This window comes from Chanos chanos, chromosome 3 (genome assembly GCF_902362185.1).
Source record: "Chanos chanos chromosome 3, fChaCha1.1, whole genome shotgun sequence".
Taxonomy (NCBI): domain Eukaryota; kingdom Metazoa; phylum Chordata; class Actinopteri; order Gonorynchiformes; family Chanidae; genus Chanos; species Chanos chanos.
Genome location: NC_044497.1, coordinates 24882389 through 24943826, shown reverse-complemented (window position 1 = coordinate 24943826; position 61438 = coordinate 24882389). Strand labels below are relative to the sequence as shown.

At 41.0% G+C, this 61438-nt stretch overlaps 6 protein-coding genes and 1 non-coding gene across 7 annotated transcripts; 4 read left to right on the top strand and 3 right to left on the bottom strand.

Moving 5' to 3' along the window:
* Positions 1 to 5511: 5511 nt before the first annotated feature.
* On the bottom strand, positions 5512 to 7108 carry LOC115808123 (tubulin alpha-1A chain-like). Its single transcript, XM_030769399.1, has 3 exons — positions 6870 to 7108; positions 6588 to 6736; positions 5512 to 6492 (listed from the first exon to the last, which is right to left on the bottom strand). Exons 1-3 carry the CDS (start codon positions 6988 to 6990, stop codon positions 5512 to 5514), a joined length of 1251 nt encoding a protein of 416 aa, XP_030625259.1. The 5' UTR covers positions 6991 to 7108.
* Positions 7109 to 15068: 7960 nt separating this feature from the next.
* On the top strand, positions 15069 to 16642 carry LOC115808190 (tubulin alpha-1B chain-like). Its single transcript, XM_030769480.1, has 3 exons — positions 15069 to 15286; positions 15420 to 15568; positions 15662 to 16642. The coding sequence occupies exons 1-3, from the start codon at positions 15166 to 15168 to the stop codon at positions 16640 to 16642; spliced, it is 1251 nt and encodes a 416-aa protein (XP_030625340.1). The 5' UTR covers positions 15069 to 15165.
* A 9390-nt stretch (positions 16643 to 26032) lies between these two features.
* pmelb (premelanosome protein b) lies at positions 26033 to 30436 on the bottom strand. Its single transcript, XM_030767677.1, has 10 exons — positions 30289 to 30436; positions 29887 to 30033; positions 28992 to 29132; positions 28744 to 28905; positions 27886 to 28224; positions 27247 to 27387; positions 27054 to 27159; positions 26676 to 26881; positions 26398 to 26518; positions 26033 to 26186 (listed from the first exon to the last, which is right to left on the bottom strand). The coding sequence occupies exons 1-10, from the start codon at positions 30434 to 30436 to the stop codon at positions 26033 to 26035; spliced, it is 1665 nt and encodes a 554-aa protein (XP_030623537.1).
* Positions 30437 to 38270: 7834 nt separating this feature from the next.
* On the bottom strand, positions 38271 to 45333 carry ccnt1 (cyclin T1). The gene is made up of 9 exons (XM_030767676.1): positions 45164 to 45333; positions 44030 to 44111; positions 43712 to 43840; positions 42752 to 42812; positions 41718 to 41780; positions 41260 to 41305; positions 40902 to 41065; positions 40248 to 40322; positions 38271 to 40049 (listed from the first exon to the last, which is right to left on the bottom strand). Exons 1-9 carry the CDS (start codon positions 45331 to 45333, stop codon positions 38698 to 38700), a joined length of 2142 nt encoding a protein of 713 aa, XP_030623536.1. The 3' UTR covers positions 38271 to 38697.
* Positions 45334 to 45847: 514 nt separating this feature from the next.
* mlh3 (mutL homolog 3 (E. coli)) lies at positions 45848 to 51613 on the top strand. Its single transcript, XM_030768748.1, has 11 exons — positions 45848 to 48486; positions 48860 to 48936; positions 49105 to 49209; positions 49362 to 49446; positions 49628 to 49696; positions 49980 to 50088; positions 50260 to 50419; positions 50551 to 50574; positions 50740 to 50818; positions 51123 to 51274; positions 51516 to 51613. The coding sequence occupies exons 1-11, from the start codon at positions 45900 to 45902 to the stop codon at positions 51585 to 51587; spliced, it is 3519 nt and encodes a 1172-aa protein (XP_030624608.1). The 5' UTR covers positions 45848 to 45899; the 3' UTR covers positions 51588 to 51613.
* Positions 51614 to 52244: 631 nt separating this feature from the next.
* On the top strand, positions 52245 to 57101 carry kansl2 (KAT8 regulatory NSL complex subunit 2). Its single transcript, XM_030768749.1, has 10 exons — positions 52245 to 52279; positions 53107 to 53365; positions 53474 to 53649; positions 54055 to 54169; positions 54290 to 54453; positions 54717 to 54883; positions 55049 to 55145; positions 55757 to 56010; positions 56272 to 56466; positions 56726 to 57101. Exons 2-10 carry the CDS (start codon positions 53115 to 53117, stop codon positions 56804 to 56806), a joined length of 1500 nt encoding a protein of 499 aa, XP_030624609.1. The 5' UTR covers positions 52245 to 52279; positions 53107 to 53114; the 3' UTR covers positions 56807 to 57101.
* LOC115808839 (small nucleolar RNA SNORA2/SNORA34 family) lies at positions 55536 to 55672 on the top strand. The gene has a single exon (XR_004025228.1). It is a non-coding gene; the product is annotated as a small nucleolar RNA SNORA2/SNORA34 family (small nucleolar RNA).
* Positions 57102 to 61438: the final 4337 nt, after the last annotated feature.

Sequence of the window (61438 nt, the reverse complement as noted above, 5' to 3'; positions counted from 1 at the left end):
AAAATGAGACCAGTACTTATTTCATTATTTTGGTGGGCAAGGTAATAATAAAAAAAATCAATGTGAAAATGTAATTGCCTCTTGATTTAAATCAAACAAATAAATGTGTAATTAGGGCCAGCCATTTGAATGCTTCACTAGACAATCAGGCCTGATTTGAGCAAGTCCTGTCCAATCTAACTTGCACCAACTTAAAACCTCACCATCAAGTCAATAATGCCATGCTCAAAAGAAATTCCTGAAGCCTGTGGGGCCTAGCTGAATACTTTGACCGTCACCAGACCTCTTTGGTCTCTTAAGGAGGTGTAGTGGTAAAACACGATCACAGGTATATATCTTGTTAAGTGAATGGAATGTGTGGACGTACTCTTTCATCTTATGTTACAGACATGCATTCGTCTTCTCTCACTTAAGCACTGGTTTATCAACCAAGCTCTCACACACCTGCCCCACAGTATTAGAAAGTTCTCATTATCTATGGGCGCCAAGGTCAAAGGCCCTTGGCTTCACGGGTATATCTGTGTGTGTGAGACCTTGTAGTCTAGTCTTCCACCATCAAGACTCTGTCTGGGTGCCTCTGATGACCTCCTCTCTGCTTTTGCTGTATACGCTACCTTTTGCTAAGTAAAGACAAAAGAGCTACTTCAAGTCGTTGTGCCTGTTTATTATTTTCAAAACTTTTAAAACATTGATGCCCAACAAGCCCTAATGAGAAAAGGCGTTACTTGGTGATTTCCAGGGTTCGGAATCTCATCCAAACTGCAGTCAGAGTTATGCCCCCCAAGAGGAAAAAAATTTTAGACTGTTGAATCTACTTAGGAGTCTCTGTCCTGTTAAAACCTCTCTATAAGCAAGGTAGAAAGTCATTTCAAAAGCAATCCTAGAGCAACACCCAGGAAGCTACAGGCCCCTCTTGATTCAGCTGAAGTCAGTATTCATGGCTCCACAATAAGGGACACTGTTCGAAAATGGGATAAAAAGTAAATAATAAAGGAAAGCTAACCTCCAGTTTGGCGAAAAGCACATGTCTAGAACACTGTTCACAAGGCAAGAAACCTGAAGATTGGTTGATGTGTCCTTGTCATAGTTTTCAACAAAGAATGTCACTCTTACTACTGATGGACACAGCACTATACGTACCTATTAAACGTGACATAACAGGGTTAAAAAGGCACTTGAAATATGTATTAATGTGGTTCAGCGGTTGTGTGTTCCAGTGACTCTCAATCCATTTCTGAGGACCACCATCCCCTGCATACCTTTGTTTTACTGTATCATCATCATAGGTCATTTAGCTAATAAAGGGTTTGGTGGTTAGTTGATCAGTGTAATCAAGTGTAACAGTTGCTGGGCTGCACAGGGAAGGGGGCCCCTGAGGAACAGACTGACGACTAGCGGTCTACTCAGCTTGAGGTAACACAAGGTAAGTATTCATCTGAGGTTCTTGGTTACAGGTACTAGCCTGTGTTCATGTACCTAGTGGTGTCCCAGTTCTGCTTAGGGAAGTCGAATCTTCGATCATGGCAATCTGAGACTACCTGGAGAAAAAGGGGGCACACCCAAGCCTGGGATTTAAAGTAAATATTTATAATAAAATTCTAAAAAAAATCACACTTCTCTAAATTGTTACCAGTGGGATTGATATCTACCTTATTTCTCTGTGGATGGGTGTATTTTTGTTGAATCCAAACAAACCCTGTAGATTAGAGGAAGGAAGCTAGAAAACCTACAGAAATGCTATATCAGATACAGGGATTTTATAGCAGACATTCAGTTACTACATTTCCAGTGATGCAAAATATGAAACTGTGTCGTTATTATCTAGCTGTCACTGGCCACTGTGATACCACTGAACTGCTGCTGTGAAGTTACTGAATAAAATTATATGAGGTCTTTGGTTTATTTGTGCATGTCCCTCAACATGGGTTTATCTGTCAAAACATGAACAGAGCTGCAAGACAACTAAAGAGCACATAAGGATGGTCTCAACACGCACAAGTAGTGCAAATTTAACTACAGCTGGAACTGTAACAACTTAATGTCTACAGGTGTCATACTTTTTTGGGGAGGACTTGTATGCTAAAGTTTTTACGCTTTTGCTCTTACATAATGGTCGGCATATGAGTGACATTATTCTCAGGATCCTTCATTCTTGGTTTATCTGGTGCTACTGTTTTGTGAATTCAATGTTAGATACCAAGAGTACTTTTCGATGATTACTAGGTATACAGCAGAGCTTTTTAATGCTTCATATCAGCTTAGCCCTACTGCATCAACAGCTTGCCTTAAAATTTACATATTCTACACCCTCTGGTCATCAGAAGGCAGGCATCATTATATAAGTGTGGTCCACACATAACTTGGCTTCTGGGTTATGAAGCATATGATTGGTGCAGATGGCCTCAGATTCTGTACTGGCATAAGTACAGAGCCAGATGTGTCTGTGCTCAGCTGAACATCCATCACTGAGTTGACCCTGACTGACTGGATCATAATCGGTCTCTACTTAGTACAGCAGTGTCTGGCTTCAAACCCCCAAGCGCCGTGTTACATTTGTTCTGAGTAGAGACAATGCCAAAACATTTGGGACAACAATGAGTGACCCACAGCTACCCCTCCATAGTACATTAACAGCAGATCCTAACACCATTGGCTGACCACTGCCCCTTGTGTCTGTGATAGCACCTGGCTGACACGTAGCAGAGGTCACTCTTCCAGTGTAAGCAAGCTGACTGCCATTGGGAACTGCATGGGATTGTGGTCAAGATTAGTGATGGTACTCCTTTTGCACCTTCTCACCTTCTCTACATAATCCACAGATGCTGTCTCATCCAAGACTTTGTCCCAGTAATCCAAAGTGCTTAATGTCAATGGTGGAACTGATACCATACAACATTTGTGACACACATGGTCCAGCTTCAGGTATTTTGAGCTATATTTTGATTGGGTTGAGCGGAACCACTGCATGTGCAGCTGACACTGTCCCCGATAGGATCATCACATTTGATTAACTTTTGATCAGCAAACATGCCGAATCAGGGTCAGCAGCACCTGTTGGCAAGAATCTGACATGCATGTTGAGTGAAACGATTTCATAAAATTTAATGCCATCATTTTATCTTGTGGGCACAGAGAATGCCACTGAAAAAGAAGCTACCACTAGAGTGGGCTGCAACGTCACTTTTGAAGGTGCCTCAGTGAAAACAAGTGCAGTGTTCAAGACCTGTTTATAAATTCACAGAATATGTCACGGACTCATAATGGAGAAGACTGTAAATCTTGAATTAGAATGCTTTACTCATTTGAGTGGAAGTCAGATATCTTCTAAAAGAGGAAGACACAATACTTCTGCTAACACAACACTGCCCCAGCACTTGGGTTTCAGCATTGAAGGCGATGAAGATACCAAGCAGCGCTTTATGCCACATCTTCATCGTGCCAAGGCACAAGGGTATAACATATCATGGTGGAGCTTTTATCTGGTCTCTTCCGTGCACCATACCCTCCACTGCTGGGCCACACACGCCTGTAGAAGATAGTGGGGAGTTGCAACCTCAGACAGTGTTTTAAGGAGGAGCCAGGCATGCTTCATTGCCACAGTGGTGATCACCATAATGTAACTGCTACAAAACCCAGCAGCTCCTCTATCAGGGTTTATGAAAGGTCAGAGGAATGACCATTCATAAACCCTGACAGGGACAAACTGTACACTGTGAGACTGCGGATGACTGCTGCATTCTAAGATCTTGTCCAGGAGTCTGGCTTCTGCTTTCTACAACAGTGACAGTGGTCATCAAGTGGTCCACGTCACTGAGTCAGGAGACAAGTGTGCTGGCACCCTGTTGTAAACCCAGTATGTGGCTTCAGTAAACTCTGCTGACTAGCAGTGGGTTTTGGTGTTGAGAGAGAAGTGGGCTGCTAGGAGAGTCACCTTAGCCAGATCATTTCAGGAGCTGTGGATGAGGTGCATGGAGTCTGGTACTTTGGGTGCTGTCTATGTGGGAAAAATATTGCTTTGCTTTATGGCTGTAACTTTTAGAACTAAAATGTGCCTCATGGCTTTTGTCATGATGAAGTATTAGTATTATAGAGACTTGTGCTAGCCAAATTACTATAAGACAAGGCCTCTGTGTGTCTGCAACACCTGGAGCAAACACCAATTGTCCAGTGCTCCATGAGAGAAGTTATCTTGTATACCCCCACACATGTCCTTGGAGGTCTGTCTTACTGTATGAAAAAGTTCTGTATTTCTTAACCTGAGGGAGAACTGCACTTCGCCTCTGAGGTGTACGTCTCCCGTGCTGCACGAAATAAAGATTGATTCATCACATCTGAAGCTTGCTGTCTCTGAGACTTAGCAACTCTCCATAAGGAGACTTCAGATTTCCCCTACATCTGCAGATTCATAAGGTCTTGCTAGAGAAGAGTTTGGAATTAAAGACTGTATGTGTCATACACATAGGCATTGGAGATGTGACTAAGATTTAGGATCTTCCATCCCTTATTGGAGCTCTTTTTCATATGCATATTTTTTGTTGTTGAGAAGATGACTTCCAGCAGTGCAAGGGTTAAACTACTGCCATAAGCTTTGAGAATAATATTAAATATACCTGCTTTGAGAATAATAAGTTGCTGCTGCTTCTAGTTGAACATGTAATTTATAGAAATATGTAATTATATGTGTATATGACTGATGGAACACAAACCCATGATATCTCTGTACAGTGGAAATTTGAAATATCATAAAAACATATATCACTCTTAACTGGAATAAACTGTGAAAATAAAAACAAAAACAAAACAATAAAACAGGTTGGTTTTATAACAGTTGGCTTCAAAGAGTCTGCTTCAAGTTCTCTTTCCCAAACCAAGGTTGAGGACAGAACTGATTTTTTGCTTTATTTTCTTTCTCTGCCTGTTTCAACAGAAATAGTTGAATATTGGATTTCAGTTCATGGGTTTTCTGACAGCCCCCAGTGCTCCTGCCTATCAATTTCCTTCAAAGTATACAAGCAGCACTTCCCTTATCTTTCATGTTGAATATTTGAGCAACCCACCAACCCACCCTGTCTCTCCCCTCTTCTCTTACAAGTCCAACTCTTCCTGACATGGACTGTGTGCTGTTAATTCACATTTCTGTTTTGTTTGATGTAAAGCCACATGCCATTAGTCAAATTAGTTGAGTTTTGAAACACCTACATTTACACAATATTGCAAGTGAGAAATGAGGATGTGTGTGAAAATTTACTTCTGCTTATTTCTAAATACTGCTGTTGTCAATAATATGAATGACACCGTGATCAAATTCATGAACTCTCTAGAATCAAGAAATTTCTGAGGATGACACGAGAGAAAAAGGCAACCTAGAATTCTTTGTCAGGAAGCTTTATTTGTGTATCCATCCTTTTGTCCAATACAGAGTGATTTTTTCGTTGGTTGTAAGACTTCTATCACCTACGAAACATTTGTTCACATCACACTTCTTACATTTAAAGCACAGTGTTCTAGATTTTAATACTCCTCACCTTCCTCCTCTCCCTCACCCTCAATGGAATCAACACCAACCTCTTCATAATCTTTCTCCAGAGCTGCCATATCCTCTCTGGCCTCAGAGAACTCTCCCTCCTCCATACCCTCACCCACATACCAGTGCACAAAGGCACGCTTGGCATACATCAGATCAAATTTGTGATCCAGTCGTGCCCAGGCTTCGGCAATAGCCGTGGTGTTGCTCAACATGCACACAGCCCTCTGCACCTTGGCCAGGTCTCCACCAGGAACCACAGTGGGGGGCTGGTAGTTGATACCAACCTTGAAACCAGTGGGACACCAGTCCACAAACTGGATGGTACGCTTGGTCTTGATGGTGGCGATGGCAGCATTCACATCTTTGGGCACTACGTCACCGCGGTACAACAGGCAGCAAGCCATGTACTTGCCGTGACGAGGGTCGCATTTGACCATCTGATTGGCTGGCTCAAAGCAAGCGTTAGTGATTTCGGCCACTGAGAGCTGCTCATGGTAAGCTTTCTCAGCGGAGATCACTGGAGCGTACGTAGCCAGTGGGAAATGGATACGGGGATAGGGCACCAAGTTGGTCTGGAACTCGGTCAGATCAACATTCAGGGCACCATCAAAACGGAGGGAGGCTGTGATTGAGGACACAATTTGGCCAATGAGCCTGTTAAGATTGGTGTATGTAGGGCGCTCAATGTCTAGGTTCCTACGGCAAATGTCGTAAATAGCCTCATTGTCCACCATGAAGGCACAGTCAGAGTGCTCCAGGGTGGTGTGGGTGGTCAGGATGGAGTTGTAAGGCTCTACTACAGCTGTAGACACCTGGGGAGCTGGGTAGATGGAGAACTCCAGCTTGGACTTCTTGCCGTAGTCAACAGACAGGCGCTCCATCAGCAGGGAGGTGAAACCAGAGCCGGTGCCACCTCCAAAGCTGTGAAAGACCAGGAAACCCTGCAGACCTGTGCACTGGTCAGCCTGTGGAGGGAACAATGGATTTTAGCCAATGCAAAGAAGCATTGTTTGAACAATTGTTAAATTTCCCAAGCTAAGAACATTTTTGAGACACCCACCAATTTGCGAATCCTGTCCAGCACAAGGTCAATAATTTCTTTGCCAATGGTGTAGTGACCACGAGCATAATTGTTTGCAGCATCCTCTTTTCCCGTGATCAGTTGCTCAGGGTGGAACAACTGGCGGTAGGTTCCAGTGCGGACTTCGTCTGAGAAGAAAAAGACAGTGAGGAGTTGCAGTGAGAGCTGAAGAGGAGTGAGCTAAGAGGACTCCACAGTTTAAAATTCTTGTAAAGCTCATGTAGCATTTAAACCCATTTCCCTTAAAGAAGCATCATTTACCAATGACAGTGGGCTCCAGGTCCACAAACACAGCCCTGGGCACATGCTTTCCAGCCCCAGTCTCACTGAAGAAGGTGTTGAAGGAGTCGTCCCCCCCTCCGATGGTCTTGTCACTAGGCATCTGCCCATCCGGCTGAATGCCATGCTCAAGACAGTAAAGCTCCCAGCAGGCGTTGCCAATCTGGACACCAGCCTGACCCACGTGGATGGAGATGCACTCACGCTGTTGACAGGTTAGACAGAACATTTGACAGAGTTACAAGATATGTTATATATAGTACAGTTTGTTTCATAAATGGAAATTTTTTAAATAATGAATTGATATTAGAATTAATTTTGACAATTTTCCATAAATTCTGATTCGCACTCATTAAAAAGGTATCGAAAACTATATGTTTTACTGCCAGTTATCTCAGTTACCTAAATATTAAACTAAATGTTTATGAATTATATTTCACGTAAAATAGGGACACATAAATGCTGAGTCAATGCGTGCGTACAAGTCGTGTTATTTGTAATGGGGCCACATGCGGCGATATGAATATTTAATGGTTCCCAGTGGTACCATTGTGGAAACGGGATACTGCAGATAGTATTTCTACGCTCGTTGAAATGAACTGAATCGGTCAGTCCTTAACAAATATCAACTTATTTGATTTAAACAGTAAATACGTTGCTTTTTAAGCATCCGAGACAGAAATGTCCTTGGAAAAACGCAGAGGATGGCTCTTTCCTGTGATTCAAAGTGACAGCTCTATCGGACATCGTGTAGCTGGCTACACCCAGATTATTTACTCCACTCATACCGCAATTCTCGCAGTGCTCTTTGTCTCGCCCAATCCGCTGCGCCACGTATTCAGCTATTTTTCATTCAGATATCAATACCGGCTTCTTTTACGAACAAACTCAATGTAACTAAAAGATGTAGGTCAATGATAAGACCGTTTAAATAACCATTATCATTTTCAGAGCAGTTGAGAAAACATTCAACAATGCTTTCTAGTTTTTTCCTGTTTTATACAACTAGAAAAGATATGGATACATGTATTTTTCCAAAATTATCAACAATAACGATTATTACAATTATGACAGATTTATAATGCTAGACAAAACAGAGACAGGACGCACCTTTCAATGGCTATATTACAGAGAACGATATAACACAGACTTACCATTGTTCCTCGGTGTCTAATTTGTTATAATGAGAAAAATGTTTTCTCTGAGATGTCTTACAGTTCGACAACTAAGGGGTCGATGTAAGAAGAATAACCGTTAGATACCGTAGTCTCCCTTTATATACAAGTGACCAGCGACTGCGTCTCTCACATTTTATTGGTCGAATCCTGAGAGGATCCGCCTAGTAGAAAAAAGACTAGACCAGATCCTATTGGATAAAAAAAAGATCATGGCTGGTGAACCACCTCCATGAGCCTCACCCAAATGTTCTCACAAATGCTCAGAATTGTCTTTCATGTCATGTATGTATTACATTTCAAATATATTCACAAATGATTTTGTTTGACTGTTAATGTAAATGGAAGAGGATATTAAATGATGCTTTTGGTAAAGCCAAAGAAAGGAACAAAGTCCACCGTAACTTCTCTACCGAAAGAAAGAAAGAGAGAAATGTTTATGGGCTGATTCTTTGTTCTGTCCGTAAAGCTACCTACTACAATCTAAAAGGGCTGTTTCATTGGCATAGCACTACCCTTTAGATGTTTGCCCTTTGAATTTATTAATAAGGACATGTTTTATTCCATCTCATAATTTTTGAATGTAACATTTGATTTCACAGCAAGTTGTAGAAGTCATAAACCACAGTGCAGTTTATCTGAACAGAGGCCGTAAACTGAGAGAGGTCAGACAGCCCAGTATGGATGGAGGAGATATGTAGGGCAGGGAGTAACAGACACCCAACCCCCAAGCTCTCCTCTCAAGCTCTGGCCGTTGCTAGGCGATGAATAACAGTGTTGCTTAGATACCAGCCAGTATCCTGGAGGTAATACACAAGCCCACATTAACTCCCTTTATCTTTTGACCACATGACCAAGACTGAATGGCAGCGCAAAGGGGCCGGACCCAGCTGCCCCAGTGGGGGGGAACTGAGTGGACGCCTTTTTTTTTTTTTTTGTCTTCTCTTCTCCATATGGCACTGCAATTACTCTAACATAAAACTACAGATGGAGACCTGTAACCTTAGAAACTGAGAGACATTGTAAGGTGTCACAAGCCTGTAATGTTGTTTTCGTGATTAGTTTTACAACACAGACAATAAACATGAGTTTTTAGAAAAGGCAGCATATACTATCTTTTGTAAGCTCAATTCAGGAAGAATAATTTCTGTGAAGTTCTAAACACAATCAATGTAGGTCACCACTGCAAAAGCACCATCCCCTCACTCATTAATGAAAGCATGAATTAATACCTGAATTAATGCCTGAAACTATAGTTTTCAAGCCCTTGATCGCAAATACATCATCAACTTTATTCCTTTCTTTCATCATGTAGAAAACCACTTGGCCACTCCAGTGTCTGCAAGGTAGTTGCTAACAACAGTACTCCATGGCAACAAAATGATTGTTTGACTATGAATACGATATTGTTACAGCAGACAAACTCTGTTTCCTTATGAAACTCATAGTTTGATTTTTTTTTCAATGCATTACTCAGGCCCTCCTTCACAGTTTCAAAACTATTTAGTTCATGGCTTGTTTTTGGTATTGAATTCTAACACATGACAGACAGTCTGAGGTAGACAGGCGACCATCCTGTTCTCTGCAGATATGCCACATTGTAGCCAAGGCCTGATGTAATTTTAACCAATAAGAGTGAGACAAACCTCTCCTGTCAAGCATACTCAAGGCTTCTTTAGACTCAGATTCTGCTGACAACAGGGTTCAGCTCCTTGAAAAAAGGTCCAGAAAAATCAATCTCCTCAGTAAAATATGCACTTAGTGTGAATGGACAATCATTGTGTTAGTAGAGCATGATAAAATGAAAACAAATACTGTGTCTGAAACAATTCAACAATTTGCTGTCTTTTAATGCACTTTTTAAAAGCTCAGTTCTTGGATTGATAGCTTTTGGCTACAGCACATTAAATATTCAGTAATACTTCCTCTTAAGTGGACGATGACACAGTTCAGACCATGATACAGTTTAGACAACGATACTGTTCAGACAATGATACAGCTGGAATGAATGTGTAATTGAATGGTTGCAACTGTTTGTTTCCAAAAATGGTGTAATAGTGATGGTGTGATACAGTGCATACATACATATATATGTTCCCTCTTATTTGTATTCAAAACACTGTGTCTTCCCATTGTGCCCCCCCCCCCCCCACACCAGTTATTGAGCCCTTAGTGTAATGCCTTTCCATACTTCTTAGCACAGTCCTCTTGTAATAAGTATATCTATTGTATTGTACTGTCCATAGTCTTGGTGTTTTTGGTATGTATTGTATTTATTGTATGTCTGACTGTATGTGCTGCTGTCTGTCTATGTTGCACCTCTGGTCCAAGGAGGATGACATTTTTCCTCTGCTGTATGCTGTACTGTATATGGCTGAGATGACAATAAAGCTCTAAGCTCTACTTATACACACACACACACACACACACACACACACACACACATATATATATATATATATATCATATATACACACACAAACACACACACACACAAACACACACATATATATGAATCTCATATATATAAAAGTCTTTACTACCATTCCTCATTCTGTCATAATGACTGAGTGCAAAGAATATAATTCTTTTTTACTGGCTTGAACCTGACAGTGGGCATGCAGGATGGGTAAAGAGCCCTGAAAAGGAGAAACAGTTAATGTTTGAAAACTAGTTTCCACTAGCAACCACTCCCACTTCCAAACTTCCCATCCTATTCTCATCTCAGCAGCTGTTGGAATTCCTCTTGGTGGCCCAGCTGCTTGAGAGCATACACTGGTATGCTTCTGTCCTTTGTTCATCACAAAGTGCTGGACAGCTCAGCAAAACTGACATTTTTGTTTGTCTGAATCTCCATGGTCTTTCATCTTAAGTTCACTATCTTCATATGCTTCATACATCAGATTTTGTGTATTTCAATTATACATATCAAAGTCGACTGTAAGAAAAATGTTTTATTGTTTGTTTGCTTTCTCTCTTCCTTTTTGTTATTTTATCAAATTACTGTAAAAGGCTCATCAACAACTGTCAAGGACAAGCACAAATATCAACAGAACAGTACTGTACCACACTGAGGGATGACAACAGTGTAGTTTAACAGTCAAGATGACAGCTTAGTCTAAAATAGCAGGAATTTCTGTGTAGGAAGCACATTCTGTTTGAGGGCTTGATATACTCATTGAGTTTCAGATTCTGGTCTCTGTTGTCTCATTCCTAGGCGACAGTAAGTGGACTGGATTCATGTCTAGGAATGCATACAAACTGGCCCCCAGCGTGCAGTGAAAAAGGGCAATTTTGTGCAGTTTACAGTGACAGCGCAAAACAGAGACACAGTTGGTCACATGGTTGATAGGATGACATCATCGCAACACAATCTAGGGCGAAGGGGGAGGAGTTAGAATGCAGGCCTGTGTGAGGGCTTTAGAACCACTAAACATCAACTACACATACTATACACATACACTCTGTCTGTCAGCCTCTCACTACAAACACTGCATACAGCCATGTTATATCCTAAATCAGGACGTCTTCTGAACATCTCTAAGAAAAAGAAACCAAATTAACATTATCATAATAGTGATTATACACATCTAATGCACACCTCTGCTGGATAAAAACACATTATTCTTACCAGTACAACAATGTCATCACTGTAAACAGTGATTTCTGTATGGACCTATTTTGCAGTTCAGTCACGCATAGGGTTGCCACCGGTCCCTTATAATACGGGATCGTCCTGTATTGGAAAATAAAATGCTGCGTGCCGTATTACATCAGTAAGGGACGCGATTTGTCCTGTCCTTTCGTACACGTCGTTTCATAACTAGGTCTTCAAAGTTATGAGAATAACATAACAGCAAGTAAAATCAAACCAGTTATACATGCCGAATGGGGAACTTTAATTTCAGTGGTGAGCTACAGACCAACAAGCTCTGCGTGCTGTGTTAAATTGCATTGTTTCCATTAGGTGTAACTCAGTGATTGCCTTGTAGCTTACAATTAAAAATAGCACCCTCAGTCGCTGTATTTTTCTCTTCCTTATTATTCAGTTATGTCTCAAGTCCCCGGTGAAACGTAAGAGGCTGTCGAGATATTGGGCTGAATGATCCGTGGGTCAGCCCTTTCCCTGACGACAAATACAAGGTTAACTGTACAGTTTCACATCAAGCTTTTTCGGTCGCCCACGGGGGGCTGTCTGACCTTAAACAGCATGCTGCAGGTGCTATCCATGTCCGAGCAGAGCAGACGACACAGAGTGGAATCTCTCGATTCCTTATACCTCAGACTTCCCCCGAGGCGACGGGCATGGTGTATTGTCTAATTAATTGTACATTGCCAATTATAGCCTATATTCGGGTTTCGAATTACAGGGGGGTTGGGTGCGTCTGACCCCCCTCCCCCCTCAATTAAGACTTGTGCCCCTCCAAAAGAGGTAAAAACTACACAGTAACCAATACAAATAGCTAGGCAATAATCAGTGCAAATATCATCCTGATATTCCATTCAATCTCTTAGATTTTGGGTTGAAGATTAAGATAGTTATTTATTTTATAATTCATAAATATGATACATTATATAAATATGACAACGTACAATTTAAAACAACTAAATAAATAAACCTACCAGTCTATCCAGTATAAGCCATAAACATGATACACTTTTAAAAATGTGTTTTTTTTTCTAACTCAGAAAAAAAGGATTCACAGTGTCCTTTTGTATTTAGCAGCCTAATCCATACACATTTTCAATCCAATTAATGACGCCTCCTGTACAGGTAACAGCTGTACACATGTATATCACACCGTCACGCTGTTAAACAAAACCTGAGCTAGGACTTGCGGGGGGGATCTTGAGGGACGTCCCTTATTTCTCCACATAAAAGGTGGCAACCCTAGTCACACACTATACTGACTAAGAATGTTTAGGCAAGCTTGTGCAGGCCTTGTAATGTGTGTCAACACCACCTGGACAAACACTGTACTGGAATTTATCTGATTATAACAACACATTTTGATGTCCAACAAAACATCCCAGTGATGCATAAATATATAGTAAATAAATTAATTTTAAAAATCATAATGCAGTGTATCTTCTGTTCACTGCTAACCTCTTCGTTTCTTCTTCGAAAATATTTAATCAATTACATTTGATTACTACTGATAGCCAAAGCAACAGTGATGCTCTCACTAAAAGTGGTGTATTGGTTGAAGGGAACAATTTATGAAGCTTAATTTCTCACCCACACTAGTTTTTCTCATTGCTATGTTGAAATAATCGTGTATTATAGCGCAGTAATTGTAACATTTACAAAGAATTATTTTCCTAACAAATTGCTCGTTTGGAGAGACGTGACCAATTTTGCCTGTTGGTAATGCTGCAACCGCCCGGCTTCAAATGTGACATCACTGACGCCGCCGTACTCCGCCTCTTCAAGCGGTTACCGAGAAGCATACATTGCCCTATTGCTAGTGCGCAGAACCGCTCCTAGAAATTAATATTTCTAAAAACATTTTTTTCATTCTCCATTGTACAATCAACTACCCAGAAAATGGTGAGTAATGTAGTTTTTAGTTATTATTTTATGATGCAATTTGGATTTGGATTAACTCCCTTGGGCACATCGTGCAGTGACAAATTGGTCTTGTACCCCACAAAGAAGAATTATTTGGTCAGCAAGTCTCTGTAGCAGCGCGCTTTTCCCCCCCACTGCAGTGTCCGAAAGGATGTTGCGTATTTTCTGCTAACCATTTGCTCCAGTATCTTCCAAAATATTTTCTGAAATTATAGTTTTTTCATGTTTATGTTTCTCTGTGGCGATATTTTTGCATGATTTCTAGTGCTCGTATTAAACCCATCAGTCACATCAAAATGTGCCTTGTCGGGCTATCGTATTACAATTACACTTTACGCACGTTTCACAGCACATACACAATACTCTAAATCAGTTTTTACAGGCTACAATAGGTCATAAAATAGATATGTATGTTGTGAGAGAGAGAAAAGGTCTTTCACCTGTGTCAAATCATACAATTCAGTAGCTGAAGATGTATTGCATGTAATGTTCAATTATGTATTCTGATTAAGATGAGGGCAGAATTGCATGGTGTAGAATGTCTGTCATAAATGTATGTAAAACTCTCCTTGTATTTGGTGGAGAATCAGACTGGGTGTGGACAGCAGTCACAGCTGTCTGCTGAACCTTGTGTATGGCGTGGCAAACTATTTCTGTTCTGTATGGCAGCTGCTCCTGATTCTCCAGGGATGTAACATGAGTTTCAATGGAAACTCCTCAAACGACGAAAACCCTTCAGGGCACGTTAGTTTATGCCATTACTCAACACTTTTTGAGAATCTCCATCTCATCTGTTAAATGTATGTGATTGGAAACAACAGGCTTTGTCAGTATTTCACAGTGACTGTGGTCATAGTTAATCAAATGCAGTTGTCCTCCTTAAAGACACCAAGACCCCTTTCGGTGGCTAATCAAAGAATGAGTCTCTCCTAGACAGCTGCTGATTGTTTTGTGTTCTTCCTAAACTGTCAGTCCACCAGTGACAGCAAGCATCTTGGCTATGTAAAATGGCCTGTTTGACATTCAGTAGTGGAAGGAAAATGGGTTAAAGAGAGGAGGGTAGAGAGCTTAAGTGGTACAATCCATCAGTGTTTCTCTGCACCATCACCGTGTCCAGCAGGTCAGACTCTGCAGTCTGCAGTATGGGTGGGGCTTTCCCACAGGACAGCTTATGCTGCCTCATTCCAGGCAGAGAGTGACTGTGCAACCTGATTCATTCTGGGCGTCACCAGGACTTGTGTCAATGTTGTGCTTGTATTTTATTCCCTGCATGCTCTTTGGAAAATACGTTGGACTGCTGTCCCTATGAAATACTACAATGCGTAAAATCTACCAGTCCTTTTACATAAAATGTGATGGATAGCTGAGTCTGTAAATATTTTGCTCATATTAGTGGCCTCATTCTGCCATCCTTGTTTTCTCTCTCCAGCGTGAGTGCATCTCCATCCACGTGGGTCAGGCTGGTGTCCAGATTGGCAACGCCTGCTGGGAGCTTTACTGTCTTGAGCATGGCATTCAGCCGGATGGGCAGATGCCTAGTGACAAGACCATCGGAGGGGGGGACGACTCCTTCAACACCTTCTTCAGTGAGACTGGGGCTGGAAAGCATGTGCCCAGGGCTGTGTTTGTGGACCTGGAGCCCACTGTCATTGGTAAATGATGCTTCTTTAAGGGAAATGGGTTTTAATGCTACACGAGCTTTACAAGAATCTTAAACCGTGGAGTCCTCTTAGCTCACTCCTCTTCAGCTCTCACTGCAACTCCTCACTGTCTTTTTCTTCTCAGACGAAGTCCGCACTGGAACCTACCGCCAGTTGTTCCACCCTGAGCAACTGATCACGGGAAAAGAGGATGCTGCAAACAATTATGCTCGTGGTCACTACACCATTGGCAAAGAGCTCATTGACCTGGTGTTGGACAGGATTCGCAAACTGGTGGGTATCTCAGATGTTCTCGATGCAGCAAACGGAACAATTGTTTGAACGATGCTTCTTTGCATTGGCTAAAATCCATTGTTCCCTCCACAGGCTGACCAGTGCACAGGTCTGCAGGGTTTCCTGGTCTTTCACAGCTTTGGAGGTGGCACCGGCTCTGGTTTCACCTCCCTGCTGATGGAGCGCCTGTCTGTTGACTATGGCAAGAAGTCCAAGCTGGAGTTCTCCATCTACCCAGCTCCCCAGGTGTCTACAGCTGTAGTAGAGCCTTACAACTCCATCCTGACCACCCACACCACCCTGGAGCACTCTGACTGTGCCTTCATGGTGGACAATGAGGCTATTTACGACATTTGCCGTAGAAACCTAGACATTGAGCGCCCTACATACACCAATCTTAACAGGCTCATCAGTCAGATTGTGTCCTCAATCACAGCCTCCCTCCGCTTTGATGGTGCCCTGAATGTTGATCTGACCGAGTTCCAGACCAACTTGGTGCCCTATCCCCGTATCCATTTCCCACTGGCTACGTACGCTCCAGTGATCTCCGCTGAGAAAGCTTACCATGAGCAGCTCTCAGTGGCCGAAATCACTAATGCTTGCTTTGAGCCAGCCAATCAGATGGTCAAATGCGACCCTCGTCACGGCAAGTACATGGCTTGCTGCCTGTTGTACCGCGGTGACGTAGTGCCCAAAGATGTGAATGCTGCCATCGCCACCATCAAGACCAAGCGTACCATCCAGTTTGTGGACTGGTGTCCCACTGGTTTCAAGGTTGGTATCAACTACCAGCCCCCCACTGTGGTTCCTGGTGGAGACCTGGCCAAGGTGCAGAGGGCTGTGTGCATGTTGAGCAACACCACGGCTATTGCCGAAGCCTGGGCACGACTGGATCACAAATTTGATCTGATGTATGCCAAGCGTGCCTTTGTGCACTGGTATGTGGGTGAGGGTATGGAGGAGGGAGAGTTCTCTGAGGCCAGAGAGGATATGGCAGCTCTGGAGAAAGATTATGAAGAGGTTGGTGTTGATTCCATTGAAGGCGAGGGAGAGGAGGAAGGAGAGGAGTATTAAAATGAGTAGAAGTCAGTCACAGGTTTAGATTGTTTTACAGATACATCAAAGCACATGCAATGATGGATATTCAAAGGTATGGGTTATTAAGTCAATAACTGGTTGCTAAATCATATAAAAAAATTCCCTACTTGTTTGAAAAGTGAAAAGAACTTTATCTAAATGTGAAGTAATCTCTAGTTTTCTTAACCATCTCTCAAATGTTGGGACTTTATCAGATTTGTAATGATTAAGCAACAGTTCTCAAGCTAATTCTGCATAGGGGGAGCAGGCCTGAACCAACGAATTGATTGTTTTTTAAAATGGCCAGTATTGTTATTGTGCTTCTGATTGCCAAATTTTGTAATGGATTTCTAAATAAAGTGTTGATGTTTAAGGATGTTTACATGTTCATTTAATCGGTTCTTAGTACCTTTTGTGTCTTTTTAATTGTAGGCCTAATATTTCTGTAACATGAGGCAACATTTGTCATTGTTGTGCAGTTAAATGTTTTTAAGTATGAACAGTCCTTTAAGATTAATTTAGAGAACTGAAAATTTGAAACTTCACTAATACGACTACATTCAGAACTAGATTTTTTAAGAATCTTCCCTGTTATATTTGGAGATGGAGCACAAGATCCCGAATGTATGGAGGCTAACTCTGCATCAGAAAGACACTGTTGACATGATTGTGTTTAGGAAATGTCAGTGTATCAGGTTGTTATTACAAACATTCTGATTTGGGAATATTTAGACTCCAGTATAAACCTGCCTCTGGAAAAGAATCTGAAACCAAAGCATCATCCTCTAGAACTCTACGCAGGATTGACTGTAAAATTTAAACTGCTGCTCTGATTAAGCACAATGCATTGAAACACAGTTGCTCTAATAGATGTGCAATTGCAAATTTCTTATTGCAAATTACAAGAGAAAAACTGGAGGGTCACTCCAATCAAAAGAAAATAAATTATACTTCTTTTGCTTACTTATAAGGGGAGAGAACCTGCTTCGTTTTGTTGTAGTATCTCCCAAAAAAGGCACAGATTGACTGACACTTGACCACTGATGGCTTGCATCTTTGAGAGTGGAAAGTAAACTCAGTCATGAATTGTTAGAGTTGGGCACTTTAGTACAACAGTAAATGATAATTCATGTCTCTTGAAGCCGCTATTACATTTATTTCCGGTACTGATTGTGAATGACTACATTCCTACTTTCATGTCTGTCATCTGTCTGATGGCTGGCAGTTAGTACAGCTTTAACAATGGCAACCCAGTGTGGGTATGCTCAATGCATGAGTAGCGGCAAAGGTATGAATTGAGCATCCTCAGAGTGAATGAGTATTTAGCAAGACACTTGTTTTTGTACATTCTAGTAATTTCATTGTGTAGAATGGCACCAAAGCTGAACAAAGAAAACCACATTAGCAGAATCTTCACTCTGATTAGAAAACACTAACGGAGAGAGAATAGCTAGAGGTACAGTGCTACTACTAAAGAACTTAAATTACACAGTTAGCTGCACCAAAGTTAAGTTGTACCTTTTCCAGGAAAATGTTTATGACAGAATAAAATAATGATTCGTTTGGTCAGTGATGTCCTGTTTTTTTGTTGCTCAGATGCCATTGTTGTACTGCCAGAAGTTGGCATGCTAGTTGTAGCAGTTCCTGATTATATCTTATAGCAGAATATGCTGTATGGTTTTTTAAAGAATCACTTGTAGCTGTATCAGAGCTCTGTATCGGAGCTTCTTGTCCGCATTTTTCCTCTTTATAGTCAGAAATGAAGAGTTAATAATCTGGGCGTGCCTCTTGTCTGTTGTTTTCTGGAAGGATAACAGTAAGTTTATTTTTTAATTCATCTTCAGGTGTTCTATAGTGCACTTGAGAGACTCAGTTAAATCAACCACACTTTGCAAATATCCTTTAAAGTAATAAAAACTTTACATGCAACTTTCTTTTTTGGTGGAGTATGTGGTGGGATTGTTTTCAGAAGTGAGGAATGAAGCTGTTTAATACCCAGATATATACAGATATAAAAACACAGATAAATCCTGTTACTGGTCATGAGTTTCTGAGTGTATTCCCTAATGTGGCAACATATTTGTAAGGCACATTTTTGGTAACCACAGCTGCCAGTATAAAAGAGAAACTTCTATTATGGTAGTTGTGGTATTTTCTAATCAGAACTGTTCTCCTACATTAAATGTGTATTTGTGATGACCATAAGACTACTGAAAAATGAGCCCTGCTTTGGAAAAATACATAGCATGTTTTCATAGGAAAAGCAGGTTCACACAAGCACAGTGAATTTTGTGGTGAATATATATATATGTGTGTGTGTGTGTGTGTGTGTGTGTGTGTGTATTAGGGATGTCCCAATCAAGTTTTTTGCCCCCGATCCCGATCTGAGTAATTTAATATTGAGTATCTGCCAATACCGAATCCCGATTGGCAGATACTTGTATTTTCCTGGATAAGATAATACAGTTGCACAGTGCACATTTCAAGCAGGCCAAAATTAAAGTTATTAAAATCAATTCAGTGCAGACCCGGGGCTGCCAACAGTGTTCCCGTGCTGTTCCCTTACATTTATTGTCAAATGTCAAAACATTTCAGAACTGAGTAGTATTTCCTTAAATGTACAACACTGAATGTTCAATTCACATTACTTTTTATTTTTTTCAGGTTGACTGCCCTAAAACCCACTAAAACCCTAAAACCCACAACCAAAAAGTATAAAAGAAATGATTGGCTGATAACTTTTTTTTTCAAATTGAATAAACTGTATATAAGTCCGGGGCCATAAAACGATAGCAATATGTACAGCGATAGACACTCCATCAACAGCAGTAAGAAAATTGTTCGATAGAATGTTCGATAGTTTCACTTAAAGCAAACCGCCAGGAAAGCACATCACAAATACACAAAGTTCGGTCACATGAACAAACCCAAATCATATTCCCTCCCTGGCTCACAAACAGCCTATCGTTGTTCACGTTGTTATTTGATGAACAAAATTGGGATGGCGTTATTCAATACTTCAGACGTTTTATTGACACAACTCATCAATCACCTTGACAGATCGGAACTAACTGCCCGTATCTTGCACAACACTACATACAGCCTACCCCTTAATCAATGCGCATACAGATACACACACAAAGTAGTCCCAGGACAGCGCCCTCACATGACAATCATGTCCCTTGATAATGGAGCTTGCTACGAGTGACACGCAAACAGCCAGTCATTTAACAGGTGTATTGTTCAGATGCACCATCAAAATGTGACACAACAACCTGGAGGAGGAATATCAGTGCAGACGGTGTGGAGATTGTTGATAAAAGTAAGGTAGTTAAATTCTGAGATTTCGAGTCGTAATATTACGAGAATAAAGTTGTAATTTTACAAGTATTGATAATACGAGAATAAAGTCGTAATTTTAGAGAAAAAAAGTCATAATATTATGAGAACAAAGTAAGAAGGTAAAGTAAAGTAATTTTAGGCTACGTGTTATTTTAGAGGGGCAATGTCAGAGGAGCAGCCTGCCGCTTGCGTTAAAATGAGAAACGTGGAGCATCTTGTGAAGTTATACTTCAAGTTTCAGAAAGAATGAAACACTTAATCTTTAGGCACTTCAGCACCACATTATCATAAGTATCTGGACTTTGCAAAGATTGTGCAAGAAACTGTGTCTATTCCGAAGAAAGAACCACATGGATTTGGAGGAAATTGCTTCTTTTGTTACGATTTTATTCTCGTAATATTATGATTTTTTCTAATAATATTACGACTTTTTTTGTCGAAATATGACTTTATTCTCATTACATTACGACTTTATTCTCGTAATATGACTTTTCTTTCAATTACGACATTATTCTTGTAATATCACGACCTTATTCTCGGAATCTCAGATTTCTTTCCCCTTAATGTGACCCTAATAGTCCGTCGTACAAAATAAAGTTGTTAAATTCAACCTTTTTTCTCCTGGTAATTATTAAAATATGTTAGTAAAATGATAAATAATTATCCATATGGACTGAAATCGTGATAAATTTCAGCTAGGCCTAAAGCGCTCAGCCCTAATTATAGGCCTACAAATAAGATCATTTTGAGCCGGGCCGTCGTTGACAGTCGTAGCTTGTTTCTTTAGAGAACATTAACTAGCAGCTCACGTTAACTACTAGGCAGGTCCAAATGTTTGACTGTTGCCATATGTTCTTATCATGTTTTAAGCATAAAACGATGCAAGTAAGTGCTACAATGCTGCAATAACTTTGCTAACCTTGCAAGTCGTAGGCCAGCTCCACAAATTTACATTGACGGATCCTGAGTAACACCCGACGAGTTCATAAAATTAGACAAATGACCGTTGCACTGTATTTGTTCCACCAGCCTTGCTCCATTCATGCCCAGCGGGTTAGCTGGGCATGAGTGGAGCAAACCACAAAATCATTGTGATTGGCTGCTCCACAAGAACGCGCATCGCAGTGATTTGTTGTTGCACTCACTGCTGTTCCTTCACTGAATAATCACAAATTTTACATTGGAGGAAGCGAAGGCGAAAGTTAGCGTGAGAAAAGGCGCGTGTGGCGTCAGATCCTGAGATCTGTGTCAATTACGTGAGTCTCAAGCTCAATGCGTGAGAGTTGGCAGCCCTCGTAGGCCTATATGCTTGACAATTGAATAGCAAGACATTAAAAAAAACTGCCTGCATCCAAGCTGTTCCTTAATTTTTTTATTTATCATAATTATTTTTAATTTTACAAAATAACAAAGTAAACCTAGTTGTAAAGCTCCGGTAGCGCAGTGTCTGAAATGTAGTGTCGAGTGGATATAGCGTCCTGTGGCTCCAAAAGCTCCAAAAAAAGACGGCGAAAACCTGAGGTGCGTTCAATTATCAAACATTCGCGAACATTTTCAAACAGTTTTTCGCTTGCTCTAAGTTCACTGCGAACGTTTGCGAACACACACAAATGGTCTGAGGAGGTAGTTTTCGGTGAACAGAGATGGATGCTGGACTAAGGGAGATGTGTACCCAGATTGGAGTTATACAAGAAAATATACTTTGTGTTCGACTTTATTTAATCTTCTTACAATAATTCAAGTGGTTAACTTGTCTAACTGTCATTAGGTTGATACAAAAAAGACGCTTTCAGACAAAGTATGCTATCGTTATCAATCCTTAGCGTCAGCAAAGCGTTTGTATTGCTCTCGGTGGTCGTTAGTTTAGGATAATTCGCATACTTCACATCCAACTAAAGTGTTAGGCATTTAAATTTTGAAACGATACCTTGGTTGCTATTAGTAGCGTAGAGGATAAATGTCGTCAGAGTATGCTGACCTAAAAACCTTTCAAATCTAAAAGTTCAAAGAAAACTCGTTCGCCTGGAACTTAGGCCTATGCCTTAGTTTGCCAAATTTGAACGCACCTCAGAAAATATAGGTAAGTGTTCGATTTTATTGAGTCTTCTTACAATAATTTAAGTTGTTAAATGGTCTAAGTTGCAATTACATTGATGCTTTCAGAAAAAGTCTCTTTTTTGTATGCTATCGTTATCAATCCTTAGCGTTAGTTAAGCGACTGTATTGCTCTTTGTGGTCGTTAGTTTAGGCTGACTCGCATACATCATATACAGCTAAAGGGTTAGGTGTTTCAATTTTGAAATGATACCTTGTTGTTAGCAGCCTTGAGGATTGATGTCGTCGAAGTATGCTAAAAAACGTTCAAATCGAAAAGATAAAAGAAAACCCGTTCGCCTCAGTTTGCCGAATTTGAAAGCACTTCTTTATTCGCTACCACAGCGATGGGCTAGCCATCCAAAGCGATTGATTCAGTTACCCTCTGGGTCATCCTTTTGGCCTTGTCGCTGTGTCGAGGAAATTTCTCTCTCCTTTTAAATGTATATCGTCCAATGTGTGCTGCTTCGGAGCAGCCTTTGCCTGAGTGAACTCACTGTATTCCGTTGAGTGTTTATTTTTTAGGTGCCCCTGTCGTATGAAATTTGGAACCTCATGAAATCTGGAACAGGTGCATCCGGTTAGTCATTTTCACAGGAAATGCGTCAAATTCTGTCTACAATTACTATTGTAAACTATCACATTTGGAGGCACCAAACTGTGAAACGGCTGATACAACATACCTGCAAAAAGTAAAGTGTGAAAGAATGAAATCCCACTTTTGTGGTGTATCTAATCCCTTTACAATAGGTTTGGCTAACCGAGCCGCTAATACAGATAAGCGATGCTTTGCCCCTATACCTTGGCACATTAAACTAATTGTAGACGATACGATATGGGATGTACATTACATGTCTATACGAACAGAATTATTGTCGTAAATTTGTAGTTTGGTAGTGTGTCTAGCGATTAGGTATCGTGTTGCTTCTATATTTGAATTAATTGATTTTCCCACTTTGATTTTGCAATGCACCGTTGTATACGAATTTGCACGAAATGGTTAACCGGATGTACCCGCTCCAGATTTCATGCCGTTCCATATTTCATACAACACCGTATCAAAGTGATAGTAGCTTATTGAACGCAGCTCGCATTGCAAATATTACAACTGGCTGATGGACTGCTCTCTTTCCCAATTTAAAATATCTCCATACTGACATTTTGGCAGCGTCCTGCCACAAATTATGCTCTCCATTTAAGACACCTGTATGACAGCTGGCGTAAAACAAAGTATCGGGTTTTAGGTCGTGCTCAATAAAGCCGATACCGATCAGTTAAAAAATGCACCTTGATCGGCCTGATATCAATCTTTTAGATCGGATCGGGACATCCCTTATACATACATACATAAGGAGCTTTCGGACCGAACAGTTCTAGGGTCTCATTTGATAGGAACTAGCCCCAGGGGAGGTTCCCCCAGAACTACATACGTTCTAGGGCTTTTCTTCTGTTGGCATTCGTACCGCCAGTAGGAACGCTGAAGTGAGGTAAGCCAGCCGACGGTATAGCAACATCATGCTAAGAGCTGTTGTTTGATAGCTGCACATTTTTAAGTACAAATTTAATGACTTTTAAAACCTTTTAAATACCTCCAAAAGGAAAAAATACCATTACAAAAGAAATCGGCAAACCACTATACACAATTATTGAGTTTTATTAATATATGAGTTTTATGTATGTATGTGTGTGTATATATATATATATATATAAGTAAGTGATTGCACACACACACTGTGAACAGTGAATTTGTCCTCTGCATTTAACCCATCCAACACACCAGTAGTGAACACACACCAGATGCAGGAGCAGTGAGCAGCATTCCTTGCGCCCGGGGAGCATTGGGGTTAAATGCCTTGCTCAAGGGCACACAGCCATGGATGTTGGTCCTGGGAATCGAACTGGCAACCCTCTGGATCTCCGGAACTTTATAACACACACACCTTGCCTTGAGATTTTGGTACCAGAATTGCTCATGTTACCGCTCTGCATGTATGCCACTGGACTTGAACTGGCGACCCTCCGGGATGGGAGGCTAAAACCCATGGACGCTAGCACACTGCTTAAGGTTTCAGGGGAGTGAGGTATACTCACTGTGCAGCACTCTACTTGCTGGCTACAGTTACACTCACCCCCCCTAAACTTCACTCCCATCCAGGTCACGGCTCTGCATTGTGTGTACCACTTGACTCGAACCGGCGACCCTTGGGATGGGAGGCGGGCGTGCTAGCAAGGAGGCTAAAACCCATGGGTGCTAACGTTAGTCACTAGTACGCCTCTTAAGGTGTTGGGGGAGTGCGGTATACTCACTGCGCAGCACTCTACTCGCTGGCTACCGTTACACTCAGATACATCAGGATGGCCTTGGTGGTGATCCTTGGATTCTTCTTGGCCTCTAACACTGCCATTCTTTCCAGCGCAGGGGTCACTTTTGGCTCCCTACCCCACTCTTCAAGATTTTTCAGTGTGGAATTCCTTGTACTTTTAGATCAGCTTTGCGCTGAAAATACTTGGATATGGCTCTATAGCCCTTCCCCTCCTTGTGGGAGGCTACAGTGTGCAACCGGAGGTCCTCACTAAGCTCTTTGGTTTTGCAATTGACTAGTAACTGACAAGAGAACTGCTGCAAGAGCTGCTCTCAATTTATAGTTGATTAGAATGATCTAGAACACAATAGAAATTACCAGGAGCATTTGCAATGGTATAGAAGCTTGTGTATATTCTGACTACCTTTCCTCTCTTTGTTACCATCCGACCATACTTCTCAAGCCCGAATGACATGCCGATGTCATTGCTGTAGATCCTAGTGGTGTGGATCAGTGAGTCAATGTCTCGCTCACTCCTGGTGCACAGTTTGATGTCATCCTTGTAGAGGAGGTGACTGATGGCCGATCTGTTCCGTAGCTGGTAGCCATAGCCACTCATTGTGATGATCTCGCTGGGGGGTTCAGGCCTATGCAGAACTGCAGCAAGGACAAAGCATCTCCTTGGTAGATGCCACACTTGATGGCAACTTGTGCTATTGAGTTGAAGTTGGCCTCTAGTGTTGTTTTCCACAGCCCCATTGAGTTCTTGATGAAGGCTCTTAGTGTCCTGTTGATGTTATACAGCTCCAAGCATTCCAGGATCCATGTGTGAGGCATCGAGTCGTAGGCTTTCTTATAGTCAATCCAGGTGGTGCACAGGTTGGTCTGTCTGGTCTTGCAGTCTCGAGCAACTGTCTTATCTACCAGTAGCTGGTGTTTTGCTCCTCTAGTGTTCTTTCCCATACCTTTCTGGGCCCCGCTCATGTATTGAGCCATGTGCCTACTCATTTGTATCCGCAATGATGCCTGACAGGAGCTTGTGCAGAGGCAGGTTATCGGCCTGTAGTTGGATGGGACTGCTCCCTTCTGGAGCTTCTTTAGCCATATATATATATATCTGTGTGTGTGTGTGTTTGAATGTATGCATGTATGTACACAGAAATGAACAGACAGCAGTGCTGCTAGATTTTATTAGATTTTATTAACTGGTATTCAGAAGTATTTGTAGAAAGGGATTTATTGGCCCACAAACTTTCTGTTGCTTCTCCACTGTTTCTCATTCTGTTCCTGTGGTCCAACTGGCACATATACGATGTTGACAGTACAACACTGAACGTATCAAAACAATAAGCATCCCAGCATTTCCTCAGTGCATAAAAAAGAAGGTTAGAAAAGGCACAAGTATAAAAATGTAAAGCAACCACAATGAATAAATTTCACTAGCTTGTAGCAAAAACGCATATGATCCAAAAGTAAAAAAAGAAAAATACAAAAATCATATCTAAAGTTCTTTTCTTTTTTGGCAGGACTAATAATACAAAAAAAAAACCCCTCATCTACTGCCACCTTTACTTAGCTACATTCTGGCGACACATTATTCCTATGTACCATGAGTTTGAATTTTGCAGTGCTTTGCACAACTACTCATTCACACCACTCCATGCAGGAAGAGTGGATGCTTCTGCTCTTGCGGAAGAGGGATCACCAGGTTCCTCCGGAGAGCAGGCGCAGAGCGCCACGCAACACTGTCACTCTCGCCTGCAAAGGGTACTTTGATCAACGGATGATACCCCTTCAAATGTCTGACAGCAGACAAAAAAAAGAGAGAAATGTCATTATCTTTATTTGGGGTTATATGAAGTACTAGAATCTCCTATTTAACTCCTAGAGGTGAAAGAAGCTTTGTATATCAACTGTTTGCAGTGATATATATATGCACAGCTGCGTTCAGTCCAAGGTAAAATCACATGGCAATTGTGATGGTAAACTAATCAGTTGTTCAGATTGACTTACTTGTAAGTCAAGGAACCTATCCCCACCACTGATGTGATGATTAAGAGCCCCAGTGCCATGGCAACAATGACGGTGGGGTTCAGCCTAGAGTCTGACCATAAGAAGTCAAAGAGGGAAATATCTGATGATGTGAATGTGGCAAAAAAACCCCCAAAAAAACGCCTACAGTAGAGGCAGAATTAAATGGTTAAAAAACCTTGATAACAGTAAAGATAATTTTTTGAATTTGATACTGAATATAACAAATAAATAAATAAATAATTGACGAACTAACTCACCTATGTTTACACTAACCCTTGCACTGGTGAGAGCGAGACTGACGTCGTTAGTCAGAGACACATTAATGCAGAAGACACCAGAGTCGTTAAAGAAGTGCCGGATTACCAGCTGACACTCTGGTGAGAGTGTTACAGAGTTGCAGACGGTCTTAATTGGCGAGATGCAGTCTGCATCCGACACCACAGTGCAAACCCGTGTTGGCAAACTGTCAAACATCAAGGGATTAAAGTTGTGTGTGATTAAAAATTAAAATAGGCCTGGTGATGTAACTAAAGCATTTTAATTTGTGTAGTGATGGTTGATGTGTGGAAATTGTTTTAAATGTTATTTATTATTTCAATTTTTATTTATTCATTTAAAATTTGATTCATACAAACCTGCCCTGACAGGAAATGGTGAAATCCACTGCGTTATCTTCCAAATCAAGTGTCATACCGGTATCTCCATTGGTTACTTGCACAATGTCCACACTCTCAATGCCCTCTGACAATCAGTACAAACATGGACCATTTTTCACTTCCGGTTAGCATGTTAAGAGAGCACAGAATTAACCAAGGAAAGGGAACTTACCCACAACTTCAATATCAGTGGAAAAGGAACCATAACGATAAATCACACAGTCTTCTCTGACAGGGGCTTGCCGCTTCTCAACCACCTTGACTTTTTGGGTTCCCAGTGTTTGTGTTCTGTCTGCACTCAGGCCTGCTGCTGCTGTAGATCAAATTTAAATTATGTTCACTATCCTTAGAACAGCTGGGGATACAATGTTTTTTTTAGTGGATTTAGCTACTCACTTGCTGCTGCCTTTTGCATCATATTTGCCAGACTGTTTACTTCGGCAAACAGAGTTTTAAGAAAATCAGAGGCCTTGTTGTCATTAGAGGCAGGAATGCTTGTTGTTTCAACTGGGATATTTGATTCAATGACATTTGCAGCAGCTATGACATCATGCTCCACCAAGCCCTCTGACGCAAACATCTCTGCAATTCCATTTGTGGGTACAGGTTGGCTTGTGTTCAAGAGGGCAGTTTGTGTAGAGTGACCCAGCACAGGTCCTGCAGATCGTTCAGCATCACCCTCTGAGTAAAAAAAATGAAGACAGTAGTTTGCAATTTGGCAACATACCATTATTGATATTGTTGATCATGCATTGAGATCATTCTGAAAATTGTCAACTGTCAAGTAAATGTAGTGAACCAAACATCCTACCCCTGGTGATTTGATCTGAGGTTTGGGAGGTGGGACTTATGGTGGTTGAAAAATCTGAAGGTGTTGCACAGCCAGGATCAGGAATAGCTGCTTGTATGACCACCTGAGGCTTGAAGGACCCAGTGTTGATGTAGGTGTGAGTCACGGTGAGCTCTCTGGAAATGACAGTGCCACTGCTGTCCCCAAAGTCCCAGTTAAAGGTGACATCTGAATCTTTCAGGTACTGACTGGGGTCATGAAGAGTAATGGTGAAGGCAACAGCTCGATTCTGAACAAACCTCTCGTCACCTTCATCAATGTCATTCACTTGGGACAGCTCAACTGAGAAGGGAATCTGATCTGGACACACATAGAGATGAATACTTAAATGGGATGGGAGGCAAACAGGCATCATCATCATCATTCTTTTCAGAAGATCAGATTTTTCAAACTTCAGGTATTTTGGATCCCAGTAGCCGTGATGCAGGGTTAGTGTGGATTAGTGTGCAGGTGCATATTTGGTTTGTGTTTGACGATCATCTTTGGCTTGGAATCCAGTCAAGAGTGGCTTGTGGCCAGCCTCATTTGGCCCAGATGCTTTACAGGGGAAACTGGGATTTTAGAAGATGAAAGGAAGGCAGGAAGAGGAGGTTAAATGATTATTTTGAAGAATTATTTTGAAGTGATGCTTATATGCCATGTAAGAAATTGATGAAAATCTTTCCCTCAAAATGTAACTTAAGATTCCAGTGAATCAGTCAGTCAAGGGATTGTTGAAGGCTCTAAAAATGAGTTCCAAAAGGTAACAGGTCAGCCTACCTAGCTGAAGCTAACCAGTTACCTAGCTTGTGCTATCTTGCAGTGTGATTATGTTCCAACCTGTGATGCAGAACTGTGTGGATGCATATCCCAGAGGAATGAATTTGTCCTTTTTGCGATAGTGATAGATAACAACATCCATCATGTAGGAACCAAGAGGAACTCCATGCGTGTCAATGGTGAGAGAGGATGAAGGACCATCACAGACCTGCCAGTACTGCCCTGTCAGGCGTGAAAGACGATGTTATGGACACTGAGTTAACGTCATAACCAGGTTGTTTTACCATGTTAAGGGCTGGGGTACTTACCCCATGTTTTCCACACGAACACGTAGGGTGGTCTCTTGTCTCCAAATTCACTGAGAGTGGTACCATCAGGGAAAACGCCATTCCACTCATCGACAGAACTGTCCTCAGGGTACACAGGCTGTCTCTTACGGTAATGGGTGCCTAGAGAAACAAAGAAATGGCATTACTATGATGGGACATTTTTGTGATGTAAATGCAGTCACATTTAATGCTACCAACATTTTGGTGAACAGACCCTCCCAGTGAATGAGCTTTATATCTTTTAGCATACCCTTGGCTTCATTTCTTGTCATTAAGAGTTGTTCTAAGGGTTGTGGATTGTTTTAAAAAAAAAAAAAAAAAAACCTTCACGAAGTCCTCTGAGCCATGTGCTAACTTCCAGCAATGTAGCATACATAGCATACACTACAGTACTGATACCAGATTAAAAGCGTGCTGACCTTGTCAGCTTGGTAAACAGTGCTGTATATACAGGAAGAAAAAAGTTATTTAGCATGTGGCTCAGTATATCTATTTGTTAATTGAATAATTAAGTGTAAATAATTAATTGTATATTATAGAATCTATTTAAGCGTTCAATTCTATGTATAAGCATACAACTGCAATTTACATATGTATGTGTGTGTGTATAGATAGGTAGATCGATCGATTGATAGAGAAAGATAAAGATGTAGATATACAAGTACACAATTACTGAAATACTTTGCAGGGCAGTATTTTTAATTAATTTATTTTGTGTTTTAGTTAGTGTCTATTAGGGTTTTTTGTTGTTTTGTTTTGAGCTTTTTTTGTTTTGTTTTTTTCTCCTTTTTTTTTGTTTTAAATAAATACTTTTATCTGGTTTTATTGCAGCCATTGAGCGTTGTATTGTATTCCAACATGGCAATTTACATACCATTAATTGTACAGTCCTCTGCCCACACGACCTGTCCATCTGGTAACACCACCTGGTTGGTTGGGAAAATGATCTCGATAGTAAAGGTGATTTTAGCACCAGTTAGCGTTGGTGCGTCATTGCCCACATCAAACTTTACGTGGTCACCTGCCAATCAGAAGCCATCACAGGTTTCACATCAACATAATATCTAGGAAAATATGCAGATTTTAAGTTTAGTTAGACTTAGTTTGACTTATGTATCAGCGAACAAAAAACCCTGAAAAATATCATAATAAAAGTCAAAATTCATCACTGTCTCATAGTTTTTCTTTTTTCTTCCTGAAGTAAATCTGTACAGCTGAACAGCATATTGCAGGATAAACAATGACTCAGAGGATTGCAGCTCGCGACCCCTGTGACCTGTTAGTCCTGAAACAATGCTCAAGTTGTTTGGGATTGTTGTGGGTTTTTGGATCCCGTCCCTGAGATGAGACAGCCAAGGATTTATGACCCGGTAATATGTTTGGCACACTTTCCGCAGGTCAGGAAAGTTAGCACCTAAAGCCATCCTCTAAGCCTAAGAGGAACCCTAAATCTGCCGCATGTGATTGTCTGCACAGCATGTGATTTTTGCCCTGCGGGCCAGCACAGTGAGCTGCTCTGATTGGTCAAATCTCTCTTTAGATGCACATCAGAGGTTCTGCCACTGTTTTTTTTGTCAAATGCTTGTATACTGACTGTTATCCAAGACTGGCAGACCCTAGTGTTGTGGATTGGTATTATTAGTCAGCAGAAGTTATCACAGCGTACTAGGGAGCATTTGTTGGCTTATTTGCACAATTTTTATCTTTATTTAAGCAAATGTTACACTTTTAATGTGTGATAGCGCATTGCAAGTGTTACCAAAACGTGGTTCCCAAAATAGTTATTACTGTCTTAAACTGATTGTGGACATGATGGTTTAATAAAACTTGTGACATACTGCACTTCGTGGTATGTCTTGAATCACATTTAAGGAGACATTTACAGTTAAAATGATATGACTACATGCTTGAGTGCTACTGGCTCCTTGACTGAAGTAGCTGGGCGCAAAGAATGCTGCCCACTGCTCCTGCATCTGGTGTGTGTGTTCACTTACCGGTGTGTTGGATGGGTTAAATGCAGAGGATGAATTCACTGTTCGCTATTCACAGTGTGTGTGTGCAATTTACACAGATTTACATTGGAGACTAACAGAGTAGGCCAGTTGTACTCCTCCCAGCCACAAGATGTCAGTGTTGCACAGTTCACGTTATAACAGTTATGTTATTACTACAAAGGTTTGATTCACATAATAAAATGACCCTAAAGGGTATTAACGGAAACAGTATAAATATATATATATAATTTGTTTTGTATTGTGACTTCAGAGAATTAGACACAGTTTTGAAGTAATAGCCACTGATTATCACTGAGAATCTGCAGTTACTGTTAAAGGTAAAGAAAAGAATATACTTACTGCCCAAAACTGCTGAAGAAATTGCCAAGATTACAATTCCAGAAAATATCTTCATTTTGAGAGTGTTTCCTCTGTCTGCTTTTGGTGAGATATCGGAAATCCTCAAAAATATGTTGGTGCTTTCCTTTATAAAGGAATTTCACATACCTGTGACATCACAGATTGAATAAAACTAGCCACTCCTCCCAATGCCTGCTGGAAAACTCAGTTCATAGCCAAGTGTATGCCCTATCTCTCTCTCCCTCTCTCACTCACACACACACACACACACACACACACACAACTGCAACAGTAAGTGAGGATGAAAATGCAAACAAGTGTGTATACAGCCTTATAGTAATATGTATTTGACACAACTCTTAAACGTCCATGAAGAATGCTTAGTTGTGACAGCTGTGCTCTTGAATAATACCATTGTTTGACCTGAAAGTCACATTGAGATTATAGCTTCGTAGAGTAGAGTATAATACAGTAAGCCTGGTAACATGACCTTGAAGAATGCCTACATGTGGTATGTACATCCGTACTGAAGTGCCAGTCCATGGGGCTGTCTTTTGACATGTGAAAGCTTTTGTTCTCAAAGTAGGTCAGTAGTTATAAGAGGCTTATGCTGTTATTAGCTATATTTATATGTATACCGCAGGCAAGTTATTCCAAGCAATTTGAAGTTCAGGTTTGGCGTGATTTGTACTTTTTGATTTGTGACCTGTGCTTTGTGTAGGTGTGTCTTAACTATATGTTGACACAATGATCACAATGATGACTGTAAGTAACCAAGAAAGTAATTTTAAGTCGACATGCAACTAATAAAAATTTTGTTCATTCATTTTATGTTTCAAACTAAAGAATCAGGCCCATATCCCCTATCCTCTTGTGCTTTTTGGAGTGGTTAATAGCTACTCAGTTTTAAAACGTGCATTCCCAATAAACACTAAAAATGAGATTATGGCTCTATACATTGTGTGCATGTGATATATATTTAATACATATGCGCAAATGGAAGAGGTTACATTACTAATTTCCCATTTGAAAGAATTTTAGAAGATTAAAACTCAGGTCTGTGGGGGAAGGGTTTAATGCTAATTTGCAAAAGACTGGATAAGGATTCAGACCGTCAATAAAACAGTAAGTCACACAGTATGGCTAAAACAAAAAATGCCTGGAATGAAAAATTAATCTGGATTAGGGAAGTTCTTGTGACCGGATTATTTATTACCTCGACAAACATTACAATCACATTTTCTGAATTAGAATTTAAAAATGTGTGAAAATGTTTCAGATCCCTGGCTAATAAAATAATATGAAATCTAAGTAATGTAAATTTAAATACTAGTGAAAAAATATGAATGAATATTCCCATATGAAATGTTTATACACCTTGAAATATGGAAAGACTGAAGTATAAAGCATGATACAGAAGTGAATCAAACTATTTGTCTCTCAGTTTTATGACCCATAGTTACTCACATTGTGATGAGTCCAAGGACGTGTCTGATCTATGTCTTTATTTTTAGACAGAAAATTCTAAGTTGAAGCATGCTCTGAAAGTTTATTGCTTGCAGACGGAGTTGGCCATTAACATTGACTGGACAGGCGATCGAACTGGTCCCTCCTGTTGTCCCAGATCTGATTGGTCATCCTCATGTAATGATGTTGATAGTCTTGTCAGAGAGGGGAAGTGCCTGAGATTGTAATAAATTGTAACACGCTGAAGACACCTGGGATGGCAAACAGACAAAGTGAGGGAATAGCTAGGGATAGCAGGGACAGAGTTAAGAGGAATGTAATATGTGGACTTGGGCAGCCGGAGGGCAGACTGTCAATTTTAATGGGAGAGGACCGGGGGGTAACTGGCAGACTGAGACAAAGGCCAGGCAAAAAGTGTGTGTTTTAAGGATGATACAGGTGCTAGCACTATTTTGCCCAGAGGATGGGAAGAAAAGAAGTTGGCAGAGACCCTCAGGTGGCACGCCAGGTCAGGGCATTCACCCTCAGGGCAGATGATGTGTCTGTCCATCTGAGATTGACAGTCTGACACCCAAATGTGCCTTTGTTGAATTTAATCTGGGTTTTACAGACCCACACTCAACAAGATCGGACAAACCACTGTCTGATTGATCTAATTCTCACTCAGTATTAATTAAACATTGGCAAGGAGTCCAAGACAATGCCACCAGGCCATTTCTCCTGTTAGGTCACCAAGGTTCACTCTCCCTCTCTGCAGTTCCCCTCGGTGCACCGGGGTCACACACAGATGCTGAGTAGCTCAGTGCATGAAAAGATACAGCAAGAGGCTTTACACATACTGGGGGAAATGTGAGGCAGCCCCACTGACTGTCAGTGGGAGACTTCACTGAGACATCACTGGATGACTGCACATTACCACAGACGAATGATAGACAGACAGATACATAGATAGATAGATAGTGATCTTCAATTTTAGTTAATAGTCAATCCATGCTAAATAACTGGTAAATCTTAAGTAATAATTTACTTCATTACAAAATTACTGTCTGATCGTGAACACCTGTTCATTTTGTTTTTTTGTTTCACGGATAAGCTCTTTCAAACATTGACAGCAGAGGGCGACAGGGGACAGAAAACTGCATGGACAACATCCTTCTCCTCTTTGCACTGTACAGATAATCCATGCAAATGGCTTGCCAATTCAAAAGAATGCCCTTCTTCTAAGACATGTTTCTGTAGAGTGAATGCAGGTGCTGATGAGTACATATGGGTCACTCTGTGTCAAATCAGATGAGGTTGTTGCAGCACCGTCTAAGATTTTGTTTAAACTTTGTCTATATCATGAATGGATCCCAAAACCAATGCCTGTAAAATGTTTCTGTTCAAATTCTGTTTTCATATTTTTTCAGCCCTTGCTTTTAAGTTGTTTTTATAGCCTAAAAAACGTCTTGTCTGGGAAGCCATGTTTGCGCATTAATATCTTGACAAGTATTGTTCCTAGCCTCACCAAACTTTGTAGGATGGAAGGCAAAAATGTTTTCTGTATGCCAAAACCATTGAAAGGCTATACCGCATGCCATTTTATTTTTATAAAGCCCTAGATTTGTAAAGAAAAATGCAAAGTTCCTAAACGAGAGTGACATTGAGGGTACTACAAACCCACATTTTTGCACCAATATGGTATCAATCATTATTTGTTCTTCAAATACAATCTTTTATTAATTTTGTGCCAATATCTGAGGTATCTACCACCAGTGGACATGAAGATATTATGAATAAAACAAGAAGTGATAGCATATTTTGGTCATTTTCATAGGACCAAAATGGTATGTACGGTAGCTAGTAGGGACATAAAAATGTACATGGAAATTGTTTGATGTATGGTTATTAAGGGTATGAAGTGCCGATGTCCTTCTGTTTTTCCTTCATACAAATATACCTATGGCAGAAACACATCCATTTCAGGATTACATTTTTTTGCCTCAGTAGCTCCAGGAATCAGTGATTCCACTTATCAAGAAAACACCAAGCATGTACCTAATTCAGTCCTGTCGTTCAAGTTATGTGTTATTACATGTTATTACCTCACATGTAATTTCTAGTACATAATTTGCTACATTGCACATCGTTTTCAATAAAGTTATTGATTTTTTTTACTTAGTATCTTATTCTTTCTTAAATATGGGATATAAAATTTAACCACTCCATTGAATATAGCATCTATTAGAGTTAATGCCTTTTTCTATAATGAGGCCCTGATAGGCAAGAATATAACTTGCATTAATGACCTATAGTAAAATGAGCCTACAGAAAACATGTTTTTCTTTACTCAAATCAATATTTCAGAGGCTGGGACACACATAAGTAGAAATAATAAGCTTCTTCATTATGGAGGTTTTTTCCTACAGGTAAAACAATGCTTTTAACTATGCGTATTTATCTATGAAGGGAACATGGAGGGACATCAGCACTTTGTACACTAAATGACCATACATTAAGCTAATTCCACGTACATTTTCATGTTCCTACTAGCTACATCATGTACTATTTTGGTCCTATGAAAATGACCAAAAAATGCTACAACATTTTGTTTGATTCTCAATAACTTCTTGCCCATTAGTGGTAGAAACCTCAAATATCGGCACAATCCATAGACAATATCACCCTCGTCTATGGATTTTGCACTTTTGTCCAAATCTATGGCATTGTAGAAAATCAATAGGCAAGAAGTACAAGCTTCTAATGGTTCAGTCATACTGAGAACATGTTTGTTTTCCATCCTACAAAGTTTAGTGAGGCTGGGAATAATACTTTTTCAAGATACTAATGCCCAAACATGGCCTCCAAGATAAGGTGTTTTTGAGAGTGTAAAAATGAAAAAAATATCAAGGGGCCAAAAAATATAAAAGCATTGGAATTGAACAAAAATATTTTACAGGCCTTAGTTCTGGAACCCAAACATTACATAGACAAACTCTGATTTGACATGGAATGACCCATATATATATATATATAGAGAGAGAGAGAGAGAGAGAGAGAGAGAGAGAGAGAGAGATAAAAATCTGCAGGGATTTGTAAAATAACACACCTTTTGTTGTTGAGAATAATTGGAAGGATAAACTATTTATGACAGTACATTTAAGACAATCAAACACTTTTAAACTGAAGCGTTTTTTGTTTAACATTTCCAGGCATGATTTTAACATTCTGGTTTTCCACAGTTTTCAATAAGGTGTTGGAATTTAAGATAAATTGTCAATGATAAATGAACATTTTTCATAAAACATTTATTTACATTGGATTATATCAATACCATTTATAAAAGGAACTGAGTTCACAAAATGGAAACCTTAAGTTCTTTTGACAGGAAATACCCCGAAACAATTCGATTCAAAACCTGAGAGTTCATGTCATACTTTTACAAACACAAATTTTTTACAGTTGACAAAATGCTTTTCTTCACACACTGAACATAAAGTGGCAATTTGAATTTGCATTACAAACACCACGTTGTCATACCCTTCTGTTATTATACAAAACTCATGTGACTTGTGTAAACAGACACGCCGGGGGGGGGAAAAACCGACACACACACACATGCACACACAGGACATGGCTTAGCGCGTCTGTCAGATTCCGCATCTTTTTGAAATCAATCCCAATAGCCAAGGACGGAAAAACTCAAACAAAGGAAAATTCCCATCTTTGCCAGGCATGTGCGTGTTTGTGTTGTGTGGATGGATAGGAAATGTATACCAGAATGTTAAAAGTAGTGAATTGCATTGTATCTGAAGCTGACATTACCTAATAACTAAGACAGAGCTGTAAAAATAATGTTCATTCACAGACAGCTTTTGTCACAGAACCTTTAGGGGCCAGTCAGTCTGTTTCACATAAGTGTAAAAGAGCTTTGAGTTAGGCACAATATTTAAACCAGACTGTCAACTGTGTGGAGGAATCCCTGCTCCTATTTCATTTCACATCACAGAACAGGTTATTTCAGTATAATGTAAAATATTATACATGAATGTGTATTTCCGTATTTTCAAAACATAAAACAAGATCAGACTGCCAAAATCAACTGTGTTAAAGATGCATATCTTGGTGTATATATACACATAATCTTTATCATTATTGTGCTAATGAATGAAAATACAAAATCTGGTGAAATACAACTATAAAAGGTCATTTGCAGTGTGTGTTTTCAATTAATTGTTAAGTAAAGTTTTTTTTCCTCACAGACAACATTTCAGAACCGGTCTTCTTCAAACTATCAAGAGTAGACAAAGACGTAGTCAAATTCATTTCAAATTCTTAAAAAAACCCTTGAAATTTTCAATGAAATTTGAAAATACTGAAAAAGGTGCTTGTTTGTCAGCATCTGAATTTCCCTAAATTAGAACTAAACTGACCACAATTCAGTTCCATCAGCAATGAGAGACAAACGGCAGAACATGATTGGGATGGGTACATAGTGACTAGGAATAACTAAACTTTAAATCACACTGTCAACCTGTAAGACAAGGAGAATTTTCAACACATAGGCCCATGACGGTTTCACTCATGCAGTTTAACATAATTTCAGATGTGTGACCAAAGAAACTGTTAAAAACAGTACTGAGACAATACATCAGAATCAGAAAACCACAGTTGTAACTTTTCAAAAATCGATACTGCTGAGATTTGTAATAAGAAATACGTGTCCATATACTTATATATATTTTTGTTTTCTCTGTTAGTGTATATTGTTTGTTTTGTATATGGTAATATTTTACAACCATTTAAAACAATGACTGCAACAGATGTAGAAGTTGTAGACTCCCAAAATGAAAATACAAGCTTTCATAATTTACACTGCCAGGTAGTTATCATAAAATGTTTTTTTTGTTCTTAATAATTTACCTGGATAAATAAATGTTAATAACACAATTTGTTTAGCCTCCTAAAATTGTAAAAATATCTCATGTCCACATCAGTCATATTCATTTACACGGTAATATAGAACTAAAAAATACAAAGGGGCAAAACAAAAGTATTTACCAAACATAAAAACAGATCAATATATCAGTAACAAACACTTTGAAAACAGTTGTGGAGGGTGAGAGATATGGTAAGGATGTCCGTTCTTTTAAATGAACATAATTATATTTACATCCTTAAGCTTGAACAAGACGCAAAGGCGAGGACAGGCAAACAGTATAAAAATAAAAGAGCGCAACTTTGACAGCATTCAAGCAACAAATGCTACTTCTGTTTTAAAATGCTGATAATAAATAGCATAGTTATGAAAGACACTAATGTTGTTAGCAAAACTTAAAATAAAAAAAAAAGGAAAAAAAAAAGGAAAAAATCCGACGAAAATACACATTTCAGTTTCCTCTTGGCATTCAAGATTCTATGTTCATCTTCTGAACACTAAAACACTACGTTCCCCTTCATTCCGTTTGTTTGACTAAATATAACTGAACTCCATAAACCATTTCTGTCATGGTACAAAGCTGAATGACCTCAAAAATAGTATTTACATTTGTAATAAATAATCAATTCAGCCCCCCCTCCTCTCTCTTTGTTTGTTTTTTTTTGTTGCAAAATTCAAAGTTGTTATTGCAGCACATACCGTTTGAGATACAAAGACGAGAAACAAGCGGAAGAAAAGCTAGCTAAATTCTGCAATGGCCTACAACAAAGCTACACATTTAGTGGTACATCAATTTGTTGTCAAGTTTTAAAAAAAAAAAACAAAACATAAAAACTCCAGGCTATAATGAACATAAGGGCAACATAAAGGTAGGAGTAGTTTAATTTAACCTGCCAGCGGAGGCAGACTTGTATTTACTTATGCTCTCTAACACTGTGTGAGACTTTCACTTGGGCAGCGGGGGGAGAGGGGGTGGAGGTTCTGACGGTAGGGGTGGCGGCCTGGAATTGCTCCCTCTCGAGCTACTGCCGTATCTGTACTCCCCATACTGGGAACGGTAGTCAAACATCTGGGGTTGGGCAGGCTGCACACCCTGAGCACTGAGAAGCGAATTCAGCATGTCAAAGGTGTCTTGGTACTCGTTAGACTGGCTGCCTCCACCTGCACTGTGGCCGTTTGTGTCAGCTTTGTCAGTCTTGGAGTGAGAATAGTTTCCCTGATGATGAGGAAGACCCAAAGAGGGCAAGACATCTGAGCCGTGACCCAGAGAGTGTCCCGAGGAGACGGGGAGAGGGGGCAGCTGGTAGGAGTTCCTGGAGGATTTGCTAATTTTGGAGGAGTGAGGGCCTGAAGAAGGCTCCTGTGAATGGGTCCTCTTTCTTGACGCCGAGGATGAAGAGGAAGAGGAAGAGGATGAGCTCATTCTGGAGGACTCCACAGAGGGTTTTTTACTGCTTGAGGAGGTGCTCGCTGAGCTCGACGAGTGTTTATGTGACGAAGAGAAGGATGTGTTGCTGGAGGAGGAGGAGGAATGGTGGTGGTGGTGGTGGTGGTGATGGTGATGATGGTTGGAGCGTTCTCTGTGTTTGTCCCTGCTCTTGCTGTCCTCGCCCGACCCGCTCCGCCTCTCCGGCATCCGGATACGGACTTTAATGTCTTGTTCGGGTGCTCGACTGCTGCTGCTGCTGCTACCACTGCTGCCGTGGCTGGTTCCGCCTGTCTGTCCGCTGCCAAGAGGGAAACGCATCTTCAGGGAGCTGCGCTCTGACCTCTCGTCCAGGGGAATCTTAAGGACGATGGGAGAAGGGTTTCCCAGGTCTGAGGAGCTGGAGTGGTGGGAACTGGGTGGCTGCTGATGGTGCTTCTCCTTCCTCTGCTGACCCATTAGAGCCTGGGCGGCTGTGGCGTACTCCCGTTTAACGCTGGCCTCCATGTTCTCGAGTTTCCTCTTCTGGGCGGCCAGCACGTCGGCATGCTTTGCCCGGTACTCGCTGAGTGACACTTTTGCGGGAACGTGCTGCTCGTGGTTTGGCTGCTGCTCTTTCCCGCCGGGCTGCCAATGCTGTGAGCTGGATGTTGAACTGCGATCCTTGTCGTCAGGCAGAGGGGGAGCTGAGGACGAGGAGGATGAGGAAGGTGCCGACAGACTCATCAGACCAGCCAGCGTGCTCTCTGATGACACCCTGGAGATCATGTTCATCATGGTCTCTGTCTGGTCACCTTCCTCCTGGACCTTTGACTTCTTCACCGTCTGACCCGCAGCCTGAAACAACAGAGGAACAGCACTGAGCTCTGGGACTACTGGCTTGCAGCTCTGCGACAACAGAATATCCTAGAATGATCTATAACCTATATCAAATGACATGTTAAGCAGAGTTAAGCAATACAGTCTCAGTTAAGATATTTCAGATGGTTGTCCTGTGGATGTGGTTCATACCAGAGAAGAGGTGTAAACAATGCATTAGCTGCCTGACATTAAATATTAACATTATTGACTTACTTTCCAGTTGCGGATGCGTTTTAACCGGCTCGGTGTTTTCTCCAAAATCTGTAGGAACTCATGAGTAAGCTCTGAAAACAAAGTATGAAGCGCTGTTAGCTCACACACGGCAGTAGGGAATTTTCCCCCCTCTCAAATCTGGGATGTCCAATTTACTCATGAACTCTGATTAAGAGTGAGGTCAACAAATGCATTCGCCGATACTTGTGAGACCACCCACTGTATCTCCTCACACCATGAACTGCTTACCATCATTAGGCAAGGTTACGCACTTCGAGGAGAGCGCTCTTTGTGTGGCGCTACCTATGACTACACAGTTGCCTGATTTACAGCGACTACCTTCATGCTGAGAGAACCGAGAGGGACTCGGGTCAGTGCTATTATGCCCGAGAACATGGCTGTGTTCTCCCTGAGCCCTAGCCACAGTGGACACCCGCCTGGTGTTCCATAACCCTTACAAATTTAAGCACATTCAGGCCGTACGACGTAACGCAATTAAATTAAACCAAAGGCAATAATCACTGCAAGCTTTTATTAAAATAAAACTAGACACTTACTCTCCCACATTGTGGTCATTTCAGGCTAATGAGCCTAAGTGCCCTGAGGTAGGGGGAAAAAAGAATCAAACATGTAATTAAAACCGTCCATACCATCTAAGAGCTCCAGGGTGACAGTCGGATCCACATACTCCCACCAGTGCTTGCTGTCTGTGGAGACTGGGATCTCCCAGTTGGACCATTTGCAGGCCAGATGAATGCATACACATGCCACGATGGGTGGACTGTACTGCAGGCAGAAAGTGGTCAAGTGTAGACTGCACATAGAGACGAAACAGTCCACCGGTGGCCCAAAGAACAAAAGAGCAAAAAGAGAGGGGTTTTAGAAAACAGGAACCAAATATAACCATATTTTGTAGGCAGTACATGACACCTCTTGACATAGAGAGGAATTCAAATCTAAAATTTAAAGACATTGCATTGTTATTCACTTTTATTGTTTTCAACCCACCTGTTGGTTGCCATGAAGTATGACGTCTGGGCCAAATCCTTACTGGCTGGAATAACAAAAGAGAGGACAAGATCCAACATGAAAACCAGGAGTGCATGAACAACAGCTTGATAAGACCACACGTTTCTGTACCCAACTGTTTGGTACAGGACACACCGTCTGGTACATATCTTGAAATTAACAAGTCTTAATGTGCTGCATTAACCACAGCTCTGGTTGTGATATGATTTTTACATGGATGGTTGAAATACTGATTGCGTGATTAATTCTACTGCAAAGTGCTTTAAAAACAACACAATTCTTGTTTATTTAACAAGCTTTAGAATTGTATGCTTGAAACCTTAGGCACAAACTCTTATAACTGCCAACTAAACTTCAACTGAAACATAAACATCCTTCTTTCAAACAGACAAAACAACAAAAATAACACGATCTGACAGAGAGGGGCTGGTGCTTACCTCGGACAAGCTGAGTGCACTTGACAACATGCGTGTGTGGATGGTCAATGGTGATCTCAAAGGCTAGCGAAAAGGAAGAACAGGGAAAACAGAGAGAAGAAAAAAAAGAGAGAGAGAGAGAAACACAATGAGCTTAAGGATTCATCTCACATGTACCATCCTTAACCCTGAAAACTGTCACTTGAAGACTGTGAGGGTGGAATGTGATGTAGCGCTGTGTGCGTGTGTGTGTTAATTTAACTCTTTACAGTACACTGAGTATCACAGCACTGCATTCTGGTTCATCATATGTGACAGTCCTTCTCAGGCTGTATGGAGAGTTATGCATTTATAAATAAAATGGACGGTAATGAAGCACACTGACTCTTCTGATGGCTGACCCTGGACAGGACAAAATGAATGAATGAGTTAATTAAAAATATTTTGAGCCATTCTTCATGCCAGCACCTGGAGATGGTATGCCAGTTAAACTTTATAGTAATTATCTGACAAGAAAATTAATATTTCTGACTGGCTGAAATGCACAGTGCACTTCTGTAACATATGACTTTCCATTTCAGTAGAACAGATGGTAGGTGAACTGTAAGCCTGGGTGTAAATATTTGGTTTACGATCAATTATGAAATATTTCATCAAAGCTTTCACCAAAATAAAACAGAGGTCACAGAAACTATGAGGAAAAAAACTGACCACACTGAAATCAAACAGGCTGCATTATGGGATATCTGACAGTGCTGAATAGCTCAAAAGCAAAACCAAACCCCACCCAGAACAAAAAATCAAGATACAATTATAGGAAAGAGCTGATCTGTCTTGTGAACATGGACACAATTAGGGAAAGCTGAAAGGCTGAGACCATCACAATGGCTGTTTGTAGGTGGAAAACTGGATGTGAACTCCAAAGACCACCCAGCGCTGTCTCCAGGGACTGTGCTGTGAGCAAGAGTGATGACATTTGAGGACTTCATCTGTCTCTAAGTGTGGGGACTCTGAGAGACCCCTTTTTTCTTTATTTGTCACCCCTCCAAACTTACCCAGAGTCTGGAGTATAATGCTCTCAAGAATGACCAGGTCTTGGGCTTGTTGCAGGTATGCCTGGGATCGAGAGGACAGGCAGGTTACTCACGGGGATGCACGCTCTCTCTCTCTCTCTCTCTCTCATTCGCTCTGTTTCAGACAGTTTCAAACAGCTCTATATTCCAATTCTAGGACCTCTTTTGTCACTTGACAGTTCTTGCTAACACTGGGCAAAATGCCTCACGTCACTGGGATTGACACCAATTCAGTACAAATTCTGAATTTAAACGTAACAGTGATGTCACATTAACAACAGAATATGCGGTGCATAGAGAGTAATAAACATCCACCCTGAGAGGGAAAAAGTAAGTCATTAATTTCAAACTGTGAGAGTTAGTGCATAGCAGTGGTCTAGAATAAGCAGTGTGCACATCAAAATTGGTGAGTCAAATTTGAAAAGAAGAGTGTGACACACATTAAGCTTTGTGACTGCAGAGTAAAAATGTTCAGTTCCACACCCTAGTCAAAAGCACAGACGTAATTCAGAGGTCGGCGTGTATTAAGACTTTCGAATTACAATAAAGTCTGAAAGATCTACAGCGCTCGCATGGCCCAAATAACAAGGCAAAACAAAAATCGTTGAAATTGGCTACAATCTTGAAACTGATGTAGTAGTGAAGTAGTTTTGTAGCAGTCCATGAAACACTACAAAACTGTAAACAATGTTTAAAATCATCACTCAACTTCATTTCCAGAAAAATACAACTGTCTTTCACACAACTAAATAAACAAATGCGACACAACAAAATGTAACCCACAGAACAAGCTGATACACCAATCAATGTCACATCAGAACATTGTTTTGTCATTTTACTCAGAGGTGGCTCTAAGGAACACAAACACTGTGAACATTTATTATTATTATACGTTGATAACCTGCCATCTCTCAGCACAGACCGCATCTAAGCACTACTTACATCACTCCTCGTGTCTGGCGATGGTTCCTGAGGATTGAGACAAGCATGAGTCACCTTAATTACATGCTCCAGTTTGCGGGGCTGCTCCTCCACCTTTGCTGCTAAGAAGAGTGTAGCTGGGGCAATCACCTGTACAGGGTGATGTACATGGTAATATGCACACATGCACTCACATCAAGGTACTGATACACTGAAGTGAGAAGAAGTGAAGAAATGTGCGTTGTTGGGCGACGCAACTACAATACGTATAGACGGCAACCTCCTATTTTTATTATTCAGTTGTTGCATTGTCTCAGTTACACATTTCCTGGTACTTACATTTCTGTGGAAGCGAGTGAAAGACTGGATCATGTAGAAACGATGCATGTACACGATTGCAGTGTTTATTGTTAGCTGCGATCTGCAACGCCAGTGTTAAGGAACACTAACAAATGTGCACAGGTTTGATTACAGATGAAAACATGACACTAACCATAGGACCACAGAGAGCTACTAATGCTTGTTCGTAATACACTCCCATTGTCAATATTAAACATTAAAAATTGTTACACAATGTGCAAACACAAGAAAACTTAGGCGCTTGGCTTGAAAATCCATTTTCAGAATTCTGTAGGAACTAAACGCCAGAAATAAACTCTTATTATAACTCTTAATATATAGTAATGCATACATTGTTTCCAGTTGGGATTCGTTACTAATTTAACAGTGAAGTTAAAAGCCATATTGGTAGCTTAGGAGTTCTCAAACGTTAAAGTGGTTTTAACAATGCCCGTAACGATAACACCGGAAATGAGAACATATAATTCTACTATAAAGACTGAGCAAAAGTTACTATAAACAGTCTAAACAATTACTTTTATGTAACTAAGCAAGACATTAGCGTGACCTATCATTAAGCTAGCTAGCTAGCTAGCCTGCTAACAACCTTGATGCACCAGAAATCGTAGCTGGTGAGCCACTTAAACGTTCAAGAACTAGCCAGCAAGTATCTGACCTGCGTTATAAGAAATATTTTGCAAGTAAGCGATAGCAATACTATAGCACAGACGTAATTAATTTCTTTAAACAATAAAAATTTAGTATTCTGCTAAGGCAGCTTGTCGCAAGAAGCTTTTGTTCTCTTCCTCTTGAAACTTCTAGGCCTCTGCTGATTGAGGCCTACACATCCCACAATCCTGACCCGGGCTCACTTAGCAACAACATAAGGCCGCTCATAGAAACGGCAAACTGATTACATTCTGTAACACTGGTGGATGAAATCCACAATCACTATTGTTCCATAATACTTGATAATTTCATGGAACACGTTATCCCACACCCCAAATGGCAGCGAATCATTTGCGTTGTCCTCACTAACCATCCATGCCGCGAAACCGGCACCAACCTCTTTTGAGAACATACGCTAGCTAACTACTTAGCAGGCTAGTACCTTCCGAATAAAGACAAAGATACACATTAAGTCGCTGTCCCATGTCCTGCAGTAGGTTAGCAGCTTGCTGTCTGTAGGACAGTTCTTTGTCGGGATCGAGTCCCGCTCGGCGAGATGGACTATTTTCGATCTGTTCTCGTGTGAAGTACCATTTACCGTTCTTAGCAGAAGGAGAGTGAAACGAAGCCGCCATTACTGAGAAGGACAATATTTTAAAATTTTAGTGCGTCACAGGAACTACGTCACGGCTCTATTCAAACATGTAAACACGACGGAAGGTTGAGGTTGTTTCGAATAGTTTCAGTTTGGGACTTGTGACTTTTGATAAACGAGTTGTCAGATAAGATCCTTCGCTGTCAATATTAACCGACAATACTGTCATATTAAAGTACACCAGTCAAGGTGCTGCATTCGAAAAACATGACCCCCGAGGCTGGATGTGTGAGCAAAATACTGTTCATTTGTTAGCAGGCTAACATTAGCTGATATGCTAGTCGTTTATGGGTAACTCTGATCGGGTTTAGGTATTTGGTTGTTGCTGATGTAATCCATCCGTCTAACTCCCGACCAACACGTTCAACGTTTTTTAGAAACGGGGTTTTAAAGGGTATGTTTAAGAACACTTATGCAGATTAAATACTCCAACAGCTTGATGAAATCTAATTTGAAATTGTAGCATTTTACAAATTATGCCTGTACAAGCTGCATTTTTAGTTCGAGATCGGTTCTGTAATATTAGAGGTGTCCAAAGTTCAAGGAATGATCAAGTGCTTGTCCAAAGAAGTTCAAGCTAAACTGCGCTCAGGAATCGCCATATTTTCACTACAACAGTGCGTGGAGGAGCTGATCCTGAATAGCATTGATGCCGAGGCAACATGTATTGCTGTGAAGATAGACTTAGTAGCCTGCAAAGTGCAGGTTGTAGACAATGGCTCAGGGATGGAAAGGGAAGACATGGAAAATGTTGGAACCCGATATTACACAAGCAAATGTTGCTCACTGGAGGACCTGGATAAGATTTGTTTCTATGGATTTAGGGGTGAGGCTATTGCTAGCATTGTCTCCCTTGCAGGTATGGTGGAAATATCTTCCAGGACAAAGCTTTCTGTGAAAACCCATGTTAAAATCTTTGATGAAGGAAAAGGGCTAGATGTGTTCGAAGCACAGACTACTCGGCCTTGTTCTGGGACAACAGTGTCCATATGCAGCTTCTTCTACAATATGCCAGTTAGGAGGAAGAGGATGGACTCTGTGCTGGAACTGGAACAGATTCGACAGCGAGTTGAGGCCATATCATTAATGCATCCTTCTGTATCATTCACAGTGAAGAAGGAATGCTCTAATGTCATGCTGGTGCAGCTTTCCAAAGCCAGGAATACCTACTACAGGTTTGTTCAGATCCATGGTTTGGGGAGAGCCCAGAAGCTTGGAGAGATCCATTACACCCATGGCCAGTTTGAAATGACTGGTCACATTGGTCGTGAGGGCCACTACAGTAGTTCCCTGCAGTTCTTATTTGTGAATAGAAGACTTCTGCTGAAAACTCGTATTCATAAGCTGCTCAATAACCTCCTCAGGAGGGTGAGCAGTGTAAGCAAGCAAAACAGCCCTGGTGGATCCCATGCCACAACAAGCCCTAAATTAAGAACTGGGACAGATGTACATGGAGTTTATGTCATTAACATTAGCTGCCCTCAAAATGAGTATGACATATGCCTAGAGCCAGCCAAAACTCTAATAGAGTTTAAAGACTGGGATAATGTCCTGCTTTTCATTGAGGAAGGGGTAAAAGCATTCCTTACAAAGGAGAACCTGGTGACTGAATATTCAATGAGGAACAGCCAGGACGATGGGTCTCCCACGGTCTTCGATGACCAGGATAATAGTGCAGAGGGGGTTGAGGATGACTTACAGCATATCAGTGGAGATTGTGAAAAGGAGATGATGCTGTCATCACACACAGTGCACAGAAAATTGGGGGGTGATTTTAAAGGTACTGGAAGATTTAGTGCAGCAAACAATAAACTTGTTGCAACAGTTGAAGAAAGCCACACAGTCCAAGATCAAGAGGCTCAGAGCATTGAACAGAATCTACAATGTGTTTCCTTAAATGCAGAACCCAAACTAAATACAGATTTGGATACAGAAATAGATTTTCAACAAGATGAACTAGTTCATCAGCTTCCCACATCAACCTCTAGGCCATCTGTGGTCATGAACAAAGAGGGGATAGAAGATCAGGATTCTGTTTTCTCTGGTAAAGCAGACCATGAATTGGAACTTAATGTCATTAATAACAGCGTCACACTAAGTCTCAGTGCTAACATACTTGATGTTGAACAGGCAGCGAAGAATTCAAAAAACACAGATAAAAAAGCAATTTCCCCAATACAAAACTTTGCACCGAAGAGGAAGCTGTCTTTACTTGAAGATCAGAATGTAAAGAGACATTATCACAGTGGATGTCCCTCATCTGTAGTTTCCAAGGTAACACTGTGTCAAAATTTTGCCGGGTCTCTTGACAAGTTCAGAAGGATGTATGGGAAGGATGCTGACACAACACAGCAGTCTTTGACCACCAGTGGGACTGATGTGTCTAAAGCAACTGCTGAGGTTCCTGAAACACTGGCAGAATTACATGAAGAAAATGAGTTGATGTGTCACATGGAGGAGTCACCAGTGAGGCAAGAAATAGGCACCAAACCAGGGCACAAACGTCCGTTACAGGATAGTCCGCCGACCCTCTCTGCATATACTGAATTGAAAAGCACTGCAAAACAGACTAAGAAGAATAAAACATCTTTGGCTGCCAAACTCTCTCACTTGACACATTACAAAAAGAAGGATAAAAGGCTTGGATCTGAATCTGAGGATTCCCTTGATATTATGAGGAACTGTCTATTTAAAGATGTGGGAAAGCCTGACTTGGTTATGGATGAGCAGTCCAATGACAACTGTGCTAGTTTTACCTCCATGCCAGGTACAAGATCGCCAACCTCTACCTCAGGAACTATGCCCAGTTCTTTTCAAATGTTATGTTTCTCAGGGTCACACTCATTGCCAGGCAAAACATTAACCTCAGCTAGTCTAGATGAACCACAGCCCCTTAACTTAACGCTAAACACTGACGGGAAGGCACCAGAGGAAGGGAAGGAGAGCGAAAATGATTGCATTAACTCTGAATCCAGCAAATGGCAAATGTATTTTGATGAGCCGCTAGGGAAGTTTGTTTATATCAACGAAGTGACGGGACTGAGTAAATATGAAGCTCCCTCAGAGGAAGAGTCAGCAGTGTCGTGTACCAGTGATGTCACTAACATGGCAGTGAGTGTCCTCTCTAACAAAGGTAGGAAACTTTACTACTCCTTGGCAGTGATGGATTACTCTACCACATATAATAGTACTTAAATAGCTTTGTGGTTTGGTGTATCATTTTAAATGTGTGGGGAAGAAAATGGAGTAATTACATTGTACTTACATAGTATTTGTCATGGAGGTTTGTTGTAATTAACGTGCTTTGTTTTCATAGGATTTGAGGTCAGATGTTACCCGTTTCAGACAAATCTTGTTCTCCCGTTTCTCCCCAAACCCAGAGCAGAGAGAGTGTTAGGTTCAGGGACAAACACGAGAGGTAGCATCACTTGTCCGAGTCAGAGTAAACATGGACAGAGTTGAAAAATAATGCTTCTTAACTCTTTCTCGACTTCTTAACTCCTAAGATGACACCCAGGGACCTAGTGCACTAGAAACTCTGTTTTCTGAGTGGAACAACCCAGTCTTTATACGACCTCCTGAGGTGAGTAAACTATGTTGACTTTTGGCTCGTGATTTTTCAAGCCATCATCCAGAGAAGTTCCAATGAGTGAATCAGCTGAAGTGCACCACTATAACTAGAGAGAATATATCGCTAAGTACATGGATCGATGATTGATTGTTGGTATCTGAAACTTTCATTTCCGTACAGGTTGCTGTTGATGTAACTGTTGGTCAGGCAGAAGGTTTGGCTGTCAAAGTCCATAACATCCTCTTCCCCTACCGTTTCACCAAAGATATGATGCACTCCATGCAGGCAAATATTACTTCAGTAATAATGGTCACATTATTAATGAGTCATTGCTTATTTTGGTCTCTGGCCTGACAAATTCACACTGTGGAATAATATGATTTACCTCTGGTCTCACCTGAAATGTTTGTGATTCAAGTCCATTGTTTTTGTTATAGGTAATCCATCAGGTGGACAAAAAGTTTCTTGTTTGCCTTATGAACACAACTGACAAAGATTCTATGAGCAACTGTGAAACTGAAGGTAATGCAACGCCTGGAGATAAATTGCTCCTTAAAACAATTGTATCTTAATATTTTTCCTGAAACGTACCTGCATAAATATATGCTTGTACATTCCACTGATACCAGATCATACCACTTGTCTCAGCAGCAGGTCACTATTTTGAATTTTTAACTGTGTTTGTTCTTTGTGATTGTTTCAGGAAACCTTGTGGTGTTGATTGATCAGCATGCGGCACATGAGAGAGTTCGTCTGGAGAGACTGGTCGCAGGTAAGTTCATTCTATAGTCTCATTTAGACCTATCCCATGTTGCTGCCTGAGACTGATTTTTGATGCAGTTTTCCAGTGACTATGTTGTGTATCAGATATAATCTTGACCCTACAGTTAAAAGAGCTATAAAGGAATAGATCAAAATCACCATGCATGCGTACTTTGTCTGATGTTGGTTTGCTTTGGTCATTGTGACTTAACCTTGTGAATATATAGCATCCTGCAGTCATCTGAACATATATGGTGATTGGTTCTTTGGTCGTCTTCTGTGTGTTTATACAGAGTCTTATGAAGATGACCCAGACATGCCAGGTCAAAGACGACTCTGTTCCTCCAGAGTAACTCCACCCCTGGAGATTAGTGTTTGTGACGAAGAGATTAGACTCCTGAGGTCAGTGACACCATCAGCTTTCTCTTACACTCAGAGGCACATGATTTCCTGAAGCGTAGTGTTTTGCCCTGGGTGTTTTTTTTTTTTTTCAGTTTGTGTCTTTTACAGGAAAGTGTGGAGGTTGTAAATTGAATGCATTTTCTTTTTGTTGTTGTCATGGTGGGCCTGCAGATCCTGTCGGCCCTTCTTGAAAGACTTGGCCCTGGAAGTTTCCTTCCCTCAGACAGAGAAACCCCATGTCCTGCTGGAGAAAGTTCCCACATGTTTCATAGAGAAAGAGAAGACAGAGATGAGTAGCGGCAGGCAAACTGTCATAAGATCTATTGCAGAAGTAAGTTCCAGAGTGTCGTGGTTGTTACGGTCAGAAGCATGCAATCTTGGTTGGCATCGTAACTTTATTCATAACGCCTCACTGTAAACAAAACAATAACATAATTTTTTGTTCCTCTTCTCCTGTGTCAGGAGTATGTTCGCGAATTGATTGAGGTGAGCATGGACGTAGCACTTTTTCAGCTTGCATTTCATACTTCATTCTTAATACTAAAGTATTTCTGCTAGACATGGAATTAGCCAGTATCAGACTTCAGTGGCTAAGATGTAATGTCTCAGATTGGATTTATGAGTGGTTGTATCTTTGTTATATTTTCACAGCTCGTGCGCTCCACAGGCCGAGTGAGAGGAACCCTGCCATTGACTGTCCATAACGTCCTCGCCTCACAGGCATGTCATGGTAAGTTAAAGGGTTACCAAGGTCGCTTATGTCATGAAAAATAACCAGAACATGCTTAGATGCATGCTCATATTCACATATGATACGTTTTTTTAAAGAAACTGTATGAATGAGTACTTGTCAAGAGAAAAACAGTCTGTTAACATGGTGTGTAGATTATTGCTGTGATCCTTTAACCACAGTAAAGTAACTGGTACAAATGAATGGTTTACTGTTATATAATCATATTCTGAATAGTCTGTTGTAATATACATGCCCACAGAGGGCTTTGCCAAGCTAATGTTCCACAATAATGTCCAAACAGGAGCAATTAAGTTCAACCATAGCTTGAGTAAAGAGGAGTCCAGAAACCTTGTGCGCTCCCTATCCACCTGCCAGCTGCCCTTCCAGTGTGCCCACGGAAGACCCTCCATGACCCCTCTTGTTGACCTGCTCCACCTCAGCAATGAATCACAGGTAACTCATATGTGTCATACAGAATGCATGGTGTTCCTAAACCAAATCTCATAGCCCTGTGAGAGTTACTATTCATTGAAAGTGCATGTGTCAATGCAATGATATATGCTATTCACTTATGTAATAGAGAGGTACTATGTAATTATAAAATGTTATAAAAATGGTGTTTGTCAGTAACTGGTTTAACTGGTCCTTATTGCGGCTTGCTTATGAAAATCCAATCTTTGTGCTCTCTTCACAGGAGCCTCCTAAACCAAATCTGAGAAAATTGAGACGAATGTGCAAGGCCTGGCAACTTTATGGGAAGGACTGATTGAGGTCCATCTTAAAGAATTTGTATACAAAAAGTGATTTTGCAACACATTTCTCATAAAATTTGATCTGGCGTTTTAATTATTCCCTGTGTTGTCAGTGCACCCCCCCCCCCCCCAATTATATTCTTTCAAGTAAAATAACATTAAAGGTATTCTTCACAAAAGCACAAATGAGAATAGAATGGTTCTGACACGAGCAGAGAAAGCTTTTACATTTGTTATAATACAATCAAATAACGTTGCTAAAATGTCAGCTGAGAATTCAGAACTGACAAACACGTAGGGATGTGACAATTACATTTCATACGGACACTGTTGAACCCTGACAACGGAGGTCAGTGACTCTTTGTGTAGTGTCAGTATTCTACTTATGCATCCTTCTGAATTTGTCCAGAGATCCAGCGACTTACCTTGGAAATTACAAATGAGTTACATCCAACGCGACAAGGGACATTCCGATTATTAGAACATTTATAAATATCATCTTTCGCTCAAACAAACTACAGCCAAGATTGAACGGAAGTTTCTTCAGATAAGAGACTGAATTGACCTATCAGATTCAGAGATGTATCATTTGGGGCCAATCGTGGGCAACGTGGGAGGGACAAAAGGGGATCAAGGCGTTGTCTTATTCTTGTAGTTGCTTACGTTTTGCATTTTCCCGGGGGTGAGAGTTAGCTGATAGGTGTTGGTAAGTTGCGACCTTCTGAACGTTTGAGATTTGCATTACATTTGTGTGGTTACTTATCGTTTAGTATAGTATGTAATAGAACATCGTGTTTTCTGTGCTGCGAGACCGAATGCTGATCGAAGAAAAGACTAACGTTAATTGTTAATTGCCAAGCTTGTGGCTAACTTCACTGCTAAGCGCAAAGATGGCCGACCAATTCACTGCTGACGCTACAGTCATGTGGCGCGGTCGCAGCCGAAGCTTGCAGTATAAATCACTAATTAAATAAAAATTGAAGGCTTTACCACTGCAATCATATCATTTAAAAGCAGTAGTATTGGCTTGTAGTGAAGTGTTATACTCGGATTTGCATGTCCTTGGATAAACCCGCGAAGTCCATCGGGCAGTTAACGCGGTTTGACGCTATATATTTTAACCGATATAGAACGTTAGTGGATTAATTATAAATACGTGTAAAGTTCATGTGCTGAGCACAAGAACGCAAGCTGATTATGTTTTTAATATGCAGATTCTTAACCTCGGCTCATCGTAAAGGCGAACGCGTCTATAATATTTGAATCACCACATTGTTTACCAATGATAGCCAGATTAATCCCAAACGCGGTGCTGTGAGCATTTCACATCCGGGTGGTAGCGGATCATAAATATACGGGAAAAACATGAATTCGTTTTGTGCTAAGCCGTTTTCTCCTGTCTTTTGTCTGGTTAGTTTATTCTTCCGTAAAGATGTATTCAACTTCAACTGTACTCTGATGTTAATCGCTGGGCAGTTGTTAATCGCCGTCTCGATCCAAAGTGTTTGACTGACGAATTCTGCAATTTTATAGAATCGACGATGAACAGGATACGGATTCACGTGCTGCCCTCAAGCAGGGGCCGAGTTGCGCAGGCCGCCCGTACCCAGGAACCCCAGACCTGTTCCTTCACACAGAGACCATGCTCACACCCTCGCCTTGAGGGGCAAGAATTCTGCATCAAACACATACTGGAGGACAAGAATGCCCCATATAGACAATGCAGTTATGTCTCCAACAAGAATGGCAAGCGCTGCCCGAACGCAGCCCCAAAGCCTGAGAAGAAAGAGGGGTAAGTTTTGAAAAGAGAGATGGAAGATCTTCATTACAGTTATTTTATATTACAACATGTTCTTGACAGTCCAGTCATAATAATGTGGAGTATTGTGTGCTCTGTTAGGGTGACTTTCTGTGCTGAGCATGCACGCAGAAACACACTGGCCTTGCAGGCACAGATGAGGAAAGCAGCATCAGGACCGTCCCCTGAGTTCCTGCTATCTCAGCTTAGCGGCTACAGCCGCTCTGAGTCTGGAACCACAAACCCAGATGGTCGCAGTGAAGCAAGCCGCATTCTAGGTAAGGCTCTGTCTTGGTTTGGGTTGGAGATAAATGATGTTTTTAAGTGTGCTGTTATATTTCTTAAAATTTACCATTTGCTCTTTCACGGTAGACCTGTCTTCATTCATTGGAAGAGTGAGGAATTCATACTCAACATAGCATTATAAAACCGGCCAGTTTGATATGTTTGCAGTAATATGTGTAACAGGCTCAAACTAGTGTTATCTGCTAGAATAATCTGTCAACCCACTGGATTCAGAAATGACCTGCTATAAACATGGGAGATTCAGACATACAGCACAATCAGAAATGCTAAGATAAATGGCTGATATAAAACTGGTTTAATGTTGGTTGCTTCTTTTCTTTTTGTTTTGTTTTGTTTTTTTTACCTGTGTGTGTGTGTGTGTGTGTGTGTGTGTGTAGATGACGATAGCTGGAGTGAGGAGGAGCAGGATCCTGTGGTGCTGGATCAGATTTGGAGAGGAGATCCTGACAGTGAAGCTGATAGCGTTGACAGTGAACACGAGGACCCTCTTAAGTAAGACAGTGCTCTGCGTAAATCAATATCATGAAGTCTGTTACTTTTCAGTAATCCGTCATTAAGACACCTGTATTTCATCTGAACTCTAAGCCCTTATTCTCTTTGTGTTTCCTGCAGGCACGCTGGGGTGTACACGGCAGAGGAAGTTGCTTTGATCACCAGAGAAAAGCTAATTAGGCTCCAGTCACTCTACATTGACCAGTTCAAACGTTTGCAGCACCTGTTGAAAGAAAAGAAACGGCGTTACTTGCACAATCGTAAGATTGAGCATGAAAGCATAGGTACGTTTTAATTAACAAGTGTTCGTTGGCTTAGATATGCAGGAACTTTCTTTAGAATTGCTGTGTGCTGAGAGAGATGATCGTGCATGTCAATTTTCATTCATTTAGCACTCTTCCTTTGCTGGTGTTGTCACAGTTTGGCTTAATGCTTGGCTTTAACTTTCATGTATAGAACTGCATTTGAATGCTTAGACCAAAGCATTAGCTGATTGTTCAGAGCTGTGATGTGTGTTATGGTAACACAAAACTGTATTTTGGCACAGGGAGCAGTCTGTTGACGGGGCCTGAAGGGCTGTCCATGAAGGAGAGAGAGAACCTAAAGAAGCTCAGGGCCCTGAGGCGGTACCGCCGGCGGTATGGTGTGGAGGCTTTGCTACACAGACAGCTCAGGGAGCGCAGAATGGCAGTGACAGAGGGAGGGACACCACAGGTTAGCAGTGACACTTGTCTCATTTAACCTGTGAAAGAGCTTTTGTCAGCATAAATATATTTACACTGTTTTGACTGCTCTGTGTTGGATATATAAGTATTTTAACTGAGCTGAATACCTGGAGATTCTTGTGTTCCTAATGTTATTTACTGGGTGTCTTTACAGAGTCACTCTGTTCGGTTAAGCCAAAGGTGCATTTCCTTCGTGGAGGGGACTCGCTGTACAAATCAGTGTCTTCCAATGACTCGTCATTGTGTATTACGTATCCTTCTGTGGAAAAAACAGCTTCACAACTGTTAGTAAACTTTTCTTAAACAGTGATTTTTTTTTTTTTAATGTGCTTATTGATCTCCCATCTCAAATACTGGGTATGATATGGGTGCAGGGTGGTTTGTGGTCATCTGCTTAACACCATAAACTTTAACAACAAAACAGATTATCTTTTCACCAGCATTCAGTTTATACTTTGAACAGCAATGTGTGAATGGTTAAAAATGTTTGCAGTTTATGTTTATGGGAACCACAAATTGTCTTGTGATGCCATTATAGAAGTTCATTAGAGGTTTGTGACTGTTGGACCATAAATCCGAAAACAGCCATCATAATTTCTTCTATTCACTTACATGCAATAACCATCTCTGTTCATGTTTAGTAGGCCCTGAATCAAGGCCAACAACTTGTTGTAGCTGTTGGTTTCAAACAGCGGCCAAAATCAAAGTCTTCTTGTGGTCCGTTGACTTTCCCAAATTTCCCAGATGGGAGAAGTCAGTTCAGTTAGAAGAAACAGAGATAAAGTAGAGATTTAAAGTAAATAGCTTGCTTTATCCCACCACACTCTGCCCCAGTGCTTTGCCTTAACCAGGAGACAAACAGATATCTACCAGGACAGCAGCCAGGTGTTGTTCAAACTGTGCCCTGGTTTGAAAGACGTTCCCTGCGACCGGCCAGTGCACATGGGTCAATCAGACGATCCACGCTGCCCCCTCCACCTCAGTCTACCTCCGCCCTTGTATCAGCCCGAGCAGGAGGCTCTTGCTCCAGCCCAGTTGGCTGTGGCTCCAACAGAGATGTACCTGAGTGCTGCTGAGCTCCAGCCCACAGAGAACCTCCCCCTGGAGTTCAGTGATGTAAGCAGACTCCATTTCCGTAGTGTTTTGGGAGTTCCAGTAAATGGAGAAGCTATAGAGACATTTCCACCTTATAGAAAACCGGGACAGGGAAGATCTGTTACTGTTTAATTGTCTATAATCTGCAAAAGTGATATTTTTGCTGGTATATGTATATTTTTTCTGTTATGTTCACAGTTTCTAAGATATTGAGTAAATCATACAATTTGTGAGTATATCTGGAGAGCCATCATTTACAGTCAGAGGTTTTGTGTGGAACAGGACCTGGACGTGGTGGGTGATGGTATGCAGTGTCCGCCCTCACCGCTGCTCTTCGACACGGCCCTGGCACTGGAGGACCAGACCATCAGGGAGATAGCTGAAGCTCCCATGGACATTCTTACCGGGGCTGACCAGACTGATCTGGAGGCTGACACTGAGGACCCTGAGATGTCAGAGAGAGATGAGGAAGACCAGGTAAAAAAAAAAAATTGACTCAGTTTATCATGGAATTATCAGTCTGGTAGCTTTTACCACTGTGTTTATGTTATTTGATTAGATCTGAAATGAACTGCCATGTGAGCTGCTGCTTTGTTTCTGTTAGGTGAACTGGAGATTTGATTTGTGCTTCAGCAGAGAATTATTTTCCTTAGGTTTAGTGTTTTTTCTTGAAGTGTATCAGTTTAGTTCTTGGCTAATTTATTGGGGGTGTTTTTTCTTTCATGTTGTCTCAAAGATTCCAGAGGGAGCAGGAGAAGATGTTTCAAAACAGAATCCATCAGGGAACTCTAACACATTAACAACAGAGGCCACATGATGTGCTTTCACTGATCCTCTTTCCCAGACAGTCTACAACCAACCTCGGCTGAACTCTTTACCCTTCCTGTACTTCAGACAATCCAAAGTTGATATTGATCTGCTTTGTGGTAGATCACAACCAGATCTTATGCCCCTCACACATCTGTCTCATGTCCTCCCTGGTTCACACATTGCTTCAGGTGTTCCCATGTTCTTTGCATTTTAAAGTCTATGAGGTGGCTAAAATGTGAGCTCTGAGTACAGCAGCCAGTGTTTTCTGCGATTTGGAGTTTGTTCATCGTTCTCATGCTTTATGTTTATGGCAATAAACCAGTATGTTTTCTGTTAACATATATTTTTTTTAACGTGTGTGTGTGTGTGTTCTGTCACTTAATTAATTTGTTTGTAAGCAAAAGTAACCTGGCCTACCTTGGGCCAGTTAGTAGCCATTATGGTTTTTCCAGAGATACAGTAGAAAAGTTTATCAGGCTCAGTTGAAGGACTTGGTATGAGAATCATCCTTTAGTGATGTCTGTGGGACAAGAAACTTGTAAGAATATAGAAAATGCTACGTGGACCACACAGACATTGGCCCACTCTCTGAAAACGGGGCGGGTAGCAAAATTTCAAGCAATGACATCACTTTTCCTGCCCAGTGGTTCAATCTAAACACGGTCAGAAACAGTTTGGAGGCGACGGCGTTTTAAACCCCTGCACAAACTGCCATAGAGATGGGGAAACACAACTAAACTGCAAAATGAAAAATGCTATGTGAATTCTCTTTGACCGTGTCGATCGGAGATATTTCTCAGCACTCTGAAGCGGCCCAGTGGTGAACTGCACGAGGTAATGTTTAAGTATCGGGCTTACTTTTCTGTATAACGAACCGGTCGATTGTGTGTACACTCTTTCTTGTAGGATAAGCAGCGTATCAAGCGAAACAAATTTGCATGCGTAGTGTGTACCGAATTTAATCCGTTTGTATTTTATGGTAAGGAAAAAAATTGTTGTGGTGAGATCGGTGTGTGTTCAAAGCTAAATAGGACACCGGTGGGGTTTTGTACAAGAGATGCTTGTCGCGATATCCCGGCAGAGATAAAATAGCCGATGCTGCGTATTATTAGGCGCATTAAACACATTTTTCCTGAACAGATTTCGCCACGATTCAACACATATCGCATGCTACCGTTTTTGTGCAACTGGAAGCATAATAGGTTGTATGCAAGTCCAGTTGTACTGTCCCTCTCTTCGTGCCGTTGTGCCTCAGTGGATAACAGCGGCTAGCATAAAACCTTCCCTGTCACAAATTGTCTCACGTCCTTACAGTGTGCATGTCAGTCTTGAGATTAAACCTTTTGTAAATACCAACTTTGTCTAGCCTCCTGTAAGTGATTATAAGTGCATCGTAAACTTGCTAATTTTGGCTTGGTTCATTTTGCTCTGCACCCTAAAACAGTAACTAATTCGAGTGTAATTGAGGGAGAGAGCGTACCCTCTGCCCCTCCCCTTTAATACTTTACAGATGTTTTTCACGCTACACAGTCACACTTCCAAAACCATATCAAGCGTACTGCTTGCAAGTAAGGTGGCTCTAATCGTCAAATTCCCCCTTTCAAGACCAGTAAAGTTGACCATATTCACTGTATTTGAAAACACTCGAAGCTAGTTTACAAACAAAACACGCCGACGTACATCCCATTCGCAGAAGACTGTATTCAAATAGCTGTAAGCAGCAGAGAACAGGATAAACTGACAAATTGCTGTTGTAAACCAAATGGAAGCAAAAACTCATGATGGTCTTGCCCTGAGCTCGCTGATAGTCACGGTCGTGTGGTTGTTGTGCAAGCTACTCCCATGATCAAAACCATTATCTCTTCTGCGGTGAGTCTTTGATCATGTTTGCGTGGCTAGAGGGTATGTATTGCATTTAATGGAAGGCAGATGACACGGACAGATCACTTCTTTCGTGATTCCAAAACACTGAGTTCGGTATACACGTAATACTGGGCGGGTTTGTTTTATTTTTCTATTGGATCTCAGTGTCGTGAGTAAAAACGTTGTTTGTAAATGTCAAGTCGTATATTTGTCACTCATTTTCCCAAATAGCAGCTCTTATCATTCTTTGGCTTGTTTTAAAGTCAAATTCTGGAGATGCCAGTGTGGGTGTAACCCCTGTACAAAACACATGCCCCATGCCCCAGGCTCTCCTTATGAAGCAGATTTTCTTGTTGGGCTTACTCACACCAGAAGTGTCCTATTTCTCAACATGCCTCTCTCACATGAGTCGCTGGAGGTACGTTCTCTGCATTATACACAATCATTGCAATGGAGAAACTTTTGCCAAAATGGGATCCATGTTGCCAGTGTTTATCAAAGTAAACATAACATTTCCCTAAACATTACATTGCTTTGTATTTTTTGGAGGGTGGGAATGCCTCATCTGTTTTATATAAGAAACCTAGATGTAAGCTTATTCAGGTCACCTAACTGCTTTGTAATATCTCAGTATAACATTTCATAAGATTGAGTCTACAGAATAACTGAATACATCTCAAAGATGTAGAGAACAACAAATCAGTGTATGTTTATGCTATGTTCCTGATTGTGTTTTTGCATCCTAAACCTCCACTGTGTCACAGACTGCCATGCTGTTAGCAGTACCTATTGTCACACATTCTGTTTTCTGGCATGTTTCCATGATGGCATCTAATGGACCAGAGCCCAGAATGCACTGTGGAGATGGTATCAGCCACCTGATCCTCATTCAGATCAGCTGCTGTTATGTGGGAAAGCCACATCTCCACAGCTTTGTATTTTGGCTTTAAACAATTGCAAAAAAAAAGGGGGGGTTGGTGGAAGCTAGCTCTAGCACTTCACTCAGTAAACGAGGGTTTGGTAATCTAAGCTTTTTGAGATGATTTTCTTATTCCACCATTAATAGTATTCACATTGAAGATTTGAACCCAAAGATTAAAGGAACTAACCTGGGGCTCTGGATCAGTTCTTAAGTGTCTCTGTCACCGGTCTTGGTTGCATGTTTTTCACACTTATGTGCATTTTCTGCCTTGGCAATGTCTTCAGGCATCCGAACGTGGTTCTCTGGACAATTGGGACTGAGGCATGAAATTGGTGCTTTGGCAGAGGTCCTTTAAACATGGGCAGCGCTGAGAGAACCCCTGTCTTGCTGGTCTGTCTGACGGGGGCTCAGTGGAGCTGTGTAGCGTGAGAAAACCAAAGTGATCATTACAGAGGCTCCTTCTCGCTTTGCTGATATGAAAAGGCAGAGAAGTGCACAGACCGGTCACAGCCCACAAAGCATGTTTGCTCGCTCACAGGCCAACAGTCTCCCCCTTTCTCTCTATCTCTGTCTCCTCTCTCTCTCTCTCTCTCTCTCTCTCTAACTCAGTGCCTGTCTTGTTAGGCTGGCCTTGGCTCTTATCTTTTTTTTTTTCCGCTGCTGGCTTTTCCCCCCTTTACTCCCGGGGCTTGCAGTTACCATGGTTATGGATCGTAGAGGCATATTAGTATGTAGAAAATTCATCAATTACTCGGCAAAGCTGCACAGATATGACGGGAGCCCAGCAGGGGAGAGAACCGCCATCTCCCCAAGACATCGCTACTGTTTTCACACATACTGCAGATATTTGAATGAAAGCAATTACTCTTGCCTGCCACCCTCTCCCTGCTCTCTTTGTTCCATATTTTTCCATATCAGAGCAGTAGAAATGAATTGTAGCCTAATTTGTTTTCCATTTGAGCAGCCTTTAATTAATGAGAGAGCTCAGTAAAGGACCACAGTTGCTTGATTTGCAATTAATGCTTTTAAAGGTGGTTTCTGTCATGGTTCTAATTCATTGAGGTGTGTTATGACCTCTGAGTGAATGCTTTGCAGAATTAAGGCAGCAAAACAAGCCGCCCAGTTTTGTTTTGTCTGAAATTCAGCCCAGGAGAAGACACTGAGGCCTTGCAAATATTGGGCCTGGTTTTCTCACAGCGCTCCGCTCATCAGCTCGCAACAGACTTTCGATTCATGCTTATGGTCAGCGGAAATATGCTTTGGAATGCAGCTTAATCAATTCAGGCAAACTGCTTCGGTGGCGCACTCTTTTTAGGCTAGGAGGGGGTAAACGGTTATGATTTTTCTTGGACATCTACAAAAAAGTCAAACAACCCCCATCGCAAGCAGCTAGCTGAGAATGAGACGTTCTTGTAACACTACACATTTATGTAGGTGGGGTTCTCTTCTAGCCTGGTGTGAATTGGCAGTTTTGTGTAAACATCCCCTTTGAAATGTCTGACACTGATGTGCTTCTTGAATTAAAAAAAAATTGCAATTATTGCCAAAACATACCCTTTAAAATATCACCACAGCTGTGTGTGCTGTGTATGTACAAAACCTGTATGGTTAAAAAAATATCTTTGTACTTTTCATTAAAACACATTCATTTGACAGACAGTTCTATCCAATGCATCTTAAAAATAGAGTTTAAATGAAGAGTTTAAATAGAGTTTGAATGAATGAATGAATGAGTTCAGGTCCCTCCAGGTACAATATTTTACAGAGAAATAATCTTAACACATGCTGTAACACACAAACAACACACATTCAATGAATGCTAAAGACAGTATAGACATCATAGGAAATACAATG

Coding starts and splice junctions, on each gene's coding strand:
- LOC115808123 (XM_030769399.1), bottom strand. CDS start 6,990: ATGCCTAGTGACAAGACCATCGGAGGGGGGGACGACTCCTTCAACACC. Junction 6,737..6,869: donor CCTGGAGCCCACTGTCATTG/GTAAATGATGCT, acceptor TTTTCTTCTCAG/ACGAAGTCCGCACTGGAACC. Junction 6,493..6,587: donor TGGACAGGATTCGCAAATTG/GTGGGTGTCTCA, acceptor TTCCCTCCACAG/GCTGACCAGTGCACAGGTCT.
- mlh3 (XM_030768748.1), top strand. CDS start 45,900: ATGATCAAGTGCTTGTCCAAAGAAGTTCAAGCTAAACTGCGCTCAGGA. Junction 48,487..48,859: donor GAGTGTCCTCTCTAACAAAG/GTAGGAAACTTT, acceptor TTAACTCCTAAG/ATGACACCCAGGGACCTAGT. Junction 49,447..49,627: donor GAGCAACTGTGAAACTGAAG/GTAATGCAACGC, acceptor TGATTGTTTCAG/GAAACCTTGTGGTGTTGATT.
- pmelb (XM_030767677.1), bottom strand. CDS start 30,436: ATGGCTTTAGGTGCTAACTTTCCTGACCTGCGGAAAGTGTGCCAAACA. Junction 28,906..28,991: donor GTTCGTGTGGAAAACATGGG/GTAAGTACCCCA, acceptor CACGCCTGACAG/GGCAGTACTGGCAGGTCTGT. Junction 26,187..26,397: donor ATAGGTTCCTTGACTTACAA/GTAAGTCAATCT, acceptor GTCTGCTGTCAG/ACATTTGAAGGGGTATCATC.
- kansl2 (XM_030768749.1), top strand. CDS start 53,115: ATGAACAGGATACGGATTCACGTGCTGCCCTCAAGCAGGGGCCGAGTT. Junction 53,650..54,054: donor TGAAGCAAGCCGCATTCTAG/GTAAGGCTCTGT, acceptor GTGTGTGTGTAG/ATGACGATAGCTGGAGTGAG. Junction 54,454..54,716: donor GATTGAGCATGAAAGCATAG/GTACGTTTTAAT, acceptor ATTTTGGCACAG/GGAGCAGTCTGTTGACGGGG.
- ccnt1 (XM_030767676.1), bottom strand. CDS start 45,333: ATGGCGGCTTCGTTTCACTCTCCTTCTGCTAAGAACGGTAAATGGTAC. Junction 41,781..42,751: donor CATTATACTCCAGACTCTGG/GTAAGTTTGGAG, acceptor CCTTTTCGCTAG/CCTTTGAGATCACCATTGAC. Junction 40,050..40,247: donor CATCCGCAACTGGAAAGTAA/GTCAATAATGTT, acceptor GCAAGCCAGTAG/TCCCAGAGCTCAGTGCTGTT.
- LOC115808190 (XM_030769480.1), top strand. CDS start 15,166: ATGCCTAGTGACAAGACCATCGGAGGGGGGGACGACTCCTTCAACACC. Junction 15,287..15,419: donor CCTGGAGCCCACTGTCATTG/GTAAATGATGCT, acceptor TTTTCTTCTCAG/ACGAAGTCCGCACTGGAACC. Junction 15,569..15,661: donor TGGACAGGATTCGCAAACTG/GTGGGTATCTCA, acceptor TTCCCTCCACAG/GCTGACCAGTGCACAGGTCT.